Source organism: Myotis nattereri (genome assembly GCF_964212035.1).
Source record: "Myotis nattereri genome assembly, chromosome: 17".
In the NCBI taxonomy this organism is placed as follows: Eukaryota; Metazoa; Chordata; class Mammalia; order Chiroptera; family Vespertilionidae; genus Myotis; species Myotis nattereri.
The window spans coordinates 27454714-27526802 of record NC_138092.1 but is presented as its reverse complement, the minus strand read 5'-3'; the positions used below and the strand labels follow the sequence as shown (position 1 = coordinate 27526802).

At 40.4% G+C, this 72089-nt stretch overlaps 3 protein-coding genes across 6 annotated transcripts in view; 2 read left to right on the top strand and 1 right to left on the bottom strand.

The window, feature by feature from the left end:
• The window catches only part of OPRK1 (opioid receptor kappa 1), a gene marked incomplete at both ends in the record, with an annotated part of 16367 nt that extends 12736 nt beyond the window's left edge, over window positions 1-3631 (top strand). The window contains 2 exons of the mRNA XM_081111552.1: window positions 1-302; window positions 3099-3631. The exon at window positions 1-302 is cut by the window's left edge and continues 51 nt beyond it. Of these exons, the coding sequence (XP_080967678.1) occupies window positions 1-302; window positions 3099-3631 (835 nt within the window). The remainder of the gene's footprint in view (window positions 303-3098) is intronic.
• A 17794-nt stretch (window positions 3632-21425) lies between these two features.
• Window positions 21426-23839, top strand: LOC308533489 (mediator of RNA polymerase II transcription subunit 25-like). Its single transcript, XM_081111527.1, has 2 exons — window positions 21426-21585; window positions 21702-23839. The coding sequence occupies exon 2, from the start codon at window positions 22499-22501 to the stop codon at window positions 23546-23548; it is 1050 nt and encodes a 349-aa protein (XP_080967653.1). The 5' UTR covers window positions 21426-21585; window positions 21702-22498; the 3' UTR covers window positions 23549-23839.
• Window positions 23840-28753: 4914 nt separating this feature from the next.
• On the bottom strand, window positions 28754-68718 carry TBC1D31 (TBC1 domain family member 31). Of its 4 annotated transcripts, none has more exons than XM_081111318.1 (22): window positions 68477-68595; window positions 64595-64741; window positions 60671-60786; window positions 57043-57221; window positions 53826-53977; window positions 52309-52468; window positions 49907-50107; window positions 48580-48756; window positions 47219-47298; window positions 46993-47139; window positions 46374-46507; window positions 44405-44538; window positions 43906-44085; window positions 42088-42320; window positions 41660-41812; window positions 40528-40663; window positions 39836-39928; window positions 37834-37974; window positions 36448-36642; window positions 33358-33496; window positions 31688-31783; window positions 28754-29089 (listed from the first exon to the last, which is right to left on the bottom strand). In XM_081111318.1, the coding sequence occupies exons 1-22, from the start codon at window positions 68551-68553 to the stop codon at window positions 28956-28958; spliced, it is 3204 nt and encodes a 1067-aa protein (XP_080967444.1). In that variant the 5' UTR covers window positions 68554-68595; the 3' UTR covers window positions 28754-28955. The 4 variants fall into 4 exon arrangements, with proteins under 4 accessions (XP_080967444.1, XP_080967443.1, XP_080967445.1 ...); XM_081111317.1 differs by having other exon boundaries at window positions 28759-29089; window positions 31688-31786; window positions 68477-68718; XM_081111319.1 differs by lacking the exon at window positions 31688-31783 and having other exon boundaries at window positions 28768-29089.
• Window positions 68719-72089: the final 3371 nt, after the last annotated feature.

Genomic DNA, 72089 nt, shown 5'->3' with positions numbered 1-72089 from the left:
GGCTGATGCTTTAGTGACTACCACCATGCCCTTCCAGAGCACGGTTTATCTGATGAATTCCTGGCCCTTTGGGGATGTGCTGTGCAAGATAGTCATTTCCATTGACTACTACAACATGTTTACCAGCATTTTCACCTTGACCATGATGAGTGTGGACCGATACATTGCTGTGTGCCACCCTGTCAAGGCACTGGACTTTCGCACACCCTTGAATGCGAAGATCATCAATATCTGTATTTGGCTCCTGTCTTCATCTGTTGGCATATCCGCGATTGTCCTTGGAGGAACCAAAGTCAGGGAAGGTAAGGGCAGGCATTTTCATTTAATTTTTTAAACGTACTTCTAATGAAACCAAATCTTAATTTGGGAGTGATTAGAACACACATCTAGTGGAAAAGTCAAAAGACAATGGAAATATAATGCCTAAATCCATGCAAGATAAGAAATAAGACAATTTTGTGTCCCTTTCCATATTTAAACACAAGCTGAGATAGTGACATTACCTGAACACAGAGCCCAACCTGTCTCCCATTTCGGAAGTGCTATCAGAATCTGGGGAAATGGGGCTGAAGGTAAGGAACAATAGGCATATGGGTTTATGAAATACAGTTCCACTGTATCCTGGCTATTTTGAGATACCTCCTTGCTCCTCTTCTTTCTCTCTAAAAAGGGACACATGCATCGTCCCATACACCAAAAGGTGGCAAGTTCAATTCCTGATCAGGCACATACCTAGCTTGGGGGTTCAATCCCCAGGCAGGGTGTGTATGAGGGCAACTGATTGATGTTTCTCTCCCTCTCCCTCTCCCTCTCCCTCTCCCTCTCCCTCTCCCTCTCCCTCTCCCTCTCCCTCTCCCTCTCCCTCTCCTTCTCCCTCTCTTTCTAAAAAGACAAATCAATAAAAACATATCCTTGCTTGAGGATAAAAACAAAACTCTGTGGAATATTATGCAGCTATTAAAAAAAGAAGGATCTCTTACCCTTTGAGACAGCATGGAGGGACATGGAGAGCATTGTGCTAAGCAAAATAAGCCATTCAGAGACCGTGAAGTATCACATGATCTCACTTATATATGGGATCTAATCAACCAATGAACAAAATAGATCCAAAAGCATGGAAGCATGGCACAAACTGACAGATCTCAGAGGGAAGGGGACAGAGATTAAGCAAGGAACTTATATGCATATGGACACAGACAATAGTGTGGTGAAGGCCTGAGGTGGAGTGGGAACTGGGTGGAGGAGGTCAATGGTGGAAATATGGGAGACATCTGTAATGCTCTCTTCAATAAAGATCAAAAAATAAAAAATAGCACTTTATTATGTTGTGATTGACATGTAAATAGCTGTGCATATTTAATGTATACAACTCAATAAGTTTTGGGATAACTATATACCTGTGAAACCATGACCCCATCAAGAGCATAAACACATCTGTCACCTTTCAAAATTTCCTCCTGCCCTCTTTACTATTACTTTTGTATTCATGTTGAGAACATTTAACATACTATCTACCTCTCTTAGCAAATTTTAAGTCTACAGTACAGTATTTTTAGCTATTGGGCCTATGACGCAGAGTAAATGTCCAGAGCCTATTTACTTGCATAACTGAAAGTTTGTACCCTTGACCATCATCTCTCCCCCCACAAGCCCCTAGAAACCACTGTTCTACTCTCGGCCTCTATGAGTTTGACTATTTTATATTCCACATATAAGTTAGATCATATAGTATTTGTCTTTTTGTATCTCACTTATTTTACTTAGCATAATGTGTACCAGGTGTACATCCATGTTGTTGCAAATGGCAGGATTTTCTTTCTTTCTAAGGCTGAATAATATATATATATTATATAAATATATAAATATATAAATATTGTTATATATTTATAAATATTATTATATATTATAATATATATAATATAAAAATATATATATATTTCTAAGGCTGAATAATGTTATATATATATATATATATATATATATATATATATAATCTCACATCTTTTATTCATTCTTCCATGAATGGATATTTAGGTTGTTTCCATATCTTAGCTGAGGCCAACCACAAGGAAGAGACAATGTTAGAATACACAAAAGTTAAGCAGAAAAAAACAAAAAAATCAAAAATGTTTCCTACCTTCAAGGAAGCTAGATTCAACAGACAAGTCAAACCCATCTTAGTGATGTCTAAGAAAAATAATCCTGAATATTTTAGCCTACACCCAAACCATATAAAAATTTGGTTTCCCAATCAATATTGCAAAACAAATATTTAGAGATGCTTCTTTTCAAAATAGTACTTTCTTTTTTTCAGTTTACTTTCAATATTATTTTGTATTGGTTTCAAGTATACAGTATGGTGGTTAGACAATCATATCAGGGTAAAATATTTTTTAAACTCAGGTTTTTGCAATGTGCTACCCATCAAAAGTTTCTTAATAACTATTTTTTTCTATGATAATAGTGATTTTTTAAAAATTATTTTAACTCTTCTTAGTCCTACAAATACTATAGCAAACATTAAAAGATATTTTTGTTCAATTTTTATAGTAACAATTTTGGACAATGATTTTTGTAGAGACTCAAAAATTACAAGTTATTCTAGGAGATTTTATTACTGAGAGGCTTGATCTGATACTTAATTGATTATATTTTTTATATTTTAAAGTATATGTAATTGAAATTATAAAAAGATGCATTGTGTTTTATTGAGGGATATTTGATTAAGAGCACATTCAAATGTTTTAGAAAACATTACTAATAGAACTGTTTCTTTATTTAAACATACTCGTGGTATTTTTGAAGCAGAGTTTTCCAACATCAGAAGAAAATATGTGTGTGTGTGTGTGTGTGTGTGTGTGTGTATATATATATATATATATATATATATATATATATATATAATTTTTTTTTAATCCTCACCTGAGGGTATTTTTTTATTGACTTTTAGGAAGAGTGGAAGGGAGTGGGAGAGAGAAACATCCATATGATAGAGACACATTGATTGGCATGAGCCCAGACCAGGGCGGGGATCCAGCCTGCAACCAAGATATGGGTAATAATACTTTTCTTTTTGTATTGTGGTGTTGTTTTTGCAGACTTGGATGTCATCGAGTGCTCCTTGCAGTTCCCGGATGACGATTACTCGTGGTGGGACCTCTTCATGAAAATCTGCGTCTTCGTCTTTGCCTTTGTGATCCCCGTCATCATCATCATCATCTGCTACACCCTGATGATCCTGCGCTTAAAGAGCGTCCGACTCCTCTCCGGCTCCCGAGAGAAAGATCGCAACCTCCGGCGAATCACCAGGCTGGTCCTGGTGGTGGTGGCCGTCTTCATCATCTGCTGGACCCCCATTCACATCTTCATTCTGGTGGAGGCGCTGGGGAGCACCTCTCACAGCACGGCTGCCCTCTCCAGCTATTACTTCTGCATCGCCTTGGGCTACACCAACAGCAGCCTGAACCCCATCCTCTATGCCTTCCTCGACGAAAATTTCAAACGGTGTTTCAGGGACTTCTGCTTTCCAATTAAGATGAGGATGGAGCGGCAGAGCACTAGCAGGGTCAGAAATACGGTTCAGGATCCTGCTTACGTGAGGGATGTCGATGGGATAAATAAACCAGTATGACTAGTCGTGGAGATGTCTTCGTATAGTTCTCCGGGAAGAGAAGAGTTCAATGATCTAGGCTTAACTCAGATTACGACGGCAGTCTGAGATGGAAAAGTAAAATTTCTTACAAACTTTTAGAAGTCTCATGGTCTGAAGTCATACATGAGGCTGTAGTAGTGACCCAGGTCAATGGAAGCATCAAGGTTGTAGGAACTGAGCGAGCAAATACAACGCCTCAGAAGGGTAGGGAAGCAAGGCTGGTTTCCAGTTCCTCTGATGAACAAGAAACAAGCCCTTTTCTTCTGGTTGCCTAGATTTACTTCAGGAGTCAGCTGTCGCGAGCCTCCTATGCAATGTGGTTCAAAAGCTCTGAATAGAAAACAAAGCAAAACAAAATGTTGGTTTCAGAGCCCAGTGGGCACCCAATCCCGATGCTTAACATTGACAGTAACAACAACAACCATTTCCAGGGGCCACGCCCAGCTCACTTTATGCTACATGGACACACATTGTGTGGTGAGGATTCTACCTTAAGTTTGACTTGGACTCATACCTGAAAAGTCTGATGTTCATATAGAGTAGAAAATTATCTTGATATTTAAACATACAAAAGATGGGTTGCAATATAGTTTCATTCCCCCAAAGAACTATATTTATAGCATGCTATTCAGATAAATAATCTCATGATAAGGTGTGTCCTGATGCTAAGACATAAATTGGTTTAAATGTCACCAAAAATATATGCTAGTACAGCTCCATCTGTAAATAATAGTATATGTGTAAACAAGGAATGGATTTGCCATAAAGCCAGGCAGTTTCTTGAGAGCATGTTAATCATTTCCCCGAGTCATTTAGAGTGATGCTGAGACATTTTGCTGCAACATCAGCTTCTCTCTGAGAATCAGTCAATGGCGCATCTCTCTGTGACTCCCCGAGCACCAGTTAGTCCCGTATAGTGTCCATAACGCCACGGAATATTTAACTCACTCTCAGGTGGTAGCCTTTGCCGAATCTAGTTTATATGCAACATCTCCTTATGAATATATTCCTATTACCATATTGTCGGTGTTCGTGAAGGGAAGGCATTTTGCGCGTGTAAATCTCAAGTTATTCTTCTGTGGCTTTTGGTGGAAAGTAGAATTGGTCCTAAGTGTGAGCTGAATGAGGACATGATGTCACGCGTGGCGCTCAGACACCCATTGCACTGGGTTCTGTGAAGAGCACACCTGAGAGGATAATGCCCTGAGCATCACATTTAGGGTAATTTTGCTAAAACTGTCAGATGACATATAAGTGTCCCCTCCCTTTTCCTGAAAATTATGGTTTCAGAAGTAATGGCTTTTTCTGTCATTTGCCTGGGCAGAAAAGGGGGTAATTTAAAAATAACACTCATCTTTTCTTTAGCCTATATATTTATGTTATTAGGACAGAACCCTTTGAAATTTAATTGGAAAATCAAAGGTATAGACCTATAGAACTATACACATCACTACTTCTGGAAGTTCTGTTCACTGTGTGTGCTCTCTCTTGTGTATATATTCTTTTTAGATTGAAGGTTTTATATGTGGCTTCAGAGTTTTAATATGATAATGTTTGTCAATTCGTTAGTCAATTCCAGATTTTCATGGCACCTAATCCATGGCAGCAAGGTGGGGTTTTTCATGATAAAAATATAGAGCTCTGCCTGGCTGGGATGGCTCAGTGGTTGAGCATTGACCTGTGAACCGGGAGGTCATGGTTCAATTCCCAGTCAGGGCACATGCCCAGTTGTGGGCTCAATCCTCAGTGTGGGGTGTGCAGGAGGCAGTTGATCAATGAATGACTCTCTCATCATTGATGTTTCTCTCTCTCTCTCTCTCTCTCTCTCTCTCTCTCTCTCTCTCTCTCTCCCTTCCTCTCTGAAATCAATAAAAATAAAAAACAACAACATAGAGCTCTTTTGAACATTTCTTAAATTTTATTGATTTTTCTTAGGTGTTCTTATAGTCTTATAAATAAAAGTAGATAGAAATGGGTTAAATATTGGTTGACATTCACCCATGCTTAAAAATCTTGGATATCATACAGGAAAGAGATCTGTATAGCAAATAATTTCAGAAACAAACCCTACTGACATGGGAAATATAGAAACCTCTTTATAACGGTAAAACCCACCACTCTAACAGAGATAAAATCACGGAACAAACTTACAATAACGTGTTCTCTTTAACTTAGCACCACACATGCCTTCATAGCACCAGTTGCCATCATTAGAGCCTGAGCTTCAGCCTGGGTATCCTCCATCTCTTATATCTAAGTTTGCAGGCCAAGGAGAGGGAAGTCGCTCTAAATGACCCTGAGGGGTGTTAGACGCTTCTCCATTATTGTTAACACCAATCTCCTGAAAATGAAAGAGGAGGGCGGGTGGTGATGTCATTTAAGGGCACTGCATTAAAGAATGATAGAGTGAATCATGTATGTGAGGAAAAATATCACACAAACGTGTTTCTCCATTAAAAGGGTGTATGTGCACAAGACTGTGTGTGCATGCATGAATGGGTGAAAGTGTGTGTACATGTCTGTGTGTGTGTGTGTGTGTGTGTGTGTACTGTCATGAAGCAGTGGTTGTATTGTGATTCCTTCATCATTCCATACAATACATTCGTCCAAACCCAGCTGTGTCCCATCTCTTCGTGCTCCTGTTCTCCCATCACAGCAAGGAGGGCACTGCCCCCTGTGTCTTTGAGACTAGAGCTGCATGTATCCTCAAGTTAACGCTCCACGAACTCCATCTTCCAACCTGGGTAACGACTTCTGTGAGACAGAATCTAGTGAGGGGTCAGAAAATATTCAGGGAAATGAAACAGATGTGCAAGAGGCAAGCGGGTGAAAAAACCCATAATCCTAACTGGGAGGAGAGTATTTGTGTCTCAGACTACTCTTAGGAACCTAGGGGCAGCCCCGATGCAGAGAGTTTAAGTAAAAACTTCAGGCTTTATACTAAAAAAGGAAGCATAGTTTGGAAAATAGTTTTGAGGCAACAATGAGGACTATTCACATAAATTTTAAGGAAATGGCTCCATTCTATGATGCATTAGTGAGAAATAAAAGTTCTTAAATTTGTAAACCATTATCAGGCAATTTATGCGTGTTCTTTCTAGTGTTGGGATGTAGTAAGAATTACTGAAATAAAAGAAATATGTTGGCTGGCTTTAAATTAGAGCTGTTTTAGGAGAACGCTGTGACAAGTTTGCATGTCCATTCAATAAGATTTATTTTCTAAGCAAGAGCCATTTGGAAGATTCAGCATCAATATGGAGCTCTCGTCCCTAAGGGGATTTTATTCTCTGCAAGAAAAGTATATTCATATATCCTTTACTATGATGTTTATTATTCATATCTTGTTACTTTTAAGATGATAATTATGCATTGTATATATGATTGTGTACCTTGCAATAAAATAAAAATTGTACTGCTAAAATTAACAGCAGAAGATTTCTGTGCTAAATAATTTATTCTCTTTTTTTTCTGATGCAAAAGCAGAGAGTCTTTATTCAAGCTAGCTTGGGCTCCCCGTTAATTTATTCTTTAATACCTGAAATGATGCTGCACTTAAGCAAGAATAATGTTAGTTGTTACTTTAAACTATATACCATAACTTCAACTTTCCATTCATGACAATTCTGTGGATGATCAATAGAAGGACCAAAACATGCAGGAATCTAAGCAATGATCTAGAATTTTTAAACCTATTAGTTGCTTAGGAAATTTTACCTGTTTTCACAGCAATGCTGCCAAGATCCCAGGAGCAATGTTATATGCTACCTTTCCTACAAAAAACCACGTGTTCACTAGGAAAATATGTGAAATTTAAAATCAAACTGTCCTGCCAATAACAGCATAAACTCAGCCTTGAAACACAAGCAGCCTTCTGCCCGTACTCTCAGTACAATATAACCACATCACTGCCATGAATGATCTGTTTCTAAGCCTCGTGGAATTTGTATACACAAAGAGCAATTTAAAAACCAGCATCCTCCTGGTTTTTAAGATATATGCAACCGTATGTTTATTGCAGAATTATTTACAATAACCAAGATGTGGAAGAAACCCGAGTGCCTATCATCATCGATGGGATAAAGACGAGGTGGAACATGTAAATAATGGAATATTACTCCACCATAAAAATGAATGAACTCTTACCACTTGAGACAACATGGATGGACCCAGAGGCGATTAAGCTACATTAAATATGTCAGAGAAGCCGAAACCGGTTTGGCTCAGTGGATAGAGCGTCGACCTGTGGACTTAAGGGTCCCAGGTTCGATTCCGGTCAAGGTCATGTACCTGGGTTGTGGGCACATCCCCAGTAGGAGATGTGCAGGAGGCAGCTGATTGATGTTTCTCTCTCATCGATGTTTCTAACTCTCTATCTCTCTCCCTTCCTCTCTGTAAAAAATCAATAAAATATATTTTTTAAAAAATAAATAAATAAATAAATATGTCAGAGAAAAACAAATGCCATGTGATTCCACTTATATGTGGAATCTAAAGAACAAAATAAACAAAACGAACGCAGGCTCATAGATGCAGAGAAAAAGCTGACATTTGCCCTATGGGAGGGAAGATGGGAGGCTGCATAAGAAAGTTAAACAGATTGAGAAGTTCAAATTGGTAATTACAAAATAGTCATGGGGATGTAGAGTACAGCAATATTGTAATGACTGTAGGGTATCAGGTGAATACTTGAATTATCGGGGGTGACTTTGCAAATTCTATAATTGTCTAAGCACTATGCTGTACACCTGAAATTATTATAAAATAATACTGAGTAGTCACTGTAATTGAAAAATAAGATTAAAAAATTAAAATAAATAAATGTGTTAGGAAGAGAGTGGCCACAGCTAGTGTTGTCTCAATTTCCCTATTTCAGTCCCTTTCTGCCGCCATTTTAAAAAAAGTCTCTTGAAATAAAACTTCTGTTGTTAGCCCTAGCTGGTTTTCTCAGTGGTTAGAGCATTGGCCTTTGGACTGAAGTATCTCAGGTTCAATTCCTGTCAAGGGCAAGAACGTTGATTGCAGTCTCGATCCCTGGTCCTGGTTAGGGCATGTGCTGGAGACAATCAATAGGATGTGTCTAGAAGATTCACATCAATATATTTCTCTCTCTCTCTCTCTCTCTCTCTCTCTCTCTCTCTGAATATATGAATGAACAAATGAATGAATTATGGTGAAGTAGGAAATGCATGGTGCTATGGCAGTAGACATATTCTGAATCATTTACTAATTGAATAACCTTAAGTTAGTTATGTTCTTCTCACCTAGAAAGTAAAAGTAATAACTACCTTTCAGGATGATTATAAAGAGATGATGATATAATTTATATCCAATGATTTATAAACAATCAACCTCTATATAACAATGTTATTATTAACCTGCTAAATAATGATTCAGAAACTTTTCTGGAAACCAAAATTAAGATTCCCTAGTGCCTTTGTTTTATAGTGAATTAAAAAGTGTGACTAGAGCCAATTATTACCTTTTGGAAACTGTGCTTCACTAAAGTCTGTATGACCGAAGGGAAGAATTAAATTCAGAAACTCTAATCTCACAATATTGAGTTACGTTTGGCAATGTCTGGTTAGATGTGTGTACCAGATAACTTGGTAATTGTTAAATCAAAATCCAGAGAGATTGCTTGGGCTAGAATTCAAAGGGTTTTTCTTGAGACCAAGGTTTGCATTGTTGGACACAAAACATTTTCATAATAATGTCTCCATGAGAAAGCAATCTTCTTTTTCCGAGAAAAATCGGTGTGTTTTTTTTTTTTTTTGGAGAAATCTTCTGTTTGTTGTTAAAAGCCTAAGCCCACTAAATGTTTAAATGATTATCTGCTGAGAGATTTTTTTCCAAACGGTTTTCCTTTAAATGTGCTTTCATGTATTATAGAGTCCTTAGACAAAGATGGTTTTACCCAGAAATTTTTAATGAAGTAAATCACTACAATAAAAAAAAAACTGTTGGTGTTGGCATTGCCAACAAACCACAGCAATTCTAGGCTTTTGCTGTTCAATTAAACTTCATTTCACCTTAAACTCCATGAAGTCTCGCCCCAGCCAGTGTGGCTCAGTGGTTGAGCATCAACCTATGAACAAGGAAGACCAGATTCAATTCTTGATCAGGGCACATGCTCAAGTAGCAGGCTCAATCTCTAGTAGAGGGTGTGCAAGAGGCAGCCAATAAATAATTCTCTCTCTCATCATTTTTTTAAATTAAATCTTTATTGTTCAGATTATTACATTTGTTCCTCTTTTTCCCCCCCATAACTCCCCTCCTCCCAGTTCCCGCCCCACCCTCCGCCCTCACTCCCCACCCACTGTCCTCATCCATAGGTGCACAATTTTTGTCCAGTCTCTTCCTGCATCTCCCACACCCCTTTCCCCTCCAAGAATAGTCAGTCCATTCCCTTTCTATGTCCCTGATTCTATTATGATCACCAGATTATTTATTCACTTGATTCTTAGATTCACTTGTTGATAGATGCATGTTTGTTGTTCATAATTTGTATCTTTACCTTTTTCTTCTTCTTCCTCTTCTTAAAGGATACCTTTCAGCATTTCATATAATACTGGTTTGGTGGTGATGAACTCCTTTAGCTTTTCCTTATCTGTGAAGCTCTTTATCTGACCTTCAGTTCTGAATGATAGCTTTGCTGGATAAAGTAGTCTTGGTTGTAGGTTCTTGGTATTCATCACTTTGAATATTTCTTGCCATTCCCTTCTGGCCTGCAAAGTTTCTGTTGAGAAATCAGCTGACAGTCGTATGGGTATTCCCTTGTAGGTAACTAAGTTTCTTTCTCTTGCTGCTTTTAAGATTCTCTCTTTGTCTTTTGCTCTTGGCATTTTAATTATGATGTGTCTTGGTGTGGTCCTCTTTGGATTCCTTTTGTTTGGGGTTCTCTGCGCTTCCTGGACCTGTAAGTCTATTTCTTTCACCAGGTGGGGGAAGTTTTCTGTCATTATTTCTTCAAATAGGTTTTTCAGTATCTTGCTCTCTCTCATCTTCTGGCACCCCTATAATTCTGATGTTGGTACGCTTGAAGCTGTCCCAGAGGCTCCTTACACTATCTTCGTATTTTCAGATTCTTTTTTCATTTTGCTTTTCTGGCTGGGTGTTTTCTGCTTCTTCGCATTTCAAATCTTTGCCTTGATTCTTGCGCTCCTCTGGTCTGCTGTTGGGAGTCTGTATAGTATTCGTTATTTCAGTCCGTGTATGCTTAATTTCTAGTTGGTTCTTTACCATAACATCGAGGGTCTCATTAGATTTCTTGAGGATCTCACTACATTTATCGGCGGCTTCTAGACAGTTCTTAAGAGACCTTAAAAGTGTGGTTCTGACCTCAATATCCTCCATTGACAGTTTTGTCCTGTTTCTTTGTCTCCGCATTTTTTATGCTTTCTTGGTGCACCCCCTAGTGTTCTTTGTGCGCAGTCTTGTTGTAGTTAAGCCTTGATTGTTGACGGCAATACCGGGGGTGACTTGAACTCCAGGCTAACTGGCTATGAGAGTCCGCTGTGTTTGCAGTGGGAGAGCTTCTGTGCTGGATCTCTAGGGCAGTGCTAATCTAGCGTTTGCGTGAGGCTATCCGGCAAATGGCTCTGCGCAGGGCTTGGGCAGGGCAGGTCCCCGGGGATCTACAGGGCAGGCCGGAGCGAGCAGTTATGGCTGCTCTCAGTTCCGACCCTAGGGGCTCTGCCTCACAGAGTCCCAGCAACCGCTTCAAACCTCGGAGAGAAAGCTGCCTTCGAGTTCCGACTGAAGCCAGACAGTCCCACTTCTCCCGTTTGAGTCTGGGTCCCTAGAGACTCGCCCTGATCTGGAGCTCAGAGTCTGAAACTCCCTCCCGATTGAGAACAACAACTGCGCCCTCCGCCGCCAGCCCACTCTGCGTGCACTCCGCACCTTAGTATTTCACTTCAGCACTGCACCTCCTCTGAGTCTGGGTATGATATTCTCTTTCCTCCTAGTTGTAGAATTTCCACTCAGCCAGCCTTCCTGTGGTTCTGGATGATGTCCGTTCCGTCATTTAGTTGTTTTTTGAAGTGGTTGTTGGAGGCAGCAATCTCTGGTGTTAACCTATGCCGCCATCTTGGTTTCTCTCTCTCATCATTGATGTTTCTATATCTCTCTCCCTCTCCCTTTGTCTCTGAAATCAATAAAAATATATTTTTTAAAAAAAACAATCAAAAGCCCTGGCTGGTTTTGCTCAGTGGATAGAGCATCAGCCTGAGGACTGAAGGGTCCAGGGTTTGATTCTGGTCAAGGGCACATGCCCAGGTTGCAGGCTCGATCCCCAATGTGGCGTGTGCAGGAGGCAGCAGATTGATGATTCTCTCTCATCACTGATGTTTCTAGCTCTCTCTCCTCCTCCTTTCCTCTCTGAAGTCAATAAAAATATTAAAGAAAAAAAACCCTTCCATGAAGTCTCAAGCACACTTTACATATAGAAACAGTGGCATACTGAACTCCGTGGCAAGGAGCAAACGTAATGTTGTGCATTTATACTTCCAGAAAGGACTTGCTTCGTTTCCATGGCCCTCCATGGTCCCAGCTCTCCTACCTCTGCTGGCTTTAGTGGAGTGAAGTCAGCTTGTAAGGCCAGAATGCTTCACAGAGACCGGGAGAAAGGGCATCATAAGATTCCTTTGTTGATTTTATTCCATTGTGCCTGTTCCTTCAGCCTACTCTGTTTCCCCACTGGAGCACAGCGCAGTACTCTGCACCTCTGGTTACCGAACCACCTTTCTTTGACTTCGAAGTCAAAAGAACGCTATTGTGTAAGTTCCTTTCACCTTAAAAATTCGGAGAGGTACATCTTCACTCACTGCCTGTTTTTTAAAGCACGGTGTCTTTAATTTCACACAGCCTGGCTTCTGCCCCACAATGCCGGTTCTGCACAGCATTTCACAGGCTACAGGGAACTGAGAGGTGGCCTGTTAACTCCCAGGCACCAAAGAGGGAGCTAAGGCCTGACTGGGGCTTTTCTTGTACACACAGTCGCTGTGTTACCAGTACCTGGCCCTCTGCATGCTCCCACTGGACGGTCCTCCTTCTTCTCGGCTTCTTGACATGCTTACATGCTACTGTTTCTCTCTTCCTTGGTTTCCTCCACACTCCACACTGCTGAGCTCCCACCTTACAAGTCCCAATTTTGTGCTCCCTCACTGCACCCTGTCTATGGGCCTTCCTCTCAAGGCTGCTTCTTTGTGTCCCCTAGGATATGCTTTTGTTGAAAGAGAGAGAGAGAAAGACAGAGAGAGAGAAAGAGAGAGAGAGAGAGAGAGAGAGAGATGAGAGAATTGATTGATGTGAGAAAAACATCAATCGATTGCCTCCTGTACATGCCCGACTAGGGGACTGAACCTGAAACCTAGTTATGTGCCCTGACAGAGAATTAAATTCTTTGGTGCGTGGGACCCACACTCCAGCCAACTGTCACCCGGCCAGGGCTCTCAGCTCTTTTTGGATGGATCCCAAAAGTCTGTAGGGGCTCTGAGCTAGTCTTTACATTTTAATTTCAACTCCACTATCTCAAACTCAGTCTTCTCTTCTTCCCAAACACCTTCTCCCCGGAAAACTCCTATTTCTGTCACACTTACCATAATTGCCCCAGTCACTAAAGCTTGAACAATTCATGGCAGCCTTGGCCGGGCTGTTGCTTTCCCACAGCCAATCACCAAGACCTATTAGCCTGCCCTTTATCGTGTGACTTAAAATCTTCTCTTCTTTTCCACCTTTCTGTAGTTCAAGTTCTTACTTCCTGTGTTTTGTTTTTTGTTTTCTCATCCTTAGGTTTCTCCTGTTCCTCCCCCTCATTCCCTCCAAAAACTTCTACAGCCGCTGCCACGTAAGTCTTCTTCACCAGTTCAGGGTAACAACAACAGTTAACCCTTTTGAGTGGGTCTTTATTATGAGGTATACATATCTTACTTCAGTTCATCCTAACAAAAACCCTATGAAGTAGATACTATTAGTTTGATTCCCATCTTACAGGTAGAAAATTAAGTATCATGGAGGGCATACAATTGGCCAAGTTTACACAAGCGTAAGTGGCAAAGCTGAGATTCAGAACAGGTCACCTGTCTCTGAATCACATGGGCTTGTCTCCCACACCAGAGTGGCCTGGGCTCTTGGGTCCTGGTGTAGACTTCTAGGTGTGTATACCTTCTAGACTTCCGTTTTGCCCCTCGATCTCACTATGCCTTTCCATTTAGTAGAAGGGGCCCCTGAGTCGTGTGTGCTCTAGTTCCTGGTAACCATAAGAGCCACAGAGTTCTGAGCCCCACCCCCATGTCTGGGACCCTGTTGACCTGCCTAATTTTTGTTATTTCCATACTCTCTTCCCAGGACACACAATGAAGAATGGCCTGTATGCTGTTCAGCTGCTGTTAGATCTCAACCTGGGACCTGCCTGAATGCCTGTTTTTATATCTCAGAGCCTTGGGTATAAACCTGGGGGGAACTTTTAGTATATTCTAATTTGTACTTACAATAACTCTTCTAAGGAAACTTTAACTCTCCAGTCCCACTCTGCCAGTCTGATTATGGTAACTAGTAAATTATGACATTTGTCCTAATTAAAATCCATACTAAGGCTGACTTCCTGAGCAAGCTAGGCCTAGTCCAACCCAGAACTGCTTTCATTTCCCCCACATCTTTCTATTTTCCAGCTTTTTCAAGGGTCTTCCCACATTTGCCCAGCTCCTCCAACGTAAAGGATGTGCATTAGATCAGGGATTTTCAGGCTTGGCTATGTAACACAATCACTCGAGAAACATTCAACATACAGATGACAAGCCTACGCTGAAGTCCTACTGACTTCAGAACCACCAACTAAGATTTCCTTGAATCCTCAATGATTATGCATAATAAACAATAATTATTCATGGTGGTTTTAGTGTTGTTTTTTAATGCTTCAATGAACTCATAAATTGCATAGGCGATGTAAGCCACCTGGCCCAATGCCTGACAGATAATGGGTTTTCAGTAAATGCTAATTAGTTCCTCTACTCTTTATTCTGGTCATCACAAGTTTATTGCTTTCATTTGTTTAAATAAACATTTTAAATAGAGTTACATCTTCTACATTTCTTCCTGTTCTGTATAGTTACAGCATCTTTAGTCAAAGTTTTGCGGGCTTATTCTTGATCTAAAATTATTCTTTCAGACACTTTCATTGATCTTTTGACATTAAACTTATTCATTAGTCTCTATATTTCTTAAACTTCTATAAAAACTATATATATTCTGCTACCTACTCTTTTTTCTATTTTTATTCTTGATCTCTGCTTTCTTTATTTTTTTGCTAAAATTTTCTTCTAACTAGTGAAGTAGGCCTTGAAATTTCAGAGCCATTGACTTGATGTGTCCTTACAATATTTTACTTTATTTAAATTACCTTTGTTGAACATTACTGGAAAACCTTGAAACTTAAATGTTAAATTTTCTGTCTGATTAGAATAGCCTGGATAGCTGGGAAAGGTAGAAGAGAATTTCAAAGCTAAGAGAGATCTTAGATATTATCAGCTCATCTACTTCATTTGCACGAGGCAGCTGAGACAGAGATAAAGTGCATTACCAAAGGTGATGTTGTTAACTAGTTACTCTTATGGTGGGAGGAAATGGAGGGAGAGTAGCTCAAGTTTAACGGGGGCCTATTAAAATTGTACGAGTGTTTTTTCATCTGTCCCCTCCCCCTATATTTAGTCTCTTAAAATGACAGAAAAACAGCAAGCAATCAGAGGTTTTGGATTTAATAGTTTCTGTAAAGTCTAATTTCCAGTGTTGGAAAATTCAGGGTCTCTGAGTATTCTATGTTGCAATGACGTGTCCAAAATTGGTACTTCCCAGAGTTGGGAGTTTTAAATGTACCAGTGAGAAAACTTCTCCTTTGAGAAGAAAGAAGACCACTCCTCAAAACCCAGCAGATCTATCTCCTGTCCCAGAGCTTTTCCTTCTGTCCCATATTTTAAGGATTTTTGTTCATTTTGTTTCTGTTTTCCCAGTGGAGCAAGAAAGGCCAAAACCTAACCCAAGTTTCAGGATACAAGGCAGTGGTGGCTGTGAAGGGAGTGATATGGAACAACGGAGTCACCCCTTCTGCACCCACACCCTAGGAATGTGCTTTAGAGAAAAACAACAAAAAATGCAAATAAAAAAAGACACCCACTAGAGTTACCAAATCCATTCACCCAAGACAGAAAAGAAGGTCGGAGGGTAAATGGCACAGAGAGAAAAACAGAGTATCAAATCAGTTCAGGCATTGGGCTAGCAAATGCTAGGGAAGAGCCACAGAGAAGCCCGTGGCCCTGTCAGGCCCTGGTGGTCTCTATCCACAGACTGGTGTCAGAAGATCCTGCCCTCTGTGCACCTGAGACCAAAACCCCAATTCCTCAGAGAGAAGGGCACGTGCAGAGCACCCTTGGCAGAATGGGCCTTGCCTCTGGTGGGGAGAAGAGGAGAAGGGCCCAGAGCTTGCATAGCATCCCCTCTGGAGGACAGGTGGCTCCGTGGCCTGCAGCAGCCTTCCGGTAACCGGAGAGGGAGGCAGTGAATGGAACTCCCCTGTGAAGATCGAGCTCAGGGCAGACTGCAGGCAGACGGTCTTATGGAAGAATCTGTTGCTTAAGAAGACCACCAAGAAGAGGTGCAACTGGCTTTCTGCCCATCGTTAAAGCTGGTCCAGAATGAAGGAAAAAGGATAGAGAAGAAAGAGCCAGCCACGGATAATGTACGAGGATTGCACTGCTGTAAGGAAAGCCAAAGCAAGCCACATCTGAGTGACCAGGAAGGCCAATACTTTTCAGTGTTTGATAATTCCCAAAGTAAAGCTGGGCTGGGAGCGAAGGGAGAGGTCAGGGGTGAAAAGAAAAGTCCCAGCCTCTGACCACTGTGAATGCCCCGGCCCAGACAAATCCCGCAGCTTCTGGTCTTCATCTTCAGGTACGTGGACAATTCCCTAGGTGCTCCCTCGGGGGTGCAACGGCAAACCCCCCAGAATCTAGGACACACATATCTTCTGGTTTCCCACAGGCTCGTCAGACTTCCACCGTCAATCACATGCACAAGAATGTTCACTACAGTATTTGTTCCTAATCGGGGAGAACGAGCTGCTCTGGAGTCAGAGACCTGGAGCAGCTTGGGCTGCCATAACAAAGGACCACTGACTGGGGACTTCAACAACAGAAATGTATCCTCTCACCATCTGGAGGCTGGATGTCCCAGACCAAGGTGTTAGTAGGGTTGGTTTCTTCTGAGGCCTCTCGCCTTGGCTTGTAGATGGCCATCTTCTTTCAGGTGTTCACACGGTGTTCCTCTGTGTATCTGTGTCCAATCTCTGCTGTGGTTACAAATAATGAGGGAGATCTATATGTATTGGCAGGAAAAGAGATCACGGCTTATTGTTTATTGGACAAAGGAAGTCACAGGACAATATGGTGCTGATATCCGTGGTTCTCTCTGGAGAGGGAACAGGATTAGGGGTGAGGTTGGGATGAGGGGGACTTTATTTACTTGTGTATATCTCTCTGTGTGGCAGATTGGATTAGTCTCAATTCTTCACTCCCTTCCTTGCCCTGGCTTTGCAGCTTCTCCCGCTGTGGGCCAAGTGTATTTCCCTGGCCCATGGTTGTTGAACTTGGCCAGATGACTTGGTTTGGCCAATGGAATTTAGATGGAGGTAACAGAGTAGAAGCCTTAAATGTGCTTTCTTGGCATCGCTTGGTCTCTTGGGCTGTTGTGACCTTCAGTGAGAAGAATATACCCTGGGAAATGGCTGGTCATGGGAAAATGTGAAGACATGACGAGTTGAGCTGAAGCCAACCTCAGCTTAGAGCTAGCTCAGAGACCCACATACCCCTGAGCAATTATGCTTACCTTGAAAACATTCTGCTGAGTGAAGTAAGCCAGATATAAAACGACAAATACTGCATGCTTCCATTTACATGAAGTATCTAGAATAAGCAAATTCGTAGACAGTCTATTAGAGGCCACCAGGGGCTTGTGGGGTTATTACATGGGTGCAGAGTTTGTGCTTGGGGATTAAAAGGCTTGGAAAGAGATAATTATAATAGTTTCACAGCATAACAAATGTACTTAATACCACTGAATAAGGCACTTAAAATGGTAAATTTTGTATTATATATTTTACCAAAATTTAAAAAAATAATAACATAATATACCAAAAGACATTGAATTTATACTTTAAATGGATAAATTGTATGGTATGTGAATTATATATCTCAATAAAGCTATTAAAAACATGCTTGTTGTTTAAGTCATTAAGTCATTAGTAGAACTAGTGTGGCAATAGATGACTGATACTGTGTGTGTGTGTGTGTGTGTGAATGTGTGCATTTTGTAATAAGCACATACTATTTGTGTAATATAAAATATGCCAACAGAATTTATTGGCTCCTCTTTCCTGTCTTCCTGCCCAGTGGTGGCACCAGGATGATTCTGGACATTGCTCATCCTAATTTGGAGTGACTTGGCTTCTCTCTTCATCCTTGGCCGTCAACCAGATCCAAGTCCTGGCTGTTCCCGCAGACTGTGTCTCCACTTGGCTCCCTCCCGTTGGTCTCTGCAGCCATCGCCCTGGGTCTGGATTGTTTCATGGGTTTCCCAGGGGGTCTCACTGCCTGGGTCCATCCTGAGCCAGGGGAGAGGACTGCTTTGCAACATGTTTCCATTAAGCTACCCTGCGCAGCACACACACACACACACACACACACACACACACACACACACACACACTTTCCACACTGTAAAATGGGCTCACAACAACCTTTACTGTCTGTCACATCACAGCTGAGTCCCATCAAATGTCACCTGGACATGTACCCCAGGGGTACAGATCGATCAGCTGTACAAACAGCAGCTGTAAGCGGGTGGGGCTGCTGCTCCTTTCCCATCTGCTGGCCTTCCACCTTCAGGATCTCACTGCTTGGGTGTGAAAACCCCCAGCACTACGCATAAGGGGAATGTTCCATTCAAAACACTGGGTTAGAAGTTGAGAAAGTGAAGGACTCTATGGTTAATTATTGTGGTTTCCAATTTAAAAGTGAAAGAGGACCTAATGACTCTGATAGATGAGAAGTGAGCTTTTTAGGCTATAAGTTGGAATTAAGAAATTGAGTTTTGCCCTAACTGGTTTAGCTCAGTGGATAGAGCGTCGGCCTGCGGACTGAAAGGTCTCAAGTTCTATTCCAGTAAAGGGCATGTACCTGGGTTGCGGGCACCTCTCCAGTAGGAGATATGCAGGAGGCAGCTGATCGATGTTTCTCTCTCATCGATGTTTCTAACTCTCTTTCTCTCTCCCTTCCTCTCTGTAAAAAATCAATAAAATATTTTTAAAAAAAGAAAGAAATTGAGTTTTAACTGGTGGGAATGCAGACTGGTGCAGCTACTGTGGAAAACAGTATGGTGTTTCCTCAAAAAATTAAAAATGGAACTCCCATTTGACCCAGTAATCCCCCTTCTAGGATGATATCCCAAGAAATCAGAAACACCAATCAGAAAGGATATATGCACTTTTATGTTCATAGCAGCACAATTTACAATAGCTAAGATTTGGAAACAGCCGAAGTGCCCATCAGCACATTAGTGGATTAAAAAACTCTGGTTGATCTACATAATGGAATATTATGCTGCTATAAAAAAGGAACTCTTACTATTTGCAGCAGAATGAATGGACCTGGAGAGCATTATGCTAAATGAAATAAGCCAGACGGAGAAAGATAAATACCACATGATCTCACTCACTTGTGGTATATAATGAACAACATAAACTGATGAACAAAAATAGAGCTAGAAAAAAAATATTTTAGGATATAATAAAAGTAATTCTGTTATTTGCAGATTTTTAATATTTCCTACAACTTTTGTAATCTTAGACTATGTTAGTATAATTTGGTAGTATTATTATATTTAAAATTTTTTCTTGAAATATTAATGTTTATTACATGTAACATTATTATATTTAAAATCTTTTTCTTGAAAAAAATTGCATGCAATGTGTTAAAACTGATACAATATTATTGTTTTCTTATGTTTTACATTTTTGCATAATTTATTCTGAAACTACTATTTGAGTATTCTTTAAAAAAAAGAAAGTGAGTTTTAGTGCTGAAACAAACTTTATTCCATCTTTTCTACTTCCTCATGTGAACAAACTTTCTCAAAATTTACCTCTGTAAATATGAAAAACACAAAAAGAATTAATGTTCAACCCCATCTCATTTTATCAAAAACTAACAGGCAGCCATGGATACATGAACTAAGTGGAATTAAAGAGACACCAGCCCAGCCAGCATGGCTCAGTGTTTCAGCATCGACCAGAGGTCGCTGGTTTGATTCCCAGTCAGGGTGAGGGTGCATGCCCAGGTTGTGGGCTCAATCCCCAGTAGGCAGCTGGTCTTTCCTGTTTTCTCTCTCATCATTGATGTTTCTAGTTCTCTCCCTCTCCCTTCCTCTCTGAAATCAATAAAAAAATATATTTTAAAATAATAAAAAAGTAAACACATAGCTATCTCATGAATATTTGTTTTTGATTAAATTTTACATTTTTACATTTAATAATTCTTCAAATCTATACATAGTTTTATGATTTTTAATTAATTGTGTAGTAATAAAAATAATTATATGCCAACTTAGAAAAAAAAGACACTTAGAGACTTATGTTCACAGAAAACAAGTTTATTTCAATTTAAGTATATAATTTTGTTTGTGAGAGGTATGTTAGGGTAATCAGTAATCATTCAAACATAAAATATGTATTATGTGAGGATAAAATTCTGTGTGTGTGAGGGGGGGGGAGGGGAATAGACCAGGAATATGAGCTTATGGGGAATAAATGTAAATTCAACAAGTGTTGAAGAGGAGCTAATTCATGTGTATTTAAAATAGGTGATGGAATACTATGCTGCTGTAAAAAGAAAGAATCTCCTACCATTTGCAACAGCATGGATGGAGCTGGAGAGCATTATGCTAAGCGAAATAAGTCAATCAGAGAAAGATAAATATCACATGATCTCACTCACTTTTGGATTATAATGAACAACATAAAAACTGATGAACAAAACAGATCCAGAGACAGAGAAGCATCGATTAGATGCTCAAACCTCAGAGGGAAGGTAGGGGAGTGTGGGGGCAAAGGGGAGCGATCAACCAAAGGACTTGTATGCATGCATATAAGCCTAACCAATGGACACAGACATCAGGGAGGTGAGGGCATGAGTGGGGGGGGGGGGGCAATGGGGAGATAATGACACATATGTAATACTTTAATCAATAAAGAAGAAATAATAATAAATAAAATTTTAAAAATAGGTGATGGCTTATATGGAATCCATGGGATATTTAGATTTCATTAGATGCATGTTAAACGTCACTTATGCAGTTTTATTTTTATTTTTAAAAAATCAACATGTATGTATTGGAAATTACATCCTTTGTAACTTAGAATTTATGAGAAATTTGAGATATCCACTGAACATCATGCAAGGAAGTGCGTGGGTATTTTTCAAAATGACTTTAAGGGGTGCAAAAGGGAGGAAACACTTTTGGGAGCCGCTGCTGGGGGTGAGATGCCAGCACAGTTGCCTGTCTGTCTCCCGCCTTCCCTGCGGCCAGCTCTCTGAACTTGGGCAGGCCATCCAGGCCTTCGAGCTCGCCCGCCGGTAAGTGAAGGGCAGTCTAACACTGACCCCTTCAGGCCGTCCTGAGAGTACACACGCCGGAGCCGGAGGAAGGAGTGTCTACATCCGCCTGAGGAGGAAGAGGAGGAGATTGTTGACGTGGCTCCGGAACGGCAAGGGCGAGATCCCGCCGCAGAAACGGAGTCTGGCTCCCACCGCCACATCAAAGTACAAGAAAATTGCAGCGCAACCATCATCCAGAACGTCCTGCAATCGGGCTGAAGCCACATCGAGACGGTAGGAGGGGTGTAGCCGTGGAACCAGGCCTGGTACCGCGACCTTATTTGGCGGAAAAAAATTCTCTTAAAGGGCCAGCGCATGACTTAATTGGATTTTTTGGCTTTCTATTCTAGCACCGGGATAGCAGCTCGAAAGGCCCCGGGGACATATGGGGAGGAACTGAATTGTCTGGCGTCAGGACCAGCGCTGGGGGAGGAGGCAGCTTTCTCCCAGACAAAGGCGTCGGCAGAGGCCACTGTTCCTTTGATAAGCCCTCCCTCCACCGAGCCAGCAGGGGAGCACCCCACCCAACTTTCAGACCTTCTCAGAGTGTTTCCAGTGGCTTTTCCGTACGAATGACCTGCCTTGGCTCACACTTCAGACTTTCCTAACATCTCTCAAGTAAGCAGCACCTGGCCTCAGCGTGCGGCACCTCTTGCTAAGTGGCAACCAGCCGTGTTTTGCAGCTCGGCCTCTTCTGAGCACCCCCAAGCCCAGCGCAAGCACCAGCTATCTGCAGATCGCTTTGTAACTCTGGCCAGGTGGCCCCGGGCAGAACACAGGCAGGGTCTGGTCTTGGCCTGCACCTCCGGGAAGGTCCCAGAGCCAGTGCACCCAGTGGATAGCTTCAGACCACATTGAAGCACCAAACAACCTCCTCCACAGGGGACATTCTCAAGGGGTGGACTTAGCAGGCACTAGAGCTCTGCTAGAGTAAGTCCTGCTTTGTGTGTGTGTGTGTGTGTGCACCTGTGTGTGCACAGTGACTGGGGAGGCTTTGCCACTGAACTCTACAGGACACCTACTATTGCCACTGAATCCTACGGGACACGTGTTATAGGCCCCTCTGCCACGCCTGGAGGTATAGCAGCTCTACCCAGTACATAGAAACAAACACAGAGAAGGTGCCAAAAGGAGGAGACAAAGAAACATGTCCCAAAGGAAAGAACAGAACAAAACTCCAGAAAAAGAACTAAACAAAATGGAGACAAGCAATCTACCAGATGCAGAGTTCAAAACACTGGTTATAAGGATACTCAGTGAACTTAAGGAAACAGTAGTTGAACTTAGAGAGGACTTCAATAGCATGAGAAAGGACATGGAAACCATAAAAAAGGACATAGAAATCATAAAACAGAGCCAGTCCATGGTGGCCCCTGGCCAGCGGGCACCATCCATGGTGGGCACTGAGGCCCAAGGCGGGGTGAATGGCCCTTCCCTGGCCCAGCTCGCCCAGCTCGGAGCCTCGGCCCCCAGTGGGCCGCTGTGCATCTCCAACAAACTCCTGGCCTGGAGCGGGGTCCTGGAATGGAAGAGGCCCACTTCCTTTGCGGACACCAAGACCAAAGTGATGCAGTCACTGCCTTGCCAGGTCTACGTGAATCCCAGCGAGAACCTGAAAACAGCGCAGTGGCCCCAGAAGCTGATGGTGCATCTTATCCGTGGGCAGCTGCTGGTCTCACTGGCCCCTTTGCTCCGGAAGTCAAGGAAGGTCCAGTTCCTTATCACCAACAAAAACCTGGAGTCCGTCAAACTCTTCTACCGTCTCATGGACAAGGGCTATGTGGGCTGCATGCACCTCCCCCAGCAGGCCCCCGGGGAACCGTACCTACTGATGCTCATGTACTCATCCAAGAGAAAAGCCTTCCTGGGCCTCGTCCCCGAGGACCAGAAGGGTATAGTCAAGGGTATCCGGCGGATCATCAACAGCCACAGGCAGATGAAGCAGCAGCGGCTGGAGCAGCTGGGCGGGATGGGGGCACAGCAGGCTCCCCCAGGGCCCATTCTGGAGGACCAGGCACTCCAGCTCTGCCCCCCACAGCCTGAGCCTTTGGGCACTGTGGGGGCCCCTGAGGCCGAAGGGCAGGCCAAGCCCCAGGATGCTGCCCAGGACCCCCCAGGCACCACCGAAGGCCCCCCTGGAGCAGCTCCCAGCCCACCCTCTTCTGGGCCTGTCCTTCCAAACCAAGGAAAGCCTTGAACTGTCACCGGGAAGGAGCCTAGGGTGACATGCGTCCACTACATGTGGATCCTGGAGCACAAAAAGGCCCTTTAGGGAAACCGAGGGAATCTGAGTCAAGATAGACCAGTCAGTAACCTCTCAACACTGTTTCACTAATTGTTGCAAAGATACCATACTCACCTAAAATGTTAAGAATAAGGGAAACAGGGGTGGGGGGTGGGGGTGGGGCTTTATAGGGACTCTACTATCTTTGTAATTTCTCTGTAAACCTAAGACTTAGAATAATAAAGTTTATTTTTAAAACGTCTTCAATTCATATGTGCCCACACATATTAATCACTGACCTTACGTTTTTGTGTATCCTTTCGGAGGTTTAGTGAACAAACACCAGCAAATGTGAATATACCTCCCCCCTCTCCCCTGCAGAAGTGGTGACCCCTCCCTCCCTGCTTTCCTCCCTCATTCCAAATCAGGCATAGAGAGTCCCAGTTCTTATTTACAACTGGGAAGACATTCTTGGGAACAGTTCCCTATTGATGGGCACTAGCTGTTTCCAATTGTTTTCAGTTCTGATACGACTTCAGGGAATAACCTTGGCCTTGGACGAGTCTGTCTGTTGGACACCTTCCCAGTCATGGGACTGCTGGACCTGGCAGTTAGTAATTGTGGGAGGGCCAGTGGGATTTAACTCACGTCCATCAGCGTTCCTCGGTCCTGGAGATGGAGTGAAACTGCCGTGACACCCCAAGTTTGCAGTCCACAGGGGTCAGGGACCCTGCAAAAATTCCTATGAGTGTGTGTGCACATGTGGGTTCCCCTCTGGCCCCTGCCAGGGCCTCTGCCCTCCTGCCCTGGGGCAGGAACTAGGGCCCTAGCAGCCTGACCCCAAGAATACCTCCCCGTGGGTGGGAGAGTTTTCTGGAGGATTGGGAGGTCTTGGGGACCATGGGGGTGGGAAGTTCCACCCAATCCTCCAGGTCTGGGGTCAGCACAACCTGCCTCCATCCATGAGGCCTCCTAAGTAGACATTAGGATGCCCTAAGGCGCCCACCACCCCTCTAGCTACCCGGGGCCTCCCCTGCCCTGGGTCTCACAGACCTCCCCTCTAGGGGTCGCTCTCCACCCCCTCCCATTATCTCTCCCCCCACTCCCAGGAATTCCAGTGCTTGCTCCTACCATAATATTTTCTCCACCCCCTTACACTCATCGCCATTCACTTCCCTTAACATCCCACCTTATCTCTCACATTCTGGGTGATTTAAAAAATCCCTCTCCCAGCACTTTATAGTAAAAATGTTAGATACACAGAAACGTTGGAAGGATTGCACCGTGGATATTCGTACCTCTGCCTCCTAACTCTGCACTGACATTTTACTACTCGCAGTCTTCTTAATCGCTCCACCTCCGTCCTTAGGTCCCTTGGTCCATTGAACCGTATCGTATGTCCGTCATTTTTAATTTATTATTTTTTAGGTAAAACAGAGCGAAATATGCAAATCTTAAGGATGTCGCAGTCTGGCTGATTTTAGACGGCACGTGTATTTATTTTAACATATAACAGGGGGAAACCCACACGTTAATGATAGTGACCCCAAGCTTCCTTGAACAAGGAATGTATTTAAATGAGCTGTGCTAAGGGGGGATGGGGGGGGAATAGTAGAGATGAGGCGGGGCTTCCAACAGGCTGCCGCCGTCGCTTCCGGAGCTGCGGACGCCTCTAAGAGTGGCCTCGGCCTGGGGCGCCGGGAGGGGCCGGGGACTCGGCTGGAGTGGGTTTGCCGTGGGACCGAAATAGTGTGCGTGTGTATGTGCGCGTGTTTTACTGTGCAGTTGCGCGCCCCCTTCCAACTCTTTGAGGCGGGGGGTGTCCCTGTGAACGCAGCACCGGGAACACAGTAGGTGCCCAATAAGTATTTCCCGCGATCACACCGGTGCAGACGCTTTGCAAACACTATACAAAAATCAGAGTTTACTATTGCTGGGAGAAGCGCAGTCTTCCGTGTTGCCCTTCCCAGCGCAGCGCCGTCTAGCAAGCCGAAGTGTTTGTTTGCAAACAGACCCGCAGGAGGAGGAAGACCGGAGCCCGGATGGGCGCTTGGGCCAGCACGTCCTCCCTTTTGAACTCTGGGGGCGGAGAACGCTCAGTGTCCCGCGATCCGCTGTAGACGAACAAGAACAGAGTTCTGTGAGCATGCGCACAGGGCCGCTGGGCCAGACTCATTACTATACAGCCGAGAAAGCCTTTTAGGTGCCTCGTTAGCGCAGTAGGTAGCGCGTCAGTCTCATAATCTGAAGGTCGTGAGTTCGATCCTCACACGGGGCACAATACTTTTGTTCGCTCTAGGTCCGTCTCCTGCTGGAAAGGGGCATTTTATTTGCTCGCCTGTGGACTGGGAGACACCGGGCGTCCTCACTTTTTCACTTTGAGGTCACCCTTCTGTCGGCTGACGCTCGGTTCAGCCTCTCCTCTCCGAAGTGCCCGTGTCGGGGAGGTTTCACTGTCTAAAATCTCCCGACTGCTCTGCTGCTCTGCAGGCTCCCGGCTTCTGGGCCGGGGTCGGAGGACCAGTGCGAAGGCTAGAGCAGGGGATAGGGGGGGACAGGGACATCTGCGCAAAACTAGCCCGCGCTGGGTGGGCCGGGACCCAGCTGAGCCTCCGTGGAAGAGCCCCATCCTCACCACCTCCTTGCTGCGGCGGGGGTGGCCCAGGAGGGAGCACCCCTGCCGTCCCACGCTGCACCATTGGCCGTCGCGGGGGACATGCAAAGCCCGGGTTAGCGAGTTCATTTGTCATAAATCCACTCCTACATTCCACCCCCTAAGCCTTTGGGTACCTTCATTCACATCATGCCAGGGAAATTCTGGCATGTCATCCTGATTAAATGGAGGCCAACCTGAGTCCAAATTTCTGTCAGTTAACTGTTGGAGTTCCTCCCAATGAGTGTGCCAGTTACCATCTTGCTGCCTCTCAGCTCCGATGCACTCTTCAGTACCTGCACCCCAATAACGGAGCTCTTCAAGCACTTCTCCTTACAGTATGCACCCTATCTCATCTCTCATCGTTCATATTTCTCTCTCTTCCTCTCTGAAATCTCTCTCCCTCTTCCTTCCTCTCTGAAATTATATATATATATATATATATATAGATATAGATATATAATGAAGTATTATAATGACATAAAAAGATGTGTGCAGTTGCAAAACCAATTACGGTATAAATTCTAGTAAAAGAGGACCTGAAGTAGAGGTCAGAAACTGGCAATATACAGCTGATTCTGGCTGGCATAATCACAATATTTCATTTTTCAATTACAGTTGACATTCAATACTATAGTAGTTTTAGGTATATAGACATTTATATACCTTACAAAGTGATCCCCCCAGTAAGTCTAGTACCCACCTGGCACCATATTACAATACTAGAGGCTCGATGCACGAAATTCGTGCAAGGGGCTCGGCCCTCGCAGATGTGGCGGTTTGCCTCAGCCCTTGCAGCCCCAGCTTCATCCAGGTCATTCAGCTGTCCGGTCATATTAGCATATTACACTTTTATTGTTATAGATCAGGGGTCCTCAAACTACGGCCCGCGGGCCACATGCAAATACAAATATTGTATTTGTTCCCATTTTGTTTTTTTACTTCAAAATAAGATATGTGCAGTGTGCATAGGAATTTGTTCATAGTTTTTTTTTTAAACTATAATCTGGCCCTCCAACGGTCTGAGGGACAGTGAACTGGCCGCATGTTTAAAAAGTTTGAGGACCCCTGTTATAGATTATTGACTATGTTCCCTATGCTGTACTTTATATCCATGAGAATCACAATGTTTTATAATTTGAATGCTTTTATGTGAGCAAATTCTAGTTCACCCAAGTTCCATCGTACCCTATTTATTTTATATCCTGTGACTTCCTGCTGCCAATCATACCAGCATGAGCCATTAAGGCACGTTTGGAACTACCTGAACATAAACAAAAAATTAGGCCAAGGAAAGTGCTCTTAGGAAACCAATGGCAATAGTTCAGAACTTTGACGATTGGACAAAAAGAGAGCTCTCTGCTTACTGAAAATATTTTACCATTAAGATTATATCGTGTGACCACCAGAAAAAAGAATTCCTACTACGTATTGCACATCACTATATGTCAAGCACTGCCCAGGAACCTTATGTCCATCATCTTATCTAATACTCCCATCAAGTCCATGAGCGACTTCCCCCGCCTTTTGGAAATGGGTGGACAGAAGTAATTCGCCCAAGAGGATGAAGCAGCCTTGTGTGGAGCTGAGCAGGGAGAGGGGGAGAGGATTTCTGCAGCCGGGAGAAGCAGAGACGCTAATGTTATGGCTGTGGTGTTAGCACAGCAGGATCACTGCAGAGAGGAGACAATTTCAGCTACACCACACAGTCGATGCTCTAGTCCAGTGGTTGGCAAATGCCTTAGTCAACAGAGCCAAATATCAACAGTACAACGACTGAAATTTCTTTTGAGAGCCAAATTTTTTAAACTTGAACTATATAGGTAGGTACATTGTTATTAACTTAATTAGGGTGCGTACTCCTAAGGCTTAGGAAGAGCCACACTCAAGGGGCCAAAGAGCCGCATGTGGCTCGCGAGCCGCAGTTTTCCGACCACGGCTCTAGTCTCTCTCAGTCCTGGCTGTATGGGTGTAGAGATGGTTCCCGCTCTTTATCTCAGTTTAGCTTTAAAATCAGCCCTCATCAACTAAAGTCAGGGAGGTTTATGCTGGTTCTTACAACCTGAAAGAGCCTAACACAAGTCTGAATATCTGTGGAGAGCGGCTACAGCGTTTGGACAGGTTCAAGCCTGGGCCTAATGAGAGGGCAGGAGCCTCTCGTGGCAAAGCCACGTGCAAGTCCCAGCACAATTATAACCAAAGGCTATGGTTGTAAGCTTGACCTTATGGTCCCAACCTGTGGTCCCACGTGGCTGAGTGATACAGGCTGTGGGAGGTGCAGCAAGTAAACAAAGCTTGCTCAGGTGCAGGTAACGGAGTAGATTCGAAACCCGCGAGAAGGTTGGAACCATGTCCCTACTTTGCCTCGTGGAACCTGGCTATAAAATAGACTCGGCTTACAGGCCTCGGCACTGCCTCTCCATCAGTGAGGGCAGCGTCCCACCCAGCGCCCAGCTTTCTTCTCTTTTCTGTCTTTTCTCAATCCTTCACCGTCCCCTCTCAGGCTCACCAAACCTGGCTGTGCTGGTGTGACACAAATACCTTCAAAAATTTTTATTGTGAGAAGTACCAGAAGCCATTTACAAGCCAAAAAGCATAAGAATTAAATAGAACACATAATTTTTCTATACAAAAGGTTGATCTTTACAGGAATTTAAATAATCTAAAAATCAGTATCACTGATTGCAAAATAGGTATTTCTTTGACTCTTCCAAGGTGACCAGCCTCCTATGTGGCCAAAAGATGAAGTGCTTGACATCTGCTACGAGCCTGCGCGGTGAGTCTCTGGCGAAGGTTTCTCACTCTCTCCAGAAGATCCCGTTCCATGGTGTCCCACTGCATTTTTCTTTGGTTTAAAGAAACTTGAAGACAAAATTTAAAATTAACAATAATTTAATCTTCTGATGTTAGCAATGACATAGCATTTATTTTAAAGGTAAACATGTTGTAAATATCAGTAATGAAATAAATATAATAAAAACCAAATTTCTTAAATAAAAGCCTGACATATTACCTTGCCCTACATGGTTCCATTTACAAGATATATATATATATATATATATATATATATATATATATATATATATATATATTTGTTGAAGTGAATGAATGCTATCGGACAATTTATCTAATTTTGGTTATTAAGCACTTTTTCCAATTTGGAGGTACAATCTTTTAAATTAGGAACAACGTCTGTCCAAAGAAAATTTGAGTTCTTTGTAACAACAGTAAGTTTCCTCACTAGGATGCTTAATGTAATGAGAAAAGGCATTCCACGTTGCCCAAATTAATATTGTACATACAATGAGCACTTCCCAATGATGAAATAAAAATGAATAAATAAAATGCTTTTAATAGTGGCTAACACAGGGAGAGGCCAGAATCAAGATTAAAATATTACAGAGTCCAAGTGTCAATCATACTGAGTTAAAGGTAATACTGGAATTTGAAAAAGAAATGCCTTAAAAATACACTTCTCTGAAACTCAGTTACATATTCAAACAGCTTCAATTTCTGAAACTATTTTTTTCTTCTAAGCAATATAACTTTTATGCTTCATTTTGCTGCCAAGTAACCAAACTTTATCAAATGTCCCCAAGCCAATTTTAGAATTTAGAATTATCTCAAGTCCTGACGTGTCAGAAGAGACAAGAGCTGAGAATCTCTTATTTTTGTTTGATTTACATATGACTTTTTGTTTAATTCCTGTTCTAACACGGAACTTATAGGTGATATAAGAGTATGAGTTAGCAAAAATATTTTACACAATGCTGGATTCTCATGACTTGTTATTGGGTGTATTTCTTATAAAGCTGGTTTTAGTGGACAATATATAAAAATTTGTTTTTCTAAAACAGGGGTGGGGGATGTCTGGTTCGTGGGCCATATAAGGCCCTCGAAATCATTTGGTCTGATCCTGCCAAGGCATTAGGAGTGAGTTTATTACATGTTTGACCAAATATAGTAGGTTAATATTTAAGTTGATAATTTTGCATGTCCAGCGAATGATGTTATAAATATCCAAATGGCACCAGGCAGAAAAAAGGTTCCCCACCCCTGTTCTAAAAGAACTCAAAAGACCTTGTAAAATTCTGCTTCATCTATATGGTAGTTTTATTGAAAAAGTCAGTTTAAATAAAGTCTAACAGTTTCCTGACCCCTCCATACCTCCCCTCCTTTTAAAAACTCATAGACACAGAACAGAGTGACAGCTGAGGTGGGGTGGAGGTGCTGGGTGAAATAGGTGAAGTGATTAAGCAAAAAAACAGACGCACACAGACAATAGCCTGGTGATTACCAGAGGAAGGTAGGGTGAAGGGAGGTAGAAGGGGGTGTAGGGGGAATAAATGGTGACCAAACTATGGAGTGTTGAACACACAATATAACATACAGATGATGTATTACAGAACTGTACACTTGAAACCCATTTAATAAAAATGTAACCCAACAAATTCATTACAAATGTATATAAAAAAAAACCACCAACCAAACAAACAAAAACAAAATCCAAGTCAAGTACTTTACTGTGGAAATTTTTAGTTCCTTTATGGGCTGGTGCTGTGACTATATTTCCCTAAGATGTTTCCATTCCACCCCTTCCAAAAATGAACAAAACCTCCAGTGAATCAAGTCAGGGATCTACCCTCACCTGCTCAGCATGAAGCCGCTAGCCTCCGGCCATCTGACTTTAATAAGTGCTGTCCTTTGACAGTCTGCTCAATGCTGCTCTGCCTCTGTATCCATTTTTGTTCATCAGTCTATAATGGTCCTTATTATCCATACTTTCAAACTACAGTGGGAAGCCTGGGGAGGGTTGGGGGCGGGGGTGGGGGGCGGGTAGGAGATCAACCGAAGGACTTGTATGCATGCATATAAGAATAACCAATGGACACAAGATACTGGGGGGGTGGGGGAGGCCAGGGGAATGTCAAGGGGGGGAAAAAGGGGGACATGTGTAATACTCTTTGTAATACTTTAAGAAATAAAACAAAATTAAATTAAAAAAAATAATAAGTGCTGTCCTGGCTGCAGTGCCCACAGCAAACAGGTTTTCAATGGTTTGTTGGGAGCCCAGCCCAGAACAGAGGCAAGAAAATTCAAATGCGTAATAGCTTTGAAAATGAATGCTGAGGTTTTCTCTTCACAAGGATGTAAAACAGTCAGGAATATCATTAATTTAGTTAGGGACAGACTTCTATTGTTCCGGGTGGTGCTGGTGCTAAAGACGTGGAGAAGCGTTAATGATGTTGGCCGACTGCCTTCACTTGGGTTTTGGTCTGATCCCGTTGTTTCCCCAGATGGAGATTTGAGAATCTTGCTGCCTCCATTTTAGGATTTCCATCCCCAATGCCCTGGGAAAATGGCATCAACATGCCATAAATGTAATTTAAGTCACAATCTTACTTAAATACTACTACATTTAACATACTGGAAGAAATCTTTCTTGTTTATCAACTTACTCCGAGTTGAGGAATCCATTTCAGAAATGTCATCTAACTGTGAGGTTCTAGGCAAACGGCTTGAGGCAACGCGTTCATTTTGGCATCTGGGCACTACTGCTACAAAAGTGAGGAGACAAGAGGGTGCGTGGGAGTGAGTAGAAAGCCTTTATTAATTCCAAGTGGCCCTTAGTTCACCAAAATTGTTGAGGAGAAAAGCCCCTTACTTTTCTGTTCTGAGAAGACTGCGGGGAAGAAGGTGAGACCATTCAAAAGGCCAGGAAGTGCAGTTAGAATTAAGAGCTGAGCAGAAGTTTTGGTAAAGTACTCTGAAACACCTTTAACCCAAACAAAACGCCTACAAACAACTCAAAAATATGGCTGTTAGGACAGAGATGCCAAACATTTATTGGAAGGGATTATGAAATATAATTAGCAAGCTTTCCCCGAGAACAGTGAGCTATCACTGCTGGCTTCAACCAGACAGGGCCTAATCACAAAATACACAGGAATCAGAACCACCAATGGGCAAGTTTTACCTGAAACCTTCTTAGGTAGTAAGCAGAGCAGTGCCCACCCCTAGCTGGTACCCCTCCCCATTTTTAATCAATCACTCCCTTCATTTCAAAAGTTACACTCACTCTCCAGCTGTGCTCTTACAGTTTCCTGCCTCCTACAGCTGTACAGCCAACAAGACACCCAAGTCTTTTGACTTTTCATTCTAACGTCACCATGACTGCCCCTTCTTTTCTGCTCCCATCCCTAGGGCTGCCTCCGTGAGTCAGGCCCAGAATGTGTGGGTCACGCTCATTAAGGTGCCTGCTTTTAGCTGCTCTCAAGCGCTTTAGCTAACAGTATTAACTCAGCTTTAGCTCAATGAGTCATTAAGATAATCTGACTAATTACCAAACGGCTCATTTGAACTGGTGTGGGGATGGCATGAGAGTCATCTTCAACTACCTGAGGGCTGTCATGTGGCAGAGGTGGGAAATGCCACCTGCATTTCTCCAGAGAACAGGCCTTAGTGAGAGGATTAAAAATCAGTAAGAAAAGCAGAGTCAATGTTACACAAGGGGAAAACTTTCAGGTGACATCGGCATAAAATGGAATAAAGCACACAGTTTTACTAAAATAAACTAGAAATGGCACTTTGTAAACATGAAGGGGATGCCACAGACCACAGAACCATGGAAGAAAATAGAATTCCACGGATGGCTGAGAAAATGTTTCTTTATTGAAGCTGTTTCTTTGACAGCCCCACTGCCTAAGCCAGTGATGGCGAACCTTTTGAGCTCGGCGTGTCAGCATTTTGAAAAACCCTAACTTAACTCTGGTGCCGTGTCACATATAGAAATTTTTTGATATTTGCAACCATAGTAAAACAAAGACTTATATTTTTGACATTTATTTTATATACTTAAATGCCATTTAACAAAGAAAAATCAACCAAAAAAATGAGTTCACGTGCCACCTCTGACACGCGTGTCATAGGTTCGCCGTCACTGGCCTAAGCCTACTCCTTCTGAACAAAAAGATGGTGACAGGTGACCAGGTAGGGATTACCTTTCAGCTGAGCAATAACTTGAATAAAGGTGCCAAAACACACTCAAGGATTTATCCACAATAACGGACCGGATCATTTAAATGAATCTGTAACACCATGGAGAGAGGAAGGCATTCACGGTACTCACCCTTATTATGTATGTGTTCAGCGTGTTCCAAAGCATCGTCTATCTCCTTCTCTAGAAACCACTTTCTAGATGCATCTGAAAGAGCAGAAGCTTTCTTTTCTGATTTCAGCTGAAAGTCTTTTTCTTCAGCTTCCTTCCACTAAATATAAATAAGGGGGTGGGAAGAGGGGAAGTCACATGAACATTGTGGTAATGCACGTCCCTGCAGTGGAAGAAGCCCCTCTGTTCCCTGTTCTACTTCCCTTCGTACTGCCCAGGCACGTGGCCCTGTCTGGAGTCGGGTAAGTGGGTGCCACCCTTGGCCAGGGCAGCTGAGGAATTGGAAAGCGGAGGCCCTTCTGATGTCACTCAGTACCAGGTGCACAAACAGGTCCCAACTGTTACTGAGTTAATGCATTTCAACACATTTCAAATCTCAAGTCTTATAAGGTTAAGTTTTAGTTTTTTTAAACGAATGACAACTGTTTCATTTAGTTTGAATGCTATGCCTTAATAATAAAGTCTCTAAAATTCAGAGGATAATTTTTTTTTACTTTCAGTTTCATTGAGAAATAACTGGCATATGTCACTGGGTAAGCAAGCCATACAGCGTGATGGTGTGATTTACGTATATGGTGAAGTGATTAAAACAGGTTCAGCTAAATCCATCTTCTCATATAGATACAACAAAGAGAAAAGAAAAGAAAAAAATGTTTTTCTTCTGACGAGAACTTTTAGGATTCACTCTCTTCACAACTTTCCTGTCTATCATACAGCAGCTGCTAGCCATGGCCATCATGTTGTGGAGAATTAATTCTTTGCCCAGCTCTGGTATACTTAATGACTACAGGGAAGTCAAGTAATCACTATTAGCCCCTATTTTCTTCTTCCTAAAGTGAGAAAACAATAACCTTACAATGAGCTTAAAGGGTAAATAACATAATCAATGTGAAAAACTATATAATTCCTAAGGTTTACCTATGTCCTAGCAATGCTACAGGTTTTATACACAAACTTTAAAATATATATATATATATATATGTGTGTATATATATACATATATTTTTTTTTATTTCAGAGAGGGAGGGAGAGGGAAAGATAGAAACATCAATGATGAGAGAGAATCATTGATCAGCGGCCTCTTACACAACCCCCATTGGGGATCACGCCTGCAACCTGGGCATGTGCCTGACCAGAACTGAACCTTGACCTGGTTCATAGGTCAACACTCGCCTCTGAGCCACCTCAGCCAGGCTATATACAAACTTTTTATATGCCAAATGTCTTTTATAGAAATGCTAATGAATTAAATATGCATTAAATAACATAAACTTTAAAGAATCATTAGGGCCAGGGAGGACCATAGAGATCCATCCTTTCATGTTACTGATGAGGAGACTGAGATTGAGTAATCCTCTAAGACACAGTAGTCAAGCTAGAACCCAGGACACTGGACACAAAGGCAGATCTCTGCATGCCATGAAAAGCTAGGATTCTCCGTGTACTCTCAAACACACCATTTTACCCACAGGAGAGTAACACCTAATTTTACAGTCTAGCCCAGGGGTGGGCAAACTTTTTGACTTGAGGGCCACAATGGGTTCTTAAACTGGACCGGAGGGCCGGAACAAAAGCATGGATGGAGTGTTTGTGTGAACTAATATAAATTCAAAGTAAACATCATTACATAAAAGGGTACAGTCTTGCCCTAACCGGTTTGGCTCAGTGAAGAGAGCGTCGGCCTGTGGACTGAAAGGTCCCAGGTTCGATTCCGGCCAAGGGCATGTACCTTGGTTGCGGGCACATCTCTAGTAGGAGGTGTGCAAGAGGCAGCTGATCGATATTTCTCTCTCATCGATGTTTCTAACTCTCTATCCCTCTCCCTTCCTCTCTGTAAAATATCAATAAAATATATTAAAAAAAAAAAAAAAGGTACGGTCTTTTTTTAGTTTTATTCATTCAATGGGCCGGATCCGGCCCGTGGGCTGTAGTTTGCCCACGGCTGGTCTAGCCCCAGTGCCAACAATCTTTACCGAGCAGATGTGGGATTTCATCACCACTTTCCTGAGAAGAACCTCAGTGATCTGGCATCACTCCCACCCCTTCCCATCCATGAATGAAAGGGTTATATCCTGAGGTTGGGTAGGAGGAAGATGAGTCTGGAACAGTGACTTGAAGGAAATAGATTATGGAAAGCTTTCATAATAGAACTATGATCTAGCAACAGAAAGAGGAATGAATGAAAGCCAGTTATCTTCTTAGGGAAGGCCATTGTGTCTGCTACATCCATAGAGCACAGGTCCCCGAGTTGTTCAGGGAGGATCAACCAAAAGATACATTATGTGTGATATATACTCTTAAGTAATCTCCTCAAAACCCGTTCTCTGGATCTTCTTTGGGAATAGAATTCTAATTCTATTTGGGATGATAATGCTCCCTGCTAAAAAGACTTCATTTCCAAAATCCTTTGTAGCCAAATGTGGCTAGAAATGCATCTGGGAATTCTGGAAAGGAGTTCTGGGAGATGGAGCCTCTTGCACTTCTGTCCTACCCTCTTCTTGCTGAATGGAATGTGTATGGGAGGCTGAAACCCATCATCCTGGATGGTAAGTTCGCCTTGACAATGAGAGACGCATACCAGGAAGTAGGTAGAAAAGCTGGAGGAGGCAATGTCCCGATGGCCTTAAGTCAGGATACAACACCCGACTGCCTGCCTCCAGACTTCTCTCATGTGAAAAAGAAAAACTTCTCTCTTGTTTATCAACACTTTTTTTTTGTTTTTGTTACTAGCAACTACATATAATTCTTAACTCTTCCAAATCCTCTACATTGTAAGTATAAAGAATTAGGTAAAGTAGTAATATTATGCAATCAGCCAGGACAAATCCCACAAGCTGAGAGGCTGAGACACACTAATGAAATGGGAAGATGCTTAGTCAGTGATAGATAACATCCATCAATATTGGACTTCTCTGAGCAATACTATTAAACTTAGATCATCTTTAAGATATTTCCCAACAAAAAATTACTTGGTTTGATGTTTTTGTCATTTGGTTATGTAATATCTCCAAATTTAAATAATTAATAACAAGACTATAACATTATTCTTACTTTTTTAGCTTCATTCTGCATCATTGCATTCAATACTTCTATTTCTTTCCTTCTGTTTTCCCGAAGGAGTTTGGCCATTTCCCGGTAAGATTCATTTCGTTGTTCATCGCTCCATCTTTGTTTTTGTAAAGCCTGAATTTGCCAGTCAGTATTTAGACAGGCTTGTTCAGCTTTTGCCAAATTTTCTTCAATTAACTAAGAAAAAATTGTACATTTCAGAAACAAGGCCAGACTATATATAATTATGGCATACCCACTTAATGTATCCAGGGCAGCTGCTTGTAACCCTGGGTGCATATTCAATCACCTCTGGGTGTTTAAAACAAACGGATGTCCAGGACCCACCACAGATCAACTAAATCAGTCTCTGGGGTGGCTGGGCATTGGTCCTTTTACAAAACTCTTCAGCCCGGCCGTAGTGGCTCAGTTGGTGCACCAAAAGGTTGCCGATTCGATTCCGGGTCAGGCACATACCCGGGTTGTGAGTTCGATGCCTGATCGTTTACAGAAGGCAACCTATGGATGTTTTCCTCTCTCTCCTTCCTCTCTCTAAGCATGTCCTTGGGAGCAGAGGGGGAGATCTTCAGGCGACTGGAATGCAAGGTTGAGAACTTCTAGGCTAAGGGATAGGTGGGATTAAACAATTTCCATGTTTCAACCCCTTGAAAAGGAGTCAGGAGAGCCCATTCTTATAGACTGGACAAAAATCTTTAAGGAAAAAGATGGTAAGATTATTGTAGCGTTATCAGCCAGGAACTGTTGCAGAACAGAAGGTAAGAAACTCCTACACAATTCTTGGCTTTTTCCAGGCCCTGCCACCGACCCACTTAGCATTCTGTTTAAGGGATAATAGAGAACATTCTTTTGTGAAGATCTCATACTCTATTTCAATTCATTTAAGCCAGAATTTCTCCACAAGAAATTTTATAAGTTTGGGAAATTTTCTTAAAGAGTCACAATGTACTATATCCTCAAAATTTGGCATGAAAAATAGTATGGCAGAATTTCCAATACTTATTTGTCACCTTCCATTTTACTGAATAATAGTTATTAATATTTTAGAGAATATACTTTGAAACTACTGGCTTGTATGTCAGGTAGAGACCTGATATCTTGTCACTAAATCTACTCAGGGACAATATCTGAGACCATAACATAGGAGATTACTACAATTCATAGTTATTCTTTCCTTTGCATTTTTTCTAAGTCTTAAAATTCTCAGAGTACAAAAGACATGTATATGGCTGTCAAAGAAATATCTGCAAATAAAATGTGAGATTCTAGAAACTACGCTAACTGAAACAAAGACATGAATTCTTTCTTTTACAATGAGGGTGGATGGAAATTCCTCCCTTTATGTGTACACTAAATTGAACACATTTTTACCTTTTGGGCTTTTTGGTTCTGTGTTTGATCTGCTTCTATCAGTCTATGAAATGAGCGTTCTTCAAGATCCACTTTTCGTCTATAGGCATCTATATCTTCTCTCATTTCTTTTGCAACAGTTTCTTGATTTCTAGTAAGATTCTGTTTAAAAAACCATTTGTTAAAAAAAAAGTCACCAATCTATAATAATGCTAGAATACAAAAATGACTTTCCTTTTTTCCAGATTTCTAATATGCACACAAATAAAAACTGTAGTCATCTAATTTTCAAAGTAAAAAACAAACATCAGTGACATCAGTGAAAATAAAAGAATAAGGAGCTCTGAAAATTCTTTCATCCACAGGAGCACTGAGAACCCTGGCAAAACCAACTTCTTCAAAACTCCGGAAATTAACTGAAGGCCCGCAGCAATCTGGGAGCACTTATTCATGGCTGAACCTTGGTAAGAACAGCAAGCATTATGGCATTTTTAACTTTAGTCATTCCTATGTCCACCCCAACCCTAAGCTCGACATTAGCCTGGAAAACCAGCAGCCTGGCAGCCAATGGAGGGGGCAAATGGAGTTGGCGCTCCTTCAAACTCCCATTCCCAGAGAACTGTCATCATCTGACCTGTCAATGGTTCTGAAAGACCCCACTCCCAAGGCTGTCTTTACTCGTATTTGACCTGAGAGGAACTCAACTACTTTGTCCAGCCTTTTTCCTGGGGACATTTGCTAAAAACAATCAGGGGAAACTGTTGAATGTATTGGCTGCCTGAGGCAATGGATCCGAGTTAGTATAAACAGGCTAATCAAAAAGCTTTATAGGGAAAGATGGGGAAGTGATGTCCACAGGGGGCTTTGAAAAGCTCTGATCGATCCTGGGACTCTAGAAGGCCATGTACAAGTGTAAGGCTGTGCACATGCCAAGGGCTATATGAATGCTCAGACCTCAGAAGTTCCTAAGCTGTCAACTCTGGTGAACTGAGGCTTTGCACAACCAGAAAGTGGAATCTAAGACAGAGTTGTAAACTATGTAAGTGTTCCAGGGCCACCAACATGATGTACATAGAGTCCCTTGGCAAAGACTAGAGGCTAACTGGTTTAAAGCATTTAAGGAAATATCTGTCCAATCCCTAAGCTACCTGAGGAGGGACTTAAGTGGCTACATATGACAAAGATTGAAAACAACCCAAATATCCATCAACTGATGAACGAATCAACAAAATGTGATCTGTCCATACAATGGAATATTTATCATTCAGCCGTAAAAATAATAAAGTACTGACTCAAGCTGAATCTGAACCTTGACTGAACCTTGAAAACATTATGCTACCTGAAAGAAACTGTCACAAAAAATCACAAATTGTAAGATTTCATTTATATGAAATGTCCAGAATAGGTAAATACAGAGACAGAAAGTAAATTAGTGGTTGCCAGGGCAGAGAACAGGAGTGAGTGTTAATGGGTACAGGTGTTGGGGGTGGGAGTGGGATAGTAAACAGTATTAAAGAAGATTTAAGTTGAAAAAGCAAATTACCAAATGTTCGTAGCAAATAACCTCACTCACCCTTATTGATGATAGTTAGCAGTTATTTTCTAACAGAGTTTTTTCTACTTTTCTAACTCTCTATTTGCAGCATAATTACCATATTATTAGTTTAAAATAAAAATGTTTTTCAATTATAAGCAGAGAAGATATATGTATGAAGAAGTTGATTGCCAAAAATTCTAAACCACTTAAACTACCAACAGAAGAAAAACAGTTTAAGTTATGGCTCATTAAAGCCACTACAAATGATAACTACAAAGATATGCAGCATTTAGGAAAAGAGTTTGATTAAGCAAAAAATAAAAACAACAAACTGTATATTCAGACATTTTTGCTACCTTACAATCCTAGATGACACTATGTTTTTCTTAAAAAAAACCCAAAATATTAAAAAACCATAAAAAATACAGTCTAAAAAGAGTTTGTATGAACCCTGTTTTTCTTATATTGGAAATAGCTGATTTATACCTTCTCATAAAGTCTTTTTTGTGATTCAAGTTCCAGATGTCTCATTTCTAGGTCTTTGGCTGTGGTAGCAATTTCTTGATCTCTCATATTTACCTACATTCAAAGAAAACCACAAACTGTGAATACCAAAAAGAATTTATAAAATAATTTTTGTTTACCAGATTTAGTAATCTTTTAATCTGAACAACCCACTACAAGTGTTTAAAATAACAGCTACTGGGTTTTTGAAACCAGAGTAATTGATATTATATTAACATTCACTGTGGAATCTACGAATAATGTCGGAGTTAAAATTAAGCCTGATTTTCTAAAAAAGAAAACACAATTATCATATGCTCATCTACCATACTGGGAGAACAGATGACAGTTCTTACCATATTACATTAGCCAATATTCCAAGTTAGTAAAACTTGAGCAATTTAAATTTGCAGTGGATAAAAATATAGAATGTTTAATCACCAAAGACACTGGTCAACCTGACTAGTTTTCCTGGCATTTCTAAAATATTTAACCATGATGAAATATATGAAAGAGAATGAGAATAGCTGAGGGAAAAAGTCAATTAAGTTAGAGGGGCTATTTAGCATTCATTGTGAGCTCCAGAGGTAATATTTAACTTAAAGGTGTTCATTACATTTAAATGAAACTAAATGAAGAGGATGCATGAGTACTAAAAATAATAGATAATAAACCTTTCTCTCAATCTCATCATCCAGTCTCCTCAGTTCCATTTCCTGCTGATCTTGCTGAAGCTTCAGCAAACGCCTTCTTGCGGCATCCTGTAAGTGCATTTCCTGTATTTTCAGCTCCCTTTTCACAGCAGCTAGTCTTAAATACAAAATGCGGGGGGCGGGCGCAAAAATAGGGTTACAGATGTTCACATGGAAAGGCATATAGGTTATATCAAGAGGAACAAGTAAAAACATTTCCCAATATAGATTTAAATGGAAAAACATTACATTTCACAACAATGAAAGGCCTGCCACCTATTTAGGTCCACTTCCCAATTTCACTGGTGCCACTGCATCCAGCTTTGTCTACAGTATATAAATGAAAGATGCCCAGTTACAAGTCTGCACTCATGGAAACGACAAGTGTCCACATGACAAGTCTCCTTCGCATATGTACATGTTCTTCTTAAGTTTTACTACTCACTTCCTCTTAATGCAAGTGATATCTCTATCTCAAGGAAGAATGCCAAAAAATGCTCCAGTGTTACCAAAGATTATACTTATTCTCTTAGAATTTTAGGAGAAGGCTAATAGCTTAGCTCGGTAGCTCTTTTTAACCACATTAGAAATCTGTTTCATAAAGTCACTCCCAAGAAAAAGGATCATCTTAATTCATTTCACCATTTTACCTTTAAGCATTTAATACTTCTTCCCCTGTCCTTAAAGTATGAAATGCATGATGAGATAATCATTGTATGTTTCAATTTGCAGGTCACGTAGATATACTTAAAACATAATTTTAAAAATTATGCTCCATCAAAGGTAATTTATCCAGAACAGTAATACAGAGCATTTCTGTCCATTGTAGAATAATGTTTCTAACAATGTCCTCCCAGGCACATAGATCTTGTATTATTCTGAATAATCAGTGCAGTTATATCATAGTCAGGATACCTTTAGAATTACACTTGACTATATTACATTTGAAAAGTGGTATCTATACAGATTTCTTTTTATCAACTTAAATATTTGCTTAATGGAAATACCACAGTGGGTCATGACACATATAGTGCTGTTCCTATAATGAAAAATGGAAAAAAAAATTGTTCAACTAACTTGTATGTCCAGACTTTTTCAAGCTGATAAAACATACCTCTGTCTTTGCTGTAGCATCTTCTCCTCCTCGTGTAGGAGCATTGCTCTCCTGGTTTCTTCAGCTTTATGGAGTAGTTCTTGTTTTTGGCACCAAGCTTCATCTTCAGCTCGTTGTTGGTCCACTTCAGCTTGCATATTCTTAACCGTCTGCCTTAAGTAGGTAATATTTATTATTATGTGAAAATCCAACAAGAAAACTTAAGTCCAAGAACAACCAAAACACAAAATGCATAACTGATAATACTAGTAGATAATTGTTTTCCTTCTATATGTAAGAATTAAATATCGTTAGAGATATTTCCAGCCTTCAAATGGTAATTTTACACAAATACATAATCATTTCACATGTATTTTTCATAAAAACTTTTCTTGTTTATAGTTGTAATAGATTTTGTTTCTATTGAAGAACAACTTTCCCATGATTACCTCTCTCGTAAGTAATCCAATTCATCATTCCTTATTCTTTCCTGTTCCTGTGTCTGATAGTCCACAATGAACTTGGGATACTGGTTAAATACTGGATACTGTCCTTTTGTCAGTGCCACAAAACCACTGAGCATACTCTCTGGATGAATGTCAGCAGGTGTGGTGTCCATGAGATGATAAACTTCTCTAATTACAGCACTTATGTCCAGGTTATTCCGATGGTGAAAAAAGTACTGTAAGAAAAATTTGTGTTTAAATCGAGATTTACCTAACAAAGCATTTACAGGGAGAATTAAAATGGGAGTTTAAAAATATAACTATAGCCCTAACCAGTTTGGCTCAGTGGATAGGGCGTCGGCCTGCGGACTGAAGGGTCCCAGGTTTGATTCTGGTCAAGGGCATGTACCTTGGTTGTGGGCACATCCCCAGTAGGGGGTGTTCAGGAGGCAGCTGATCAATGTTTCTGTCCCTTCGCTGTTTCTAACTCTCTATCCCTCTCCCTTCCTCTCCGTAAAAAATCAATAAAATATATTTTTTTAAAAAGTAACTATAAATTTATCATGAAGAGGATTTCTTTTTTCAAATTCACTGAAGCTTTCCTTAACCCAAATTCTAAAATGAAGATCCAATTTTATATTTTCAAAATGTAAAAAAATTTAACCACCATATTACACACTTTCAAAATAACACTTTAAAATATTGCCAAAACCGGTTTGGCTCAGTGGATAGAGCATCGGCCTGCGGACCGAAGGGTCCCAGGTTCGATTCCGGTCAAGGGCATGTACCTGGGTTGCAGGCACATCACCAGTGGGGGATGTGTAGGTGGCGGCTGATCGATGTTTCTCTCTCATCGATGTTTCTGACTCTCTGTCTCTCTCCCTTCCTCTCTGTGAAAAATCAATAAAATATATTAAAAAAAGAATAAAAAATAAAATATTAACTCAAAATGAAGGCTTCTTAAATAATAGAAGAATACTTCAATAATGGAACAAATGCTTCTACTTGGATTTTATTCCTTCAAAATGCAAAATAAATCAATGGCGGGGGGTAGGGGAATTAGCCTTTGAAAAGAAATTAGCTTGATTTTTTTAAAAATCTGAAAAATTTTCACATTATTTTGTTCTGCTGGAAGATCCAAATTCATACAGGATGGGGCAAAAGTAGGTTTATAGTTGTTCGTATGGAAAATACAATAATAAATAACATAAATAACAATACAAGAATAAACTCCATGTTTCACAAAGTCACCTAAAACACCCTGTACACACTGCCCTCCCCCCCATACACATATATATCTTGTGAGCATAAAGTAAAAATAAGGTTTAATTTGACAGGGATCATAAAATAAGAAACAAAAAAACAAACAAAGCCCAATTTAATTCGGCCTGTCTACCAAAAGAGCCTCTCCTTTTCAAAAGCATCTCTAATGCTTGCTTTCAGTCACTCTCTGCCAAGCCTCAAAATTCTCAGTTACCATTCAGCACATGTAATAAGCATTCAGATGATCACAGACCAGATGGGTCACTGTGATAAGATCATGTACAGAATAAACCCCATTGTTAAATATCCTTTATTCAGGGAAAAAAGGACAAAACTCCCATATTATCATGATTCTTTTCTGAAGCTAAGATGTTAAGACTAACAATCTGCTGCAATTGCCTGCTGAATTGCCTACAAACAATGAAAGAACATGGCTGTGCTATAACTTGCTCTCCACTATATTCCTACCCCTTCGTACCAGGACCTGACATACAATAGGTACTCAATAAACTGGGTTTTTCAATGGAAAGAAATAAAATTTGAGAACTGCTAATTTACCTCAAAATCATCTTTACGATCACAGTTGAGCAAAGGAGCTCTAGAACATATGTTGTAGGCTACAACGGTCACCAGCAGGAATGAAGGATGGTTGGAAAAGACATTATCAAATAATTTTAGCCACTCCTCTCTTGTCAGTACTTCTGAGAACACAGTTTCAAGAAGAGGCCATGCATATAGCTAAAACAAATAAGAAAAAGTGTATTAGTTTCCTAGAGAAAAGTCATAACATCATTTCTAATAACTCCTTACGTTTGGTTCAGTTATTAAAATTATTACATTTAAAACATAATTAAGTAAAGAACTACCTTAATTTGGACCCTTCTTTATAGACTTTCAGGAAAGCAGTTTAAATGAGGAAAGAGACTGAAATACTGTTAAAAATACAATAGTATGTTTTTTATTATACTCTCTCAAGAAAATACTGTTTTATTTGTAATAGAACTAATGCTCGTTTCCAAAATAAGTTATGCTATTGTAAGAACCTGACACTTCTTACCTGGGAAGTTACGTCACGATCTATGAAGTGCTGCAGCAGCTCCTTGTCATGAAAAGCCAGGACATTTTCTATCATGCTAAGAATATTGATAGGAGGGTTAGGAAAATACTCAAACCAGTGTTGACACCAATTGGCTATGAAGAAAAAAACGGGAAAGTTATCTTTACCTTTCTATATTATCAAAGAACTTTGCAATTTTTAAATGTATCCACTCTTCATGTTCTCTGCAAGCCCATTAATAATAAGAAAAAAACATAACTCTTTAAATTCTAGAACAATAGATTTAAAAATTCCATCATGTTAACATAATATTTTAGGTTAACAGAAATTTGCCAATTTCTTCAGATCAGTCAGTGAGAAACAAACAAATGAAAAATTAAAACAAAACTTCCCAAAGCATTCCTGATCCCAGCTACAAGGCACTTTCTTGTTGATTTGTTTCTAATACTGTATACCGTATTGTGTGTTCACACCCCAAGTCAAGTCTCCTTCCATCATCATTAATCCCCCCTCTATCCTCTTCTACCTTTCACACCCCCTTGATTTGTTTCTTTTCTTTTTAAAATAAAACTCTTAGTGTTACTGGCAGGGCAAACTAGTACAACCCTTTTGGGGAATCAATTAGAAAATTCATATTTTATGACATAATAATACCAATTATTGAAATCTACCCAATAGAAATTATTATAAATATTTGCATGTGAATATAATTATAACATTGTTAACTTATAACAAGTAAAAATTACAAACAACCTAAATGTCCAACAATAGATTAAATTAGTACACACACACTATGAAATACTACAGTCAATAAAATGGTTATAAAGTTTATAAAATAAGGAAAATGTATACAACACCTTAAATAAAAGTAATATGATTATAAAAATAAAAAACAGCCTAAAAGTGTGAAAAATTTAGGAAAACCCCCAGAAGCATAGCAGTTGAGGGATAAATTACAGTGTACCTAAAGATGAAATACATAATGATTTGGGGGAAATGCTCTAATAAGAAATTCACTTATATATTATCAGAGATTATCTTGGGGAAAAAGAATATTGGTAGATTTTCTTTTCTTTTGTATATTTTCCTATATTTTCTTCAATGATCAGTGAAAACTTATCAAAGCAAATACAATGTCATAAAATCAACAAAAAAACAATGTAAAGAGAAATATTCCAATATGTACACCTGGATCTTTTCAGAATTTTATTGTGATAATTACCTCCTCCCTTCTGTGTATAAGAAAAACACTCTAAGTAATTTAAAAATACATATAAGATTAGTTATGTTTGTTAAAACAACCTATAATTTGAGTCCAGTTTATCAATTGTTCAACTGATCTGATCAGCCAACATGGAAACAATGACTCACTTGTCAGTGTAGAGGACGATGAAAAGCAGTCAACACCACGATTGGGAATACAGGCTACAGGCTCTGCCTGCCTGGTCCAATCCTTGTTCTGCCACCAAGCTAACCTTGGGAACTTAAACTCTCTGTGCCTCAGTTTCCTCATCTATAGAAAGGGGACAGTAACACCACCTACCTCATAGATTGTTGTAAGGATTAAATGAGTTAATAGAGACAAAACACTGAGATGGTACCTGGCACACAGGAAGTTCTCGAACGTCAGCTATGGAAGATGAGAAGGAGGTAGCAGCCAGGACTTGCCATAACCGGCATTGTGTGCTAAGTGCTTTATATGCTTACTACGTCCTATGAATAATAACTGACTTTTAGTAGGAAACCCATCTGCTTCCTTCTTACCAACAATTAGCTATAACAGTGTCTTCTAAAATACAACTATCCAAATATTCTTGTAAATGAGAGGTTTATGTGTAAGTGGCTGCACTATTTTATGCTCTATAGCTGACTGTTTCACACTAGATTTGTTAAATGTTGCAAAGGTGAAAGACATCAGGAAAATGTACAAGAATTCAATCTTGGTTTCATTTAATGCTTATTTACTTACTTATGAGAGTAGCAACAACTTCAAAACAGATGAGTTGGTTGTTCTGGAATAATTTTACAAATGGAAATGCCAGGAGTGGAAGATACGGTGTGTCACTAAAGATGGCAGACCAGTGCGCCAATGCAGATAGGGTTCTGTGAATAAAATAAGGAAATAAAGACCGGAAAACAGATTATTATTAAAACATATTAGAATAGACAATACAGTCACATAATAAAAAATTTGACACAGAAGGTATATTTGCTGAAAATTCTCTCTCCCTATTGTCTAGCTCACATCCCGTTACCATCATCAAAACTTCCTCCAATGTGCGAGTTCCTCAGCCTCTCATCTTTTATGACATTGACACTTTGAGGAATCCAGACAGCTATTTCATAGACTGCCCCTCAACTTAGGGGTCAGTCTCATGACTAGACTGAGGTTATACATTTTTGGCAAGAATACCACAAAAGCAATGTGTAATATAGTGATAGGCTTTATCACTGGCGATTTTAAACTTGAGTACTTGGTTAAGGTAGTGTCTGCTGAGTTTCTCTACTATAAAATTACCATTTTCCCATTTGTATATGATCAACGTTTTGGAGGAGATTCACAATATGCTGCAATATACTGAACATACCTCTGTAATACTCTGAGTAGTTTCCTACTTTTAATGGGGTATTTCCTCTGAAGGTTGAGAAATGCCATGTGGACACCTTTATCTATCAAGCTACTAAATGCAGTATGATTTTCAGGCAACTGTAGCAGAGAGCGCCAGATGAACATTCTGAAATGAAAATGTAATTTTTTACCAAGAAAAATCTGGGGGGTAAAACCGATTTAACATGAAAGAATTTCAATTTTACCTGTATTTTGTTGGATATTCACCATAGCCTTTTAATAAGATTTGTAAACGTTTTTTATTTAATCCATCTGACAATTCATTCTATAAAGAAAAAATATCAATAAATGTCATAATCATAAAACTGAAAAGGTAAACTAGCCCACAGTGGCTGTACAACACAAGACATGGTAAGAAATATTTTTATGTCATTGGACTCTCTCTCTCTCTCTCTTTCTCACACACACACACACACACACACACACACACACACACACAGACGGTAACAGATCATCTCAGACAAGGCAAAAAGACAAATTGGTACATCCTTTTTATAGAATAATTTGGCTATTACTATCAAAATTTTTATGCACACACTCCGACTTTAAAATATCTACATCTACAGACACATTTGTGCAAATGTTCAAATATAATTGTACAAGGATATTCACTGCATCACAGATTGTGTTAACAGAAGACTGACAATACAACCTAAGTGCCAGCCAGCAGAGTACTAGTTAGATAAATTAAAGTACATCCATAATGCAGTACTATGCAAATATTTTTTAAACATTGTAGCACTATATGTACTAATATAAACAGATATTCAATCTGTTAAGTGATAAAAGCAACAGTGCTAAAGTAAGATTACATTGCTGTAAAAAACTTAAAAATAATATATGCAGATATACATATGTTTACATATGCACAGAAAACTTCAGAAAGGATGTCAACAACTATTAAAAACAGTAGCCTCTGGGGAGTGAGACGAAGAGTGAGCTAGGAAACAGGAAGGAAGAAAGTGTGCTTTCAGTTTTCCCTTTATAACCTTCTATACCATCACTATCTAACAGATAACGCAAGTCACAAATGTCATCTAAAACTTTCTAGGAACCACAGTAGAAAAGTAAAAAGAAGCAGGTAAAATCAAGTTGAATAATATATATTATTTAACTGAATATAATAAAAATGTTATAATTTCAACATATAATCAGCATAAAGTTATTCATTATTAAGATATGCTACATTCTTTTGTTCACACTAAGACTTCAATACCTGATGTGTGTTTCACATGTACAGTACATCTCAGCGCAGACTAGCCACGTCTCAAGTACTCATCAGCCACAAGGGGCTGGGATATTTGATGGTGCAATTCTATACGGTTTGACTTTTACAAAAGCAGAAGCATGTGTTAATTTTATATTAAAAATATTTTTGTATTAAAAAAATTTTAAGCACATTACAATTTTAGTTATACTACTTTCTTTTCTTCATATTTTTTTTTTTTACTTCCTAAGAGAGGGAAGAATGATGATGGCCTAGAAAGCATGAACCTTGTTTACGGCAGTCATGATAAACGGAAGTTTAATCATGATGTGTTCTTACCTCTTTATTTTCAAGATGGCCAGTCAGGTCTTGCTTTAATATTCTGGTCTGTATTTTGTTTTCCTTTGATTTTGCTGGCCGCTGTACTCTTCCTGATGTTACTTTCATCTTAAAATCACCAGAAGTCAGTTTACGTTTAGGTAAATCTTCGATCACTTTCACTAAAGGAGGAGGTGGCTAAAGGGGAAAAAAAAAAATCTAGTAGCTTTCCTTAGAAAATAGACCTGTTAATATATGATTTATAAATGAGCCTTAATACATGTAATTATTTTTCAGACAAAAAGTGTAAGTAAGATATCTAAGAATGTTTCCTTGTTGACTAACAAATCAAAGCAAATTTCTGCCACATTCCTTTGAAGAATACACATGAAGACACATGATTAACAACACGTAGAATTTAATAATTCCATGAAAGCAGGCTGTAAATCACGGACTACAATCCACGTTTTGCATTCCGTGACAAGGTTAGTAGCGGGGTGATCATTTGCAGCAGGAAGGCAGTTAGACATTGGCCTCTACAATGCTGAGGAAAGCCCCCAATGTTCTTTGGGCGCAAGTGAATGTTCTCTGAGGGAAACTGAGGGGCAGTGCCAGGCAGTGAGGGCTCTGAGTTTTGGAACATCTGCTTAAATAACTGTTATTCAAGAGCAGCTAATGAAGACCAATACAAGGGTGGCTGATATGGCGGAGGACAGGCAGCACATATATACGTATTTCAAACTGAAGAAGTTAATGCCTTAGTATTGACTAGATTTAGGAAATAAAGAAATAGGAAGAGTCACAGTGCTCCAAGGTTTCGAGAAGGAAGAGTGAGACAGAAACAAAGAGACTGGAACCAAAGGCCTCCTTTGGGGAGCAGGTTATGGGGGGCACCTTGCATGGGGCAGGGACATCAGACTGATGCCCTTGAGAAAGGCAGACATTTAAGAATGGAGGATAAGTGAGAGATCAAGTCTGGAGATACAGCTCTGGGAGTAAAAGAAAATATATCCTGAAAAATGGATACAGTCCAAGGATTTAGAAGTTTGTAGCATAAAGATTTTATTTTTGATGATACATGTAAGTTTTTTTAAAAAATTGATGTTATTGCCTGGCTGGTGTAGCTCAGTGGTTGAGCATCAACCCAGGAGCCAAGAGGTAACTGGTTTCATTCATGGTCAGGGAACATGCCTGAGTTGCAGGCTCAATCCCCAGTAGGAGGCAGCCAATTGATGAAGTTTTTCTCTCATCGCTGTTTCTCTCTCTATCCCTCTCCCTTCCTCTCTCTCTAAAAATCAAGAAAAAAAATCATATTAAAAATATTGATATTATTTACTTGATAACATACCTTATTTATTTCTTGTGTTAAAGCTTGAACTGAATATATGTTCAGACTTCCATTTTCCATAACACATGCAATGTACCGTCCATGTGGGCTAATTACCGATGAGCTGATTCCTTCGTCAAGGCTCCCGATTTCAAAGAGAAGTTTACAAGTCTGTATATTGATGAATCTCATAATACCATCTTGACTTAGGACTCCAAGAGCCTAACAGTAGAGAGAAACCAAGTCAAGTCAAAAGTCTGAAAGCCAAACTATACACACCTGTATGTACGTGTGCATACTTATATATGTATTTTTTTTGAGACAAGGACAGTTGGAGATCATATTCGCAGTGGACCGTATATATTTTCAAATCTCCAATTCTGGTTCATGGAGATTTGCCTATTCAGGTCCAGAGAAGCCTGGCTTTCCTCGGAACAAGCCAGAGCCCACCCTGGGGAACTTTATAGAAAGGTCACCTCCGAATCCCCCCTTCCCACAGGCAGGCATGAGACCGCCCCTAATCCCTACAGAGAGAACACAGGAGATGAGACAGTTCTTCACTTTGGTCTCCACACTGGCTGTGGGAAGTGAGGCGGGTGAACCTGTGTATTCCTCACTGTCCCCACAGTCTGATCAAAGCTAACATCCATCCTGCTGCTCCCGCACCTGTGACTCTCAGTGAGGATCCCAGGTCGACGTGCTTTCAGCTGCTATAACTAACATTTGGGGAACGTAGAAAGTTTCTGAGTTGCAAGAATAGTGGAGAGGTAAGAGGAGAACTAGTCTTTTAAAGGTAAATAAAATTTTAACTCATATTTTGCAAAATTAAAAACATACTAGAAATGAGTAAGCAACTATGGAAGACCACAGTTTGGAGGTAACAATCTAAAAAGCATGTCCTCTGTTGGTCAGGTTGTAGGAAACCCCTCATTCACAGCTGATGCCACCTCTCCCGAGGGCACCCATCACATTTACAGAACATACACCCGATACCACTATTTCAATTCTGGGATTTTGTCCTACAGACAGGCTGTGTGGATGTTGCGTGCAAAAAGGTATTCAGTGAAGTATTATTTGTAAAAGAAAAGAACTAAAAAAAAAAGTGCCCACTAATAAGACTGGTTAAAAAATTGTGGAACACTATAAAATATGAAGTTCTGCAGTGATAAAGAATTATCTTCAAGATAAATTAAGTGAAGAAAAGCAAGGTGCACAGCTATAGAAAAAGGGGGGAAAACGGAAGACTAACAACAGTGGGTATGGAGAGTCAATAACTGGGCAACTGGGAGAGAGGGAGGAGTAAGAGATTTCACTGTCTGCCTATATATATATTTATGTTTACAACCATGTGACTGTATTACCTATTAAAAAACTTAAGGGTGAAGCTGGATAGAGGGGGGAAGTGGGGAGAAAACAGGGGGCATCTGTAATACTGTCAACAATAACAAAAATTTTAAAAATTGAAGATAGATATAATAAACATATACACACAATACATATACATACACACACACATCATGGGCATATACAAAAATTTGTTAAAGTGTAAGACCCAAGATAATCAATTTAAAACAAAAAGAGTTAATGGAAGTTACAAAATAGTGACAGGAATGTAAAGTACAGCATAGGAGGTATATAGTCAATAATATTATAATAGCCATCTATGGTGCCCGTTGGGTACTGGAAATATTGGGGGGAATGCTTTGGAGAGCATATGGTTGTCTAACCATTATGCTATATAACTGAAACTAATACAACATAATATTGAATGTAAACTGTAATTCAAAATTTTTAATAATTTTTTTTAAAAGTTAAGGTCAGACTATACTCAACTAGTAAAAAGAAAAAAGATGTGTGTTGGGGGTGGGGTGGGAAAAGCTCTCTGTATACTAAGGCAAGATGCAAAGAAACATGTTTCATAGGATTGAGGTGAGCAATTATGGGAGATAAAACACTGTTCAACAAAGTGAGAACACTGTAGCTCTAGTCTCACCTTTAATCATTACAATCAACAGGAGTGTTGATAGGTCATTTAAGTTTCTATGCTTTAGTGTCATAATCTGTAGAATGGTGAGAATACTTCCTTGCCCATGCTCAAAGAATTTAAGGCTCAAATAAAAAATAACACGTGAAAGCATCCTGTAGACTATGAAGTAAGGCATGAAATTAAAATACACTGATCTTAGGAAAAATAAATGAAAAGCTACCCTTTAGAAAAAGAGTACATTGCCAGTAACATACGAAACCTAAGATTAAAAAATTCTTTTTCAATTTTAGACTCTTCTCAACAATAGATTAGCAATGTCAAGTCCTTGTAACAATCAGGGTACAAGTACCCTGTACTTAAATGAGAGGGCTATCACAGTTCAGAAACTGGTATGATCCTTCTCAACACGGAGAATGTCCTGGGTTATGTTACCAACCTGGTTAGAACCAGCATCAAAACTATCAGGAAGAAACTCTAGGTGGCGAATGGCTCGAACTTTAGTAGGCATCTGGATAATTCTAAATAGCTGTTTTGCTTCTAAGCACCACAAATGAAGATGGTTTGATTTGCCTCCAGCGGCCAACACTCGGCCATCTCTAGATAATAAAAAGGCGAGAAAGTAAAACGAGCTGAATTGTTCACAGTGGCACTGTCCCATATGACCCAAATGATGATGGGAAGGTTCTGTATCCACGCTGTCCAATATGGTCACTACGAGCCACATGTGACTGAGAACTTACATGTGGCTAGTGCCTCTAAGGAAATTAATTCTTAATCTTATTAATTTACACAGTCCCATGCACCCAGTGACAACCATTGGGAAAGCTCATGTTTATAGTACACATATTTTTTTTTACCTATTGTGCTAAGAAACCAGCTTAACAAAGATTTGTTTGATGACTTAATTGGGGGTTTTGGAGTAACATTTAGATTTTATCTCATACTCGCAAGTCAGTTTCCACTATCCCACTTTCTACATTTCACATATGACTATACAGAATTGGTATAGCATTGCTATATGAAAAACCAAAACCCCCAAACATTTTCCTGCTCAAACAAAGCTACTTTATGTTTATAAAGTATAAAAAGAATGAGCTGTATTGATTTGCAAGGTTGCTGCTCATTCATTCACCGGCTTGTAGTGTCCACTATCAGCCAGGTCTCATGCCAGATGCCAGGGACACAGGAGTGAACAGACATGTAAGACCCTAATCTTAGGGGATTTTCAGTTTAGAGGAGGGGTGGGGAACCTTTTCCTGCCAAGGGCCATTTGGATATTTATAACATCATTCAAGGGCCATACAAAATTATCAACTTAAAATGAGCCTGCTATCTTTGGTCAAACATTTCTTTAACTCACCCCTAATGCCTTGGCAGGGACAGACCAAATGATTTCGAAGGCCTTATATGGCCCGCGGGCTGGACATTCCCCACCCCTGGTCTAGAGGAAGGCAAGCAAACAAATAAATGAGCCTGATCTCAGCTGAGCAATTCTGTAAAGAACCGTGCAGTGAGTGGCGTGCAGAGCTGGGGAAGGAAGAGAGCTGCGCCTGACTATAGTTATTCAAAAAGCGCCCTTATCCTTTAAAAATACACATTGAAATATTTATGGCTGAAATGATATGCTTGGGCTTTGCTTTAAGACAATGCAGTAGAGAAGCAGTAGGTGGAGTTATAGATTTTTAAAAAAGTGCCTATTAGCTGATGATGATTATAGCTAATGAAAGTATTGTAATTAGGACTCCATGTACTTTCATATTTTTATGTGTATTGGAAATTTTCCACAATAAAGTAAAACAAGTTCTATAGGCAAATCTAAGTTTGAAGTAAGATACTGAATGGAAATTTATAAAACTTTACTGAAAGTTAAATTTCTTAGAAACTCTCAGTGTCTTAAAATGCACATTACCTGGTCACAGCAAACACATTACCTGGTCACAGCAAACACATTACCTGGTCACAGCAAACACTTTGTACAGTATGCTAGAGCTTTCGGGGGGAGCTGGCAATTGATATTTGCAAAAAAGTGTATCACATTCCCAGGCGAAGATGGAATTATCTTTAAAGCAGCTGAGGATGGTATTACTTAATGGGAGAAAGAAAACCTAAAGATGGAGGAAAAAAGTCATGGTCATATAAGGATCGTATAGCCCTCCTTAAATTTAAAATTATACAATTAGCCAAACATTCTTTTTAAAAATTATTTTTTCTTGAACTAGAGAAAAATACATTCACAATATATGAAAGGGGATAATACTGATATTTCACATACCATTATAAACTAAAAAGAAAAGGTAAAATCCTTTAAATAAAAAATAGGTGACTATAATGACTAGGCAATTCATAAAAATACTAAGTAGCAATTTAAAAATATTTAACCTTAGTAAAGATTCAAATGAAAATAACAAGATACCATTTTATGTGAATCAAATTTACTTAAAAATAATACCCACATATATGTATACACAACTATACATATACTCACATGTGTATTATATTTACAAACTATATACTTATATAAGCACTATATTAAATACTAACTACTGATAAATGTTAAAGGTAATAAATGGTGGAAGCATTGGAAAAGGGCACGGTCACACACTGCTGCTGGTAGTCAAAACTGGTTAAAAATACTGTACAGCTGAAACCGGTTTGGCTCAGTGGACAGAGCGTCGGCCTGCGGACTGAAAGGTCCCAGGTTCGATTCCGGTCAAGGGCATGTACCTTGGTTGCGGGCATATCCCCAGTAGGAGATGTGCAGGAGGCAGCTGATCGATGTTTCTCTCTCATCGATGATTCTAACTCTCTGTCTCTCTCCCTTCCTCTCTGTAAAAAAGCAATAAAATATATTTAAAAAAAAAATACTGTACAGCAAATCTCAACAGCCTTAAAAATACATATCTCTTCTGAACTAGTCAATCTGTTTCTAAGAGTTAATCCTTTGGTAGGGGGGGAATCAGCAAAGTGCTGTAAGATAAATGTTTATTGAGCATTACTTATAAAAAATGTAAAAAAGTGGAAAACAAATACATGATCATATTTTTTTAGAGATTCAATTTATTTAATGGACAAGTAAGACTAAAATTGATAGCAAAGTTGAAAATATAATTTTACTAATTTCTCATGAGTTGCAATGGCCTCAAATATAATTTTGTGTGTCATCTCTGTAAAACACACGAAAAGAGGGAAGGAAGGAAGGAAAGTAAGGAAAGAAAATGGAAGAAACCAATGCATTAAGGACAAAATATTCCTGCCCAACCTCTCAAAATAAACCCCCTCAAATGGCTTGAAACATTTGACATGGTTTGAACCTTGGTTACATCTCCAGCTATTTATTCTTTGATTCCAATCTAGAAGAGCCTCCTTAACTATATACGTTATTATAACACTTTATATTTGAACACATTTTGTCACTGTTTCTACAGCTGTGTGTTTAAAGCTTTATTATTATTTTTAAATATATGACTGTTTCTGTGCTAGAAAAAGAGGAATAGGACTCAATGAGGCAGCAGAGCACCTTTAAGAAGTCGTGGCCTCTCATTCCAATCCCTGGTTTGTTTGTCACACACTTTTGCAATGTTACCAGTGTCAGAAGGAAGCCTGTTTCTCTTGGAATGCTGCATTCTTTGGAGGTGAAATTTTCAGTGTCTTTTAACAGTGGATTGGAGTATCTCTTGAGTATTTAGAACAATGATGGTGAACCTATGACACATGTGTCAGAGGTGACATGCGAACTCATTTTTTTGGTTGATTTTTCTTTGTTAAATGGCATTTAAATATAATATATAAAATAAATATCAAAAATATAAGTCTTTGTTTTACTATGGCTGCAAATATCAAAAAATTTCTATACGTGACACGACACCAGAGTTAAGTTAGGGTTTTCAAAATGCTGGCACGCAGAGCTCAAAAGGTTTGCCATCAGTGATTTAGAATCTGGATATGGCTATTGTCACAGTCATGACAGACAGCAAGCCAGAATGACTGTCCAGAGGAAAATCAAACACCAAAACTACGGTGGCTTTCCCCAGTGTTACAAAAAATAGTGGGTTAATAAGGCTCTTTCTGAAATACTTCTGCAACCTTGGCTCTAATTTGTGTTACTGTCACCCAGCTTATTATATACATACAGTTAAGAAGTGATTCTAATAGTAATATTATACAAGGATTTCAGGGAATTGTAAGCCATAATTTTCTCAACAAAAATTGCAGGCTATTGTCATAAACTCTGTTTTTCTCATATACATATAATAGTATCTTTTTCCAATAATAAACAGTGCTAAAAAACACACGATAATACACATATACATAATAATGCACTATGGAAAATACTGGTTAAATAAAAAAGCCTACTCGGGATTGATGTTAACAAGACGTAATAAAAATGATGACTCAACTACTGCCCCTGCCTGATCCAGCTCCTCACTTTTTTTTTGTCTTTGGCTCACTTTGTCAAAGACAACCTCTGGGAGATCTCTTGCCAAAAGATTCAGGAAGGCATTTATAGTATAAGGGCCATATAAAAAGAATCTGTAACGAATACAGTGTACTCTATAATGGATGCATTAAAAGATGGTTTCAAAACCAATGTCAAAAAATGTGACAATATATAAATAAATTCATACAATACGTAAAAACAAGTGACAAAATTTTTATTATAATTAGCAACATTTTTCTAGAAAAGTAATAAATTTATTCCTGAGAGAAGCAAAAGCTTAAAAGTTAATGAGCATCAGCTGCTATTTTAGGGGAATAGCTGTGATAAATTATTGCCTACATGATTATTCATTACTAGATCTGTGATTTTAATTGCCAGAGTTTAATGATTATAAAATTGTTCCTAATGAATCATGCCACTATTTAGATAGTGTCATCTCTTGACAAGCATAAAAACCAATCAGCTAAATAAAAACTATCAGCTTGCTAAAATTGAAGTTATATACTATAATAATAATTTTTTTAAATAAGAGAAAAAGCTCAGTAAGTAATAAGCTGCAGCCATAGGCAGCATCTTCAATTCTATAGGCCACTTTGCTTTGCTTGTTGTTGAGTTACGAAAACACTGGTATGTGGGACAAATGCATCATTATTCTTGAATCATCTATAAATACTGTTGGCCAAGAAACTAGCCTGAGAAACACAATAGACCAAGATGTTCCCCCTCACTGACCTTTTGTATACCCACAGACTGGAGAATATTCAGCTTTCTTTTTCTCTGAAAGGTATCCAAGTCCCAGAGCTGTGCTGTATCAGAAGAAGTAGTGATGGCATACTTTCCTGATGCATGCACAGAGATTGAAAACACAGATGATTCATGTCCTCTCATCCAGCTAACCAGCTCCTTGGTGACTGTGGTAAAAAGTAAAATGGTTATACAGATAAAACACTATATATCATCCAAAAACTAATCCAACTGATGACTAGGTATTATGAGGCACCTCCATTAATCTCTACAAACATGGAAGCCTGTATCTCGTTAATAAAACTCACTATAGGACATGTTAGTAACATGTATATGTATCATGGAGGCATGGGGATGAGGCCAAAAGGGTTTAGGAAAAGCCTTCAGTGTGCTAGGGAGCTCGGGCTTTCTCTTGTGAGGAATATTCTCATGATAGAGAGTGTTATAACTGAGCTGTGTTTTAGGAAGAGCATTTTGAGGCACCTAGTGGCTCTATTAGAAAGAATAAGAGATTAGACAAAACGACTAATTTATTTGCTGCTGTAACCACCCAGGAAGGAGATAAGGAGAGTCTACACTAAGAATGTGGTGATACAGAAAGGACAAATTCAAGAGCTATGAAGGAGAAAAATCAAAGGACTTTGTGATCAAATGGATGTCAAATGGATGAAAGAGGAGTTAAGACTCCAGTGGTCCTGGTTTAGTTATGTAAACAGATGGTGATACTTCTAACTAACGTGAGAAATACATAAGGAGGAACAGATTTAGCAGTGTGGGGAGAAGAGATAATGAATTTGATTTGCAAAATTGATTCTGAGGCACATGTGTGTGCACATGTGCATGCGTGTGTGACATACAAGCAGAGAAAACAGTCAAAAACTGTTCATGATAATTATCAGAGGGTAGTAAAATCATAAGTGATCTTTATTTACTCTTTACATTTTTGTGTCTCCAAGTTTTCTATGGTAAGCATCTTTTAATCAGGCTTTTTTTCCCTCCAGAAAGATGGATATGAGGAAAATAGAAAGCAAGATGAAAGTCTGAGGGGGGAGGGGGGGACAATGGGGACAAAAAAGGGGACATTTGTAATACTTTCAACAATAAAGATTTTTAAAAAAATGTAAATCTGGGAAACATTAAGGCACAAAAGTATGTCAAAACTAAAGACAGCGGAACAGATAAACCCTTAGGGAGAGAACAGTGGTTTCTGAGCTCCAGTCTAAAAAGTCTGGCATTAATGGTCAATTTTTCACTAATCTTCAGTGAATGAGACAAATAAGAATAATGACTTTTTCAGAAAGCTAAATTTAAAGTACTACTTTTTAATCTAGTATTATATCCTTCTAAGTTTCTTTTTGTTAAAAAAAAACACCTTTGTTTTATGAAGTTATGATTTTTCTAATGTCAATTAGCAAAACTAAAAGTTGACAACCTCTGTGGGTTCTTCTACTTTTTGTTTTTAATTGAGTCAAAAATCCAAAGTCTAGGAGCTGCTACTAGTATAAGAAGTCAGGGGAGAGACTACTATAGAAGCTACCAGAAAGGCAGGAGAAAAACCAAAGACAGTACGAAAACTAAGACTCTTAAAGTCATCCAAAGTGTTGAATGCCACTGAGAAGTAGAATGAGAGTTTAAAGAGGATTTAAACAATAAGAAGTTACTCATGACCTTGGAGAGAGAAGTCTCAGTAGCATGGAGTTGGGGGAGCAAGAATCAGAATCCACTGATGGACGCTTCAAAGATGCAGGACTTGGTAGTGAAGACAGAGGGAGGTAGTTGGAGAGGTAAAGACAATATTTAACAAAGGGGCCTCATGGGGGAGGGAGGGTATTAATAAGACAGAAGAAACTATAAAAAGATGGAACTAAGACAGAAGAACAGAGTGGAATATAAGGAAAGCAATCGCACAGAAGCATAAAGACTTAGTTTTTCAGAATTTCTGTGACAGCAGTGTTGGTCATACCAAAAATTGGGAACAGTTTAAAGTCCATCAATAGGTAATAGGTTAAATAATTCTGGTTGTGCAAATATCAACAGAGTAGATAGAATATTTGGTAATGATGTCAAATATACGTATGAATTTTTGAGGTAAGAAAATGATTGCACAAAACAATATAGATAGATGATCATGTCTGTTAGAATGTAGAAAAGGTATATGCATGAAAACAGACTTGGAAAGATAGGTCACATTACAAAATCCCTGTGTCTCTGGGCATCACTGAAGACCGTTGCTTTTTCTCTAGCACAGTGGTTCTCAACCTTCTGGCCCTTTAAATACAGTTCCTCATGTTGTGACCCAACCATAAAATTATTTTTGTTGCTACTTCATAACTGTAATGTTGCTACTGTTATGAATCGTAATGTAAATATCTGATACGCAGGATGGTCTTAGGCGACCCCTAAAGGGGTCGCGACCCACAGGTTGAGAACCGCTGCTCTAGCACATGTAGCAGTGATGAAGAACAGGGACCCTGCAGCTAGACTACCAGATTGGGAATCCTGGCTCTTCCATTTAGAAACTGTGGCGCCTGGGCCAAGTTACTTCTGTGCCTCATTTCCTCATTTGCAAAATGTGGATAAGAAGTATTCATCTTTGTGGGTTATTATGATGATTAAAATTAATTAACATGTATCAAGTCATAGAACAAAGAGTAAACACTGAGTGTCAGCTAGCACTATTAGTACTATTATTATTATTATAGTTTATATATTGTTTTAAACATAACACATCAATTACTTTAATAACAAGAAAAAATACAGTTGAGATACCTTTTTTTCTTAGTAAGAATAAGAGGTTCAGTTTATAGAACTCTACACTCTATAAAAAATGTTGTATAAAATACATAGGTTATATTTAAAAAGTATTATTCTGTTCTGTGTATCTGGAATTTGGCCTTCAAAGGGAGGTATAGTCTTTATCCAGGCTCTGGGGAGGCACCCTCTAAACCCCTGGGACTTCCCCACCCATAGGAATGTCTATGTTCTTCAGACAACAGCTGATAGTTTATGCTAAGGAGAGAACCTCAAAGTGGAGGTCGGCCATACCAGAAGACCAACCATGTGAGTGATTAGAAGGTTGGGACTTTGGGCCACATAGCAGCCTGACCTCCATAGAGAGGATGAAAGGATGAAAACCGAGTTCATCCCGGAGGGCAATAACCCAATCAATCATGCCTACACAATGAAGCCTCAATATAAACTCTGGACATCAAAGCTTGGGTGAATTTCTTGGTTTGGCAATACTCAGTGGGGATGGCCGCACATAGAAGCTGAGAGCGTAATGTGTCCTGGAGGACAATGGGACCTTCTCAGATTCTACCCTATGTTTCTTTCATTGGCTGGGTCTAATTTCTATCCTTTTGCTACATTAAAACTATAATCCTAAGCATAGTGCTTTCCTGAGTTCTGTGAATCATCCTAGTGAATTATCAAGCCAGAGGGTACTTGTGGGAAACCCTGAGTATACAGCCAGCTGATCTGATGAGAGGATGGCCCTGGAGCCCCTGAACTTGTGGCTAGTGAGGGATGGCTTTTGGGGACTGCTCCCACAGACCCCTTGCAGGACTCCAGTCTATATTTCACCCTGCTTCAAAAGACAAATAGGAGGACTTCTTACCTGTATCGAAACATTTAATAGAATAATCAGCTAACGCCACAAGGAATTCAGACTTCCTATGAAGATTAAAGGCCAGAGCTGTGCAAGCTTGTGCTGTTCGCTGAACAAGATTAAACCTATTAAGAGATGACTGCATTAGTATCAGAAATTCTTCCAATAACCATCAATTTTATGTTGGAGGAGTCCTTAGAGATGAAGAAAATGAAACCCAGGCCAAAAATAGATTAAGAAGAGAGCTAAATGCCATGGAAAGGAATCTGGCTCTTACTTACAGAGTGGGAAGCCAGCAGAATCATGATCAGGCATGTCTTTTAGAAAGATGATCCTGGCAGCAATGGCACATGGACCGAGGGACAAGGAAGAAGTGCTCACTGAGAAAGCCGCTACAGAAAATCTCAACCAGAGTTATGAGTATAAAGTGAAAGAACAAGCAAAAGAGGTGTCAGAAGTCAAGTGGAGAGAGGCACAGTGACCCCCTAACATGGTGACGAGGGAGAAAGCAGGGATTCTTCACGCGTACATGAAGATGAGAAGATATCTCATAAGGCTATCGTGATGATTAACTATACAACGACTAAATGAAATAATACGTTAAGTGCTTAGCAGAGTACTTGGCACAAAGCTAGAGTTTAATCTACAAAAAAATACATTTTTCAAGCTTGGGCAAAAGATGAACAAGTTTGGGGACAGGAAAAATAGGTTGGATTTTAAACATGTGGAAATTAAACCACTGGGTTGATTAGGCCCTTGCAAAACATTTAGAGCTGCTTTGTCCAAAAGAAATATAATGCAGGCCACATGTATAATTTAAAATTTTCTAGGTGCCACATTAAAAAAGTAAAAAGAAACAGTCAAATTAATCTTAATATATTTTACTTAATTCAATAAAAATTAATGAGATATTTTACATTTTTTTTTCATCCTAAGTCTTAAAACCCAGTGCATATTTTACACTAACAGCACATCTTAATTTGGACTAGCCACCTCTCCGGGGCTCAAGAGCTCCATGCGGCCAGTGGCTGCATGGCAGCCAGACTGGAAGCTACCCAGTGGTGGCAGAAGCAGATCTGGGTTACCAGCATTCACATGGCAGCTGAGTGAACCCGGAGGCTTGGGGGTAGTGAGATTATCAAAGAGGAACCTGGAATATGGAAGGAAGCAGGCCAAGGCCAGATCCCAAAGTAGCACGACAATAAAGGGAAGAAGAGTCAGCAAAACAGGGAAAAAAAATAAAGAGGTAGAAAAATCATGAAAATGTTGTACCCTGAAGCATAAGAAAAAACATTTCAGGGAGGAGGGAAGACAAGAGCATTTAATAAAAGAAAAATTGTAGCAACCACTGGATTAGGCAATTAGGAAGGTTGTGAGGAAGCCCAGCGTAGTGGATTTTAGAATCAGGCCAGAACTCAGCTCTGCCACTTACTCCTCTGCTCTGCTGCAAATATTTAGAGAGAACAGGGACGTGGACAAAATAAAAGAGAGGACCTCCTGACCCAGGGGTGGCTATAGAAGACAGAGATTAGCCCTGGAAGAAATCAGGATCACCTACTTTTATGAATAAAGTGGCAAAGAGGTACAGATGGCTGAACTTTCAGATATATTTGAGGCTGCCGTAGGGGAGGAGGAAGGGAAGCTTGAAGGCAGCAGTCAAAATAAGAATAGGGTCCAACACAAGGAAATTGATAAAGGTTTGAAAGCCTGAGAGGCTGCTCTACGCTGTTTGGCTCAGTGGATAGAGTGTCGGCCTGTGGACTGAAGGGTCCCAGGTTCGATACCGGTCAAGGGTACGTGCCTCAATACCCTGTGTGTGACCTGCCATGGAGGAGGCAACCAATCAATGTGTCAGACACATTGATGTTTCTCTCTCTCTGTCTCTCCCCCTACCTTCCACTCTAAAAATCAATGGAAAAATATCCTCCATTGAGGATTAGCAACAACAACAACAAAAACAAATACTCAGAAAAGGATGGGAGAAGTAAATAACAAGAGAAGCAAATGAAATATTCATTATTCTGTAATGCAGCCAAGCAACAATTATTTTTATTTCATTTAGCAATGGGAGCAAAGGAGAGACAGTTGTATTGATTTAAGTCCGGGAATTGGCAGGGTAGGTTAGGCAAGAGTAAAGGGTGGGAGAACTGTAACCATTGCATTTTTGGTAATGAGGAGAAACATGAATAACAGACTTCTATCTAGTAAGCCACAGATAAATAAATCACATACGATCTCTTCTTTTCTTGAACTTTTTGCAAATAAGTTACTGAGAGCATGTTTCCTACAAACAAGGAAATTCTCCTGTGTGATCACAATACAACCATCAAAACCAGAAAACTACATTTATATGTTACCACCATCTAATCCTCAGACCCCATTCAATTTGCCAGTTGTCCCCGTAATGTCCTTTACAACAAAAGGACCAGTTCAGATCCATGCCCTTACTTGTCATGGGTCTAGCCTCCCTCTGTCCGGAATAGCTCTTCAGTCTTTCCACAACTGTCATGGCCTTGACCCCTGTGAAGATTACAGGCCAGTCTTGTAATACAATGCCCTTCAATTACCTTGGCCTGGTGATCCAACAGATTAGATTCCGGTTACACGGCCTTGGAACGGAATAGCACAGAGGTGACACTGTACGCTCTTTACTGTGCCTTATCAGGTAGCACACACGTTTTGATTTGTCCCACTATTCACTTAACTGTAATCATTTGATCAGGTGGTGCTTGGCAGGCTTCTTCACTGTAAAATTACCCCTTCCCCTCTGAAATTAATAAATATTTTGTGGGAAGTACTTTCTGACTATGCAAATATCTGCTCTCATTAAACTGTTGCGTGCAGCACAAATGCCTGGATTTCTATTTTATTCAATGAGTTATGATCCATTACTATCATTATTTATTTTAATACTCAAATTGTTTACAATATGGCCTGAGGGAACTCCTTCAAGCTGACATTTATGTCTTCATGAAACATTCCCATTATTTTTGAAACATTCCTTCTTTCTAGCTACAAAAAGTTCCAGGATCATCTTGTACTTTGCCCGCCTCCATCCTGAAAGTGGTCATTTCTGCAAGAATCCCCGAATCCTTTCAGCAGATGTGGCGTTTAGAAAAGAAGAACTGAGCATGTTCTTTGTAAGCCGGCGAGGCTGTTGTTGCTCTCAGGTCCCATGAACGGACAAAGCTAGGAAGTATATGCATATATTATTCACTCATTTGCTCGTCACACACCTCTATTTATTTCTATATCTCTATATATTCAAAACCAGAGTTCGCACAGACATATCAAATTGCAATCCAGTACCACAGACTCATTCTAGTTTCCTTCCTTTCCAAGAATTAGAAACCTGGCCCCCATTATCCTCAATGTACGTACTCATTTGATCAACGCCCCTATCTTTCTCACGATTGCCCCGCCACCCATGCAGACACCTTCTGGCTCTGGCTGGGCAGCGCAGGTCTCCCTCCCACCTGCCCCCACTGCATGAATGCCTCCCTTGATGAGTCTCACTTAATTGCAAAGGGAGAGAAGAAGAGGAAGAGGAGGATCAATTCTTTAAAATCCCTAGATCTAGCATTCTGACAACAATGTACAAAGAAACTGTGTTTTTTCTAAATTGCTGAATGAAGTACAAGACCTTTACTGACAAATTGGCAATAATAAATCTTTAAATTTAAGGAAAAACAAACTACTAGAGATACTGTTAAAACCAGAACTTTATTTAATTCTCTCAAACATACTAGTATGACCGTATTATCTTTCTCTCCTTCCCCACTTTCTTCCATCAGCATTAAGAGAGTGCTTTTCAAGGCATCTGAAACACACTAAGAACTTAATAAATCTTCCTGGATGAATAAGTAATAGCAGGTACCAAAAGTCAGTGAATTAATAACATTAAATAAGGCAAATATCAAAAGTATCACTCACCTGTTTCCAGGCAAGTCAAAACCATAGATATTTCCTTGATGATCCCCAGCAATTAAGCAATCACCTGAGCTATCAAAAGCCACATTCAAAAATCGCAGAACTTTGGGAAGGTAATCAGAAGTGGTATGAATGATGTTCACTATAATTCTGCAAAAAATACCAAACACACACACACACACATTAAATTCTATGCCAGGCATTACTTGTTATTATGAAAAATATGGCTTTTATGGCATAATTCAATAATTTTGAAGTTGTTTGCCTACCCATTCTCCCCTCTCCTACTATTGCTGCTGTTTCTCCTCTACTAGAAGCAATCCTACAATGATTTCTGAAAAACGGTTCAGAAAGTTACTCATCAAAGTAGCTATTGTTCATTTAGTCATCAAACACCTGACAAATCACTATGTGTCATGCACTGAATAAGCCAGGAACTAGGAGTAATCGATAGACATGGGTACTGCCCTCATGGAACTTTCAGGTTAGTAGTGGTAAAGACACATTTAAAAAATAGATGCACAACGCAACAGATTTATAAATTGGGACTGACAGACAACAACAGGATAAAGGAGAATGGATTTTGGATTTAAATTGTTACAGTAAGCAACAGACAAGATAAAAACAATGAGTTTTATATAAACCACAAGCTACCATATAGAAGAAAAATTTCAATTCAATATTCCAAGTTTAAGATATCCTAATGAGATTTTGTTTTTCTGACATAGTGTTCCAAAGTGAAAGTGTCCTTGAGTTTTATTTTCAGCTATATTGGCCTAAAGTTACTTTTTTTGAGAGAGAGCAAAAGCATGTATCTACTAAAAAGTAAGCTATTTAAAACTTACAGCACAAAATAACTCCTTAAAATATGTATGTATATTCAGGTCATGAACAAGAATAGTCACATTCTTTATTGCAATAATAGTTTTCATATCACGAAAATTTGACTCTGGGGACATTTTTGAAATTTAATATTAGAGACATCTATTTTCCTCAGTATCACTTCATTAAAAAATACTATATTGAATTAAGTGCATTAAACATGTTCTTCAGTTTATCTAAAAAGGGCTTTTCAGACTCATTGGGTGAAACAGCAACATTCTTTTAATGCTCACTTTTATCTAGTCCCTGAGAAAGAGTCTGTCTGTGTTTGACCAAGCTTTAGTCAGGCTCCTGACCTTCTAGCAGGCCCCATCTGTGCACTTCCTTATAAAATCTAATTTTAGCAAGAACGCTGCTCAGTCAGGTTAATCAGAATCCCCTATCCTCAACATCCCATCATCCTTGATATGTGATCTTGTTCCTCATCTTCAGTCTCCCAGGGGACGTCTTACCACCCTGGCCTGTCTCCAGCCAGAATCCTGATAGGTCGGTTTAGCCAGAACTCCTTTCCCCAGATGCTTTCTCCTAATAATTTTCCATCCACTGTTTGACCCCCACCCTGTTCCTTGGTTGTAAATTCCGACTTGCCCGGCTGTATTCAGAATGCAGACCAGTTCTGTACTGAGGTCTCTTTTCCACTATTGCAATAGTCCTGAATAAAATCTGTTTTTACCATCTTAACGACTGCCCAACTTTGGTTTTTCTCTGATATCCTCAGAGGGAGAGGGGAGAAATAAACGTATCGAAATGACAAATAATCACATTAAAATGTTCTCAGGCAATTAAACTCAGACAGAGCAAATGACTTTTGCCTCCAGTCTTCATTCTATAACATTTATTATGTGTTTGGATTATAAAATTACACGATCATTGTTCAAAATATGGAAAACACAGAAAAACACTAATACATACATAAAAATGATTACAACCTTACCAACTAAATATAGTCACAATTAATAGCAGCATTCTCTCCTTCTAATTTTTCATATAAATCACACCTACTAATATTTATTTTAGCAAAACTGTCTCATTGCTCACAGGTTGCCTGATAGAGGTCCTACGTCCTTAAACAAAATAAAAACATTAAATATATTCTCAACACAAGGATGCAGGGGACACTATTTTAAAGTCTTCATAACACCTAACGACAACCCTGTCTGGTAAGTATGATTATCTTCTCTTACAGCCGTAGGGATTAATTTGCCCAAGGTCACAGAGCTAGTAAATGGATATTTATTTCAACTGAAGTCCATGTGACCCCACAGTCAGTGCTCCCTGCTTTCTCAACACCATAATGAAGGATTTTAACAAACAAAAAAAAAGCTATTTTAGTGGAAGAAGCAAATAAGGACATTTGCACACAAACTTGTTTCTTTCATTTTTGGAATCTTGCACATATATCTCGATGTTTTATGACGGCAAAAAAAGAGAATTATTGTGGGTTCGCAATAAAGTTTAGAATATTTACAAAACGTCAGAAGTAGGGGTGGTATTTACAAAGAAAATTCCTACTACAGAATCCCAACGCTGGACAAAACATTTTATTCAATGGAGTTGGAGGGGCAGCAGCACTGTTAGGGGACTGATAGGAACCAGAAACCAAACAAGCTGCTGGTACAGCGACTAGCACTGTGCTGCTCCGGGCATGCAGAGCTGGCACTTAAAAGTCTGTTGATTTGTAGAGGAGCAGCCCAACGATCAACAGAAAAATGACAAGAACAAGAAGCACACTGAAACGCAAACTCAAGTGATGAAACACAGTCCGGGAAATCCTAGGGAATTAGAAGCAAGAAGGTCGACCAGTGTGGCAACTGGAACCAACATGGCATCACTTTGGGGCAAAGGCTACCATGACAATCACACAGGAGAGGCTGAGCCTTAAACAGGACAGATATTTAGGAACAGAATGCAAAGCGGGGCTGGCAGGGGAGGGACAAATGGGCAGAGCACAGAGGATTTTCAGGGCAGTGAGAATATTCTGTACGGTATTATGATGGTGGACACATGTCCTTACACACTTGTCCAAACCCATAGAATGTACAACACCCAGAGTGAATCTTAATGTAAACTGTGGACTCTGGGTGACAATGATGTGTCAATGTAGGCTTATCCATTGCAACAAATGTACCACTCTGGTGGGGGATATGGATATTGGGAAGGCTTTGCATGTGTGGGGGCAGGCGGTATGTGGGAAATCTGTACCTTCCTCTCAATTTTGCTGTGAACCTAAACTGGAGGAGGAGGAGGAAGGGGAGGGAGACGGGGAGAACAACAACAACAACAACAAGAACAACAACAAGAAGAAGTCTATTAAGAAAAGAGGACCAGAAGCAGAAGCGCTGGCCTTACTGGAAGGCTGACCTGCATTGTGGAACCACCACCCCTACAACAAGCTAAAATGTAAACTCCAGAGAACCGGGCGTTTGTTTGTTCTATTACAGTCTCAGCGCTTGGAAGCTTGGCACATCGTAGGTGCTCACTAAAGAGCTGATGAATGAATGCTTGCCTGAACGCAGGCAGGGATTGAAGGATGGACCAACCTCGGCATTTGCAAGGGGTGGAAATGCACTGTTCTCCTTCGCCCGCATCTGGAGTTCTTGTCCAGCTGCAGTAGCTAACGGAGTCTTACTGAGCATCTACCAGGAACACCATAGGCTGCTATGGAGATTTAGGCAGGCCGAGTCCTGGCATCACCAGGAGCGCAAATGCTCCCGCGTGTTTCCGAGGACTACCTGTCTCCGGCCCCAGGCTAATCCTGATCGCACCCTGGCCCCCGGACCGGGAAGGGGTGTCCGCAACTCAGGCTATCGGCACCTCCTGAAGTCACCCAAGCCAGGCATCCCGGGCCGATCAGAGCCAGAACCCGAACCTCCCCCTGGCCCCCTGCACCCCTTGCAGCGATCCTCTCTAACAGCCCCTCCAACGCCTCCCCAAAAGCGAGGACCCGCCCCTCGCCGGCCCCCACCCCCTGCACAGCCGGTGCCCTCCCGCCTCGGCGTTTACCCGTCCCGAGAGGCCGGGGATGGCTTGCGGTGCCATATCTTGCCGCTCTCCTTGTTGCCCAGGTCTGTGCTCTGCATGTCGGAGCCCACCCGCGGCTGCCAGCCGGCAGGTGACAACCGTCCGGCGCTTTCCCGGCAGGCCCCGCGCTCTAGGCCCGGGAAGTTTGAGCGCCAGCCCGCGATGGCCAGGATCTCCCTCTGCCAGGGCCAGCCACGCGCAGGACGCCGGCCTTGTACGTGCAGCCAATCGGAAGGCGGTTTCCTTCCCAACTCTGCCCGGCAAGCCTTCCCGCTTCGGACGGTGGAACAGGCCAACGACCTTTTAGACTCCGCCCCTTTCGAGGTCCGTCCCCGGGGAACCGAGGCCTTCTGGGAATCGTAGTTTTCTGCAGGTGTGACATAGGCGCGAGGAATAGGCATGGGAATTCTGCATTCTGGGGTCCTCACGGAATTTTAGGCTCCAACGGAGGCAATAGAAGTGATTTTCTCCTGTGGTTCCTACATTCTGTTCTATATTGCATTTAGGGATTAAGGGGTTGTAGAGACAACTAGTAGAGAACCAAGGACTCAAATATAGAGAATTGAAGGGTTCTTTTTATTGAACATTTGGGCTCAAAAGAATCTTTGTAGAGTCCACTCTTCTCAACCTTTTCACCGCGTCATGATTATGTTTTCAATTCTGTAATCTAACAGGAGGCTCCAATATTATGGTGTCCAGCCCACATGAACCAGAAATCACATGATGTCATCATCAACCATTGACCTCAGTTCTTTTTTATAAAAATTCACTAAGCACTTCAATAGTGCGTACAAGGTAACAAACACCCTGCCAAGTGCTTTATGAATATTAACTCACGGAATTCATTTAATCTTCATAGCAAACCTACAATGTTGGCAGTACTATTATTCCCAGTTGTAGTATTCTATGAGGTCATGTATTGGTTTCCTGAGGTTGGAGTAATAAATTATCACAACTTTGGTGGCTAAGAAAACAGAAATTTATTCTCTCATGGTTCTGGAGGCCAGAGTCTGAAATCAGGTGTTGGCAAGACCTCTCCAGCCTGAGGCTCTAGAGAAAATTCCATTCCTTGCCTTTTCCAGCTTCTGGTGGTTGCTGACTTTTGATCTTGTGACCACAGCACTTCATTCTCTGCCTCCATCTTCACATCACCTTCTCTTTTCCTATTCTGTCTGTCTCAAATCTCCCTTTGCTTTTCTATAATTTGATTTATGGCCCACCTGGATAATTCAGAATGATCGCCTCATTTTAAGATCACTAACTTCATTATACTAGCAAATACTATATATATATATATATCTCCTATCTAATAAAAGACAAAAAGGGTAATTCACCATACCTTCACTACACTTCCCATTGGCTAATCAGGATGATATGCAAATTAACCGCCAACCAAGATGGCGGCCGGCAGCCACGCAGCTGAAGTGAGTAGGAGGCTTGCTTGCTCCAGTGATGGAGGAAGCCAAGGTTCCCTGCCTGCTGCAGCCTGGCTCTGAGCTCCTAAAGCAACAGTTTCAATTATAGAAGCTAAACAAACCCCAGATACCTGCTTTCAGCCGATGGTGGCCACGGAGCTGGAGCCGGCTCTCAGCTCCAGTGACAGCAACGAAGTTTCAATTATAGAAGGTAAATAAATCCCAGAATTAAAAAAGAAAAAAGAAAAAAAAGAGAGGTTGGGAGCTTCAGTCACTGGCCAGCCTGAAAACGGCCCTCAGCCCCTCGTCCAGGCTGGCCAGGCACCCAAGCGGGACTCCCACCCTGATCCAGGACACCCTTCAGGGCAAACCTGCCAGCCCCCACCGGTGCACCAGGCCTCTATCCTATATAGTAAAAGGGTAATATGCAAACTGACCCTAACAGCAGAAAGACTGGGAATGACTGGTCACTATGACACACACTGAGCACCAGGGGGCAGACGCTCAATGCAGGAGCTGCCCTCTGGTGGTCAGTGCGCTCCCACAGGGGGAGTTCTGCTCAGCCACAAGCCAGGCTGATGGCTGCCAGTACAGCGGTGGTGGTGGGAGCCTCTCCTGCCTCCTCAGCAGTGCTAAGGATGTCTGACTGCAGCTTAGGTCTGCTCCCCGCTGGCAAGTGGACATCCCCTGAGGGCTGCCGGGCTGCCAGAGGGATGTCTGATTGCCATCTTAGGCCCAATCCCTCGAGGAGCAGGCCTAAGCCAACAGGTAGTCATCCCCTGAGGGGGTCCCAGACTGCGAGAGGGCACAGGCTGGGCTGAGGGACAACCCCCCCCCCCCCCCCCCAGTGCACAAATTTTTGAGTTTCGGGCCTCTAGTATATATATAAAAGCAGTGACCAGAATGACTGGTTGCTATGATGCCCACTGCAGTGGCCAACTGTTTCTTATGGGGGGCTGCTAGCCAACCTCCCTCAGCCCCTCCCCCTGCCAGCCACCAGCTGGACCCCACCCATTCATGAATTCATGCACCAGGCCTCTAGTTTTCCAAATAAAGTAATATTCATAGTTTCTGGGATTAGGATATGAATATATATTTTGGGAGCCTACCATTCAACTCAGTACAGGTAGGTACTTCTATTTTCCCCATTTTTCAGTCAAGGAAATTGAGTTAGTAGGAGAGCCAGGGTTACATCTTTAGTCTTTTCTTTCCTGGCCCCTTTATTTTTTCACAACAGAAAATGACTTTTTACAAAATGATATGATCATAATACTTGAAAAGCTTAAACTCTGTCAGAAAAGCAAAACTCTAACCAAAAATTTTCCAATGCAGATTTTGTAACTTTTTATATTGCTACCAAGGGGTGGCTCTGAGAGATCAGGCAACTTTTTAACAACCTATTGCAGAGGGGCCAAACCTGTGAAATCGGATTTGAGATGGTAATAAACTGTGTGTATGAATGTCAGCATTATCATTCAGGAAACTTAGGGTGTTAAACTTATGGGCACCTAACTTGAAACACAGGTTATTTCCCACATATCTATCCTACACAAGTAACCAAACAATGTTTAATCAGTAGCAGAAATAATTCTGCTGAATGATTTCCTTAACTATTTAGGCTTAACCTGCCTGCAGCTCAGTTTGTATGGCTGTCACAGCCCATGTGACCATTCTATTCAATTTCATATGTGTGACAATGAGGTTTCCATATTACAGATCTTCTGGATTCCCACTTCACACTTATCTTCAGATTTGGTTGGGCCAAATCTGAAGGTCAGGTTGGCAACTGAGGAGACATGCACCGACAAACACCAACCTTTTGCTCATTATAATCTTCTAATTTTTATAACCCAAGTTGGTAGACTACTTGCTAGTTTTTTCAGTCAATAACTGATGCATCCTGTACCTATATATATTAGATATAATTGGCCTTCAATAAACTTCATGTTTAAATTGTATAATTTTATAAATTTTGACATAAATATACCCCTGTGAAACCATTATAATAAAAAAAGAACATATCTATCACCTCCAAAAGTTTTCCCCTGTATCTTTGCAATCTCTTTTTACCCCCACCCCACCTTGCCCACAGGCAACCACTAATCTGCTTCCTGTCCTGTCTCTTAGAATAGTTAATATTTTCTAGAAATTTATATGAATGGGTCCTGAACTATGCACTG

Coding starts and splice junctions, on each gene's coding strand:
- LOC308533489 (XM_081111527.1), top strand. CDS start 22,499: ATGTCCCAAAGGAAAGAACAGAACAAAACTCCAGAAAAAGAACTAAAC.
- TBC1D31 (XM_081111317.1), bottom strand. CDS start 68,553: ATGCAGAGCACAGACCTGGGCAACAAGGAGAGCGGCAAGATATGGCAC. Junction 64,742..68,476: donor TCCCCGGCCTCTCGGGACGG/GTAAACGCCGAG, acceptor TATTTTTTGCAG/AATTATAGTGAACATCATTC. Junction 36,643..37,833: donor AGAACCAAAAAGCCCAAAAG/GTAAAAATGTGT, acceptor ATTTTTTCTTAG/TTAATTGAAGAAAATTTGGC.